Source organism: Ranitomeya imitator, chromosome 1 (assembly GCF_032444005.1).
Source record: "Ranitomeya imitator isolate aRanImi1 chromosome 1, aRanImi1.pri, whole genome shotgun sequence".
Lineage (NCBI taxonomy): Eukaryota > Metazoa > Chordata > Amphibia > Anura > Dendrobatidae > Ranitomeya > Ranitomeya imitator.
The window spans coordinates 602,235,965-602,308,053 of NC_091282.1; the positions used below are offsets into that span (position 1 = coordinate 602,235,965).

At 49.1% G+C, this 72,089-nt stretch overlaps 1 protein-coding gene across 1 annotated transcript; it reads left to right on the forward strand.

Moving 5' to 3' along the window:
* Nucleotides 1–17,604: 17,604 nt before the first annotated feature.
* PMVK (phosphomevalonate kinase) lies at nucleotides 17,605–43,437 on the forward strand. The gene is made up of 5 exons (XM_069768654.1): nucleotides 17,605–17,767; nucleotides 42,293–42,356; nucleotides 42,572–42,724; nucleotides 42,856–42,985; nucleotides 43,072–43,437. The coding sequence occupies exons 1-5, from the start codon at nucleotides 17,634–17,636 to the stop codon at nucleotides 43,215–43,217; spliced, it is 627 nt and encodes a 208-aa protein (XP_069624755.1). The 5' UTR covers nucleotides 17,605–17,633; the 3' UTR covers nucleotides 43,218–43,437.
* Nucleotides 43,438–72,089: the final 28,652 nt, after the last annotated feature.

Here is a 72,089-nt window from a genome sequence, read left to right on the forward strand (position 1 = left end):
GCCGGACAACGATCAGGTTTATTAGCCTGAAATTTCTGCAACACTCTCCGCAAATCAGGGGAGATGGCAGACACAATGACTCCTTCCTTGAGGATACTCGCCGGCTCAGATAACCCCGGAGAGTCGGGCACAAAACTCCTAGACAGAGCATCCGCCTTCACATTTTTAGAGCCCGGAAGGTATGAAATCACAAAATCAAAACGAGCAAAAAATAACGACCAACGGGCCTGTCTAGGATTCAAGCGCTTGGCAGACTCAAGATAAGTAAGGTTCTTATGATCAGTCAAAACCACCACGCGATGCTTAGCACCCTCAAGCCAATGACGCCACTCCTCGAATGCCCACTTCATGGCCAGCAACTCTCGGTTGCCCACATCATAATTACGCTCAGCAGCAGAAAATTTCCTGGAAAAGAAAGCACATGGTTTGAACACTGAGCAACCAGAACCTCTCTGTGACAAAACCGCCCCTGCACCAATCTCAGAAGCATCAACCTCGACCTGGAACGGAAGAGAAACATCAGGTTGACACAACACAGGGGCACAGCAAAAACGACGCTTCAACTCCTGAAAAGCTTCCACGGCAGCAGAAGACCAATTAACCAAATCAGCACCCTTCTTGGTCAAATCGGTCAATGGTCTGGCAATGCTAGAAAAATTACAGATGAAGCGACGATAAAAATTAGCAAAGCCCAGGAATTTCTGCAGACCCTTCAGAGATGTCGGCTGAGTCCAATCCTGGATGGCCTGAACCTTAACCGGATCCATCTCGATAGTAGAAGGGGAAAAGATGAACCCCAAAAATGAAACTTTCTGCACACCGAAGAGACACTTTGATCCCTTCACGAACAAGGAATTAGCACGCAGTACCTGGAAAACCATTCTGACTTGCTTCACATGAGACTCCCAATCATCTGAGAAGATCAAAATGTCATCCAAGTAAACAATCAAGAATTTATCCAGATACTCACGGAAAATGTCATGCATAAAAGACTGAAAAACAGATGGAGCATTGGCAAGTCCGAACGGCATCACCAGATACTCAAAATGACCCTCGGGCGTATTAAATGCCGTTTTCCATTCATCTCCCTGCCTGATTCTCACCAGATTATACGCACCACGAAGATCAATCTTAGTAAACCAACTAGCCCCCTTAATCCGAGCAAACAAGTCAGAAATCAATGGCAAGGGATACTGAAACTTAACAGTGATCTTATTAAGAAGGCGGTAATCAATACACGGTCTTAGCGAACCATCCTTCTTGGCTACAAAAAAGAACCCTGCTCCCAATGGTGACGACGATGGGCGAATATGTCCCTTCTCCAGGGACTTCTTCACATAACTGCGCATAGCGGTGTGTTCAGGTACGGACAAATTAAATAAACGACCCTTAGGGAATTTACTACCAGGAATCAAATCGATAGCACAATCACAATTCCTATGCGGAGGTAGGGCATCAGACTTGGACTCTTCAAATACATCCTGAAAGTCCGACAAGAACTCTGGGATGTCAGAAGGAATGGATGACGAAATAGACAAAAATGGAACATCACCATGTACTCCCTGACAACCCCAGCTGGTTACCGACATAGAGTTCCAATCCAATACTGGATTATGGGTTTGTAGCCATGGCAACCCCAACACGACCACATCATGCAAATTATGCAGTACCAGAAAGCAAATAACTTCCTGATGTGCAGGAGCAATGCACATGGTCAGCTGGGCCCAGTACTGAGGCTTATTCTTGGCCAAAGGTGTAGCATCAATTCCTCTCAACGGAATAGGACACCGCAAAGGCTCCAAGAAAAATCCACAACGTTTAGCATAATCCAAATCCATCAGATTCAGGGCAGCGCCTGAATCCACAAACGCCATGACAGAATACGATGACAAAGAGCACATTAAGGTAATGGACAAAAGGAATTTGGACTGTACAGTACCAATAACGGCAGAGCTATCGAACCGCCTAGTGCGTTTAGGACAATTAGAAATAGCATGAGTAGAATCACCACAATAGAAACACAGTCTGTTCAGACGTCTGTGTTCTTGCCGTTCTACTTTAGTCATTGTCCTGTCGCACTGCATAGGCTCAGGTTTACTCTCAGACAATACCGCCAGATGGTGCACAGATTTACGCTCGCGCAAGCGACGACCGATCTGAATGGCCAAGGACATAGACTCATTCAAACCTGCAGGCATAGGAAATCCCACCATTACATCCTTAAGAGCTTCAGAGAGACCCTTTCTGAACAAAGCCGCTAGTGCAGATTCATTCCACAGAGTGAGTACTGACCACTTCCTAAATTTCTGACAATATACTTCTACATCATCCTGACCCTGGCATAAAGCCAGCAGATTTTTCTCAGCCCGATCCACTGAATTAGGCTCATCGTAAAGCAGTCCCAGCGCCTGGAAAAATGCATCAACATTACTCAATGCAGAATCTCCTGGTGCAAGAGAAAACGCCCAGTCCTGTGGGTCGCCGCGCAAAAAAGAAATAATAATCAAAACCTGTTGAATAGGATTACCAGAAGAATGAGGTTTCAAGGCCAAAAATAGCTTACAATTATTTCTGAAGCTCAGGAACTTAGTTCTGTCACCAAAAAAAAAATCAGGAATCGGAATTCTTGGTTCTAGCATCGATTTCTGATCAATAGTATCTTGAATCTTTTGTACATTTACAACGAGATTATCCATTGAGGAGCACAGAGCCTGAATATCCATGTCCACAGCTGTGTCCTGAAGCACTCTAATGTCTAGGGGAAAAAAAAGACTGAAGACAGAGCTAAGAAAAAAAAATGATGTCAGGATTTCTTTTTTCCCTCTATTGGGAATCATTGGTGGGCTCCTTGTACTGTTATGGCTGGCAATCAGGCAACACAGCGTGCAGTAATCAGTGCACATACAGAGATCTGGCAATAACCAAAAACAATAGGACGAGCTCTGAGACGTGGAATCTCTGTAGACTGCAGTACCTGATCTATCCTCACACAACTATAAGCAGCAGTGGATTGCGCCTATCACTACCTATGCAACTCGGCACTGCCTGAGGAGCTGACTAGCCTGAAGATAGAAATACAAGCCTGACTTACCTCAGAGAAATACCCCAAAGGAATAGGCAGCCCCCCACATATAATGACTGTTAGCAAGATGAAAAGACAAACGTAGGAATGAAATAGATTCAGCAAAGTGAGGCCCGATATTCTAGACAGAGCGAGGATAGCAAAGAGAACTATGCAGTCTACAAAAAACCCTAAAACGAAAACCACGCAAAGGGGCAAAAAGACCCACCGTGCCGAACTAACAGCACGGCGGTGCACCCCTTTGCTTCTCAGAGCTTCCAGCAAAAGTTAATAGCAAGCTGGACAGAAAAAACAGAAAACAAACTAGAAGCACTTATCTAGCAGAGCAGCAGGCCCAAGGAAAGATGCAGTAGCTCAGATCCAACACTGGAACATTGACAAGGAGCAAGGAAGACAGACTCAGGTGGAGCTAAATAGCAAGGCAGCCAACGAGCTCACCAAAACACCTGAGGGAGGAAGCCCAGAGACTGCAATACCACTTGTGACCACAGAAGTGAACTCAGCCACAGAATTCACAACAGAAGACCTTGTTGGCCCTGTCCCAGGGTCAAGAGGCGGCAGAATTGTATTGTCAGAAATTCAGAAAATGGTCTGTGTTGACTAAATGGAATAATGATGCTTTGGCGACAATTTTCAGAAGGGGTCTTTCTGAATCCGTTAAAGATGTTATGGTGGGGTTTCCCACGCCTTCCGGTCTGAGTGATTCTATGTCTCTGGCCATTCAGATTGACCGACGCCTGCGGGAGCGCAGAACTGTTCGCGCTGTGGCGTTATCCTCAGAGCAAATTTCTGAGCCTATGCAATGTGATAGAATTCTGTCTAGAACGGAACGACAAGGTTTCAGACGTCAAAATAGGTTGTGTTATTATTGTGGCGACGCTTCTCATGTCATTTCTGTCTGCCCTAAGCGGACAAAGAGGATCGCCAGTTCAATTACCATCAGTACTGTACAACCTAAATTTCTGTTATCTGTGTCCTTGATCTGCTCATTGTCATCATTTTCTGTCATGGCGTTTGTGGATTCAGGCGCCGCCTTGAATTTAATGGATTTTGAGTTTGCCAAGCGTTGTGGTTTTCCCTTGCAGCCTTTGCAGAACCCTATTACTTTAAGGGGCATTGATGCTATACCCTTGGCTAAAAATAAGCCCCAGTTTTGGACACAGGTGATCATGCGCATGGCGCCAGCCCATCAGGAAGATTGTCGATTTCTGGTGTTGCATAACTTGCATGATGTTATCGTGCTGGGTTTTCCATGGTTGCAGGTACATAATCCTGTGTTGGACTGGAAGTCCATGTCTGTGACTAGTTGGGGTTGTCAGGGGGTTCATAATGATGTTCCTTTGATGTCAATCTCCTCTTCTTCACCTTCTGAAATTCCAGAGTTTTTGTCTGATTTTCAGGATGTATTCGATGAGCCCAAGTCCAGTTTCCTTCCACCGCACAGGGACTGCGATTGTGCTATTGACTTGATTCCAGGCTGTAAGTTTCCTAAGGGTCGACTTTTTAATCTATCTGTGCCTGAACATACCGCCATGCGGAGCTATATTAAGAAGTCTTTGGAGAAAGGGCATATTCGGCCATCTTCTTCACCGTTGGGAGCGGGGTTCTTTTTTGTTGCTAAAAAAGATTCTTCCTTGAGATCCTGTATAGACAGGGCTGCCACTAGAAATTTCGGGGCCCCATACTGGCAAAATTTTCGGGGCCCCCTTGAGACTCCGCCCAGGCTTCACCCCAGCCCCGCCTCCACGCTCCACCCCTCGAACTGTCCACAGACCCACCGCTCTCTCTTGGAAAAACTCCACTTCTCACCTATCACACATTAACAGTTCCCATCACCAGATCATAAATATAGCCAGCAGCTTTTGTTTTGGCCAAAAGATTTTTTAAGCCGCCACCATAACACGGTAGACACTTTTGGCCGGGCCCTACTGTACTGTAACCTACTAAATATTTGTTAAAATATGCAATACAATTTAGGTATATTTTTATTTATTTTTAAATTTTTAAAATGACCTATAATACTACATACAAGGAACAAATACCACAGCACTATGACCAGATGACATATTACCACCACAGTGACCGAATAATATAAAATACAAGGAACAAATACCACAACACCATGACCAGATGACATATTACCACCACAGTGATCGGATAATATCACATACAAGGAACAAATACCGCAACACCGTGACCAGATGACATATTACCACCACAGTGATCGAATAATATCACATACAAGGAACAAATACCGCAACACCATGTCCAGACCACATATTACCACCACATAGTGACTGAATACTACAATTCTGATCAGTAATTAAAAAAAAGCACCATACTATCACCATAAGTGCCATTATACACAGGAGATCTGTACTTAGTATGCAGTGTCTGTGTACAGATAATACAGTGATCACTAGTGAAATTATACACAGGAGCTCTGTATACAGTATACAGTGTATAGTGTCAGTGTATAGGTAACACACTGACTCACCAGTGACGTCTCTAGGTGAAGTCCTTCATCTTTCATCCAGCACAGACCGCCATCATTTAATCCAGCCAGGACTTCTCTCTGCAGGAAATAACACAGTTATCTCGAGCTCCGCTTGTAGAATACATTACTTAATTTTTCCCACCTTCTACATTACACCACATGAAGAAAAAGAGGCGACATAGTATCACTCTACACAGTAACAGGACCGCCCCCCCATTTAAAACCGTGTCCTCAAAAAATAAAATAAATACATCACTGCAGTAATAATATCCCTAAATTAGCCCCTATGGTAATAATATTCCCCATCCTGGCCCCGTGTGTCTCATTCCTGGCGTCAGCCACATGTTCTCCCATCCTGCCCTCATGAGTATCCATTCTGCCCCATATGATCTCCCCATCCTGCCCCATATGATCGCCCCATGTGATCTCTCCATCCTGCCCCATCTTTCTGCATCATATCCATCCTGCCCCATGATCCTGCACGATCTGTCTCCAATCATGCCCCATGTCTCCATTCTGCCCCCTATGTCTCCAACCATGCCCCCATGTCTGAAATCCAGCCACTTGTCTCCAATCATGCCCCCTGTGTCTCTATTCTGCCCCATCTGTCTCCAATCCTCCCCCATCTGTCTCCAGTCATGCCCCCATGTCTTTCATCCTGCCCTGTATCTCCATTCTGCCCCGTGTCTCCCATTCTGCCCCAATTTCCAGCATTCTGCCCCAATGTCCAGCATTCTGCCCCCGGGTCTCACAGTCTGCCCCTGTGTCCAGCATTCTGCCCCTGTCACTGTGTCCAGCATTCTGCCCCAGTGTGTCCAGCATTCTGCCCCTGTCACTGTGTCCAGCATTCTGCCCCTGTCACTGTGTCCAGCATTCTGCCCCTGTCACTGTGTCCAGCATTCTGCCCCTGTCACTGTGTCCAGCATTTCTGCCCCACTGTGTCCAGCATTTCTGCCCCACTGTGTCCAGCATTTCTGCCCCACTGTGTCCAGCATTTCCGGCCCACTGAGTCCAGCATTTCTGCTCCACTGTGTCCAGCATTTCTGCCCCACTGTGTCCAGCATTTCCGCCCCACTGAGTCCAGCATTTCTGCCCCACTGTGTCCAGCATTTCTGCCCCACTGAGTCCAGCATTTCTTCCCCACTGTGTTCAGCATTTCTGCCCCACTGAGTCCAGCATTTCTGCCCCACTGTGTCCAGCATTTCTGCCCCACTGAGTCCAGCATTTCTGCCCCACTGTGTCCAGCATTTCTGCCCCACTGTGTCCAGCATTTCTGCCCCACTGTGTCCAGCATTTCTGCCCCACTGTGTCCAGCATTTCTGCCCCACTGTGTCCAGCATTTCTGCCCCACTGAGTCCAGCATTTCTGCCCCACTGTTTCCAGCATTTCTGCCCCACTGTGTCCAGCATTTCTGCCCCACTGTGTCCAGCATTTCTGCCCCACTGTCCACTGAGTCCAGCATTTCTGCCCCACTTTGTCCAGCATTTCTGCCCCACTGTGTCCAGCATTTCTGCCCCACTGTGTCCAGCATTTCTGCCCCACTGAGTCCAGCATTTCTGCCCCACTGTGTCCAGCATTTCTGCCCCACTGAGTCCAGCATTTCTGCCCCACTGTGTCCAGCATTTCTGCCCCACTGTGTCCAGCATTTCTGCCCCACTGTGTCCAGCATTTCTGCCCCACTGTGTCCAGCATTTCTGCCCCACTGTGTCCAGCATTTCTGCCCCACTGAGTCCAGCATTTCTGCCCCACTGTTTCCAGCATTTCTGCCCCACTGTGTCCAGCATTTCTGCCCCACTGTGTCCAGCATTTCTGCCCCACTGTCCACTGAGTCCAGCATTTCTGCCCCACTGTGTCCAGCATTTCTGCCCCACTGTGTCCAGCATTTCTGCCACTCTGTGTCCAGCATTTCTGCCCCACTGAGTCCAGCATTTCTGCCCCACTGTGTCCAGCATTTCTGCCCCACTGTGTCCAGCATTTCTGCCCCACTGTGTCCAGCATTTCTGCCCCACTGTGTCCAGCATTTCTGCCCCACTGTGTCCAGCATTTCTGCCCCACTGTGTCCAGCATTCTGCCCCACTGTGTCCAGCATTTCTGCCCCACTGAGTCCAGCATTTCTGCCCCACTGTGTCCAGCATTTCTGCCCCACTGTGTCCAGCATTTCTGCCCCACTGAGTCCAGCATTTCTGCCCCACTGTGTCCAGCATTTCTGCCCCACTGTGTCCAGCATTTCTGCCCCACTGTGTCCAGCATTTCTGCCCCACTGTGTCCAGCATTTCTGCCCCACTGTGTCCAGCATTTCTGCCCCACTGTGTCCAGCATTCTGCCCCACTGTGTCCAGCATTTCTGCCCCACTGAGTCCAGCATTTCTGCCCCACTGTGTCCAGCATTTCTGCCCCACTGACAGGTCCCCCGGGCCCCGCTGCCGCCGGCGCTTGCCTCTTCTCCTCTGCTCTGCCGGTCCCCCGGGCCCCGCTGCTGCCGGCGCTTGCCTCTGCCCTCTTCTCCTCTGCCGGTGACCGGTCCCCCGCTGCCGCCTGCCTCTTCTCCTCCGCCGGGTCCCTCGTCGTCCGGTGGTCCCCTGCTGCCTCTTCTCTGCTCCCTCCGCCGTCCACGTGGTGTGCCGACGCACGCTGCTCTGCTCTGGTCCCGGAATGAAAAAGTGGAGCAGGGCAGCGTGTGACGTCACTAACTTGCGGCGGGCGGGCCCATGAATCACCGCGGGCCCGGCCGCCTTAAAGGTACAAGGCTCATTTAGAGACAGCAGGCACAGCACAGTGGCACTGCAGCCGCAGCCTGAATAAAAATGTCAGGGGGGGCCCGAGCAGAGTGCGGACCGGACCGGCTGCCAGCGTGCTCGCTCGGGCCCTCCTTTTTGCTCCTCATCACCGGGCCCCATACGGCAGTGATGCCTGTAATGCCCTGATGGCGGCCCTGTGTATAGATTATCGCCTCTTGAATAAAATCACGGTCAAGTTTCAATACCCTTTACCTTTGCTTTCCGATTTGTTTGCTAGGATTAAGGGAGCTAGTTGGTTTACCAAGATTGACCTTCGAGGGGCATATAATCTAGTTCATATTAAGCAGGGTGATGAATGGAAAACTGCGTTTAACACGCCCGAAGGCCATTTTGAATACCTTGTGATGCCATTCGGACTCTCTAATGCTCCATCTGTTTTTCAGTCCTTCATGCATGATATCTTCCGGACTTATCTTGATAAATTCTTGATTGTATATTTGGACGATATTTTGATTTTTTCCAATGATTGGGAGTCTCATGTGCAACAAATCAGGATGGTATTTCAGATCCTTTGTGACAATGCCCTGTTTGTGAAAGGGTCTAAGTGTCTCTTTGGGGTGCAGAAAGTCTCTTTTTTGGGCTTCATTTTTTCTCCTTCGTCTATAGAGATGGATCCGGTTAAGGTTCAGGCCATTCATGATTGGATTCAGCCCACATCCGTGAAGAGCCTTCAGAAATTTTGGGGTTTTGCAAATTTTTATCGCCGTTTCATTGCTAATTTTTCCAGCGTGGTTAAACCCTTGACCGATTTAACGAAGAAAGGCGCTGATGTGGCGAATTGGTCATCTGCGGCTGTCTCTGCCTTTCAAGAGCTTAAATGTCGATTTACTTCTGTGTTATGACCTGGTGGTTAGGAGCACCCGGAATGACCTGATAGTTAAAACTCACACAGGACAAGCTCTGGGATGTGGGAGCTCTGCTGACCGCAACCCCTAATCCTATCACACACACTAGAAATAGCCGTGGAGCGCTCCTGAATCTACCTAGGCGCCTCGTCACAGCCTAAGAGCTAGCTAGCCCTAGAGATAGAAAATAAAGCCTAACTTGCCTCAGAGAAATTCCCCAAAGGAAAAGGCAGACCCCCACATATATTGACTGTGAGTAAAGATGAAAGTCACAAACGCAGAAATGAAACAGGTTTCAGCAAAGGGAGGCCAGACTTACTAAATAGACAGAGGATAGGAAAGGTAGCTTTGCGATCAGCACAAAAAACTACAAAAGACCACGCAGAGTGTGCAAAAAGACCTCCGCACCGACTAACGGTGCGGAGATGCCACTCTGCATCCCAGAGCTTCCAGCTAGCAAGACAAAATCATGATATCCAGCTGGACAAGAAAACAATGAACAAATTAGATACTATCAGGAACTTAGCTTCTGCTGGAGTAGACAGGTCACCAGAAAGATCCAAGAGCAAACTGAACCAATGCAGAAACATTGAAAGCTGGCATGAAGTAACGATCTAAGTGGAGTTAAATAGAGCAGCCAGCCAAAGGATAAACCACGTCACCTGTGTAAGGAACCTCAGAAGCAGCAGCTCCACTCACAGCCACCAGAGGGAGTCCATGGACAGAACTCACCGAAGTACCATTCACGACCACAGGAGGGAGTTCGACAACAGAATTCACAACACTTCTGCTCCTGTGTTGCGCCAACCGGATGTTTCTCTTCCGTTTCAGGTTGAGGTTGACGCTTCTGAGATTGGGGCAGGGGCCGTTTTGTCTCAGAGGGATCCTGTTGGTTCCTTAATGAAACCGTGTGCCTTCTTTTCCCGTAAGTTTTCGCCTGCTGAACGCAATTATGATGTCGGCAATCGGGAGTTGTTGGCTATGAAGTGGGCGTTTGAGGAGTGGCGACATTGGCTTGAGGGAGCTAAGCACCGTATTGTGGTCTTGACCGATCATAAGAATTTGATTTACCTCGAGTCTGCTAAAAGGCTGAATCCTAGACAGGCTTGATGGTCCTTGTTTTTTTCCCGTTTTGATTTTGTGGTCTCGTACCTTCCGGGTTCTAAGAATATTAAGGCTGATGCCCTCTCTATGAGTTTTTTGCCTGATTCTCCTGAGGTCTTAGAGCCGGTCGGTATTCTGAAAGAGGGGGTGGTCCTTTCTGCCATTTCCCCTAATTTGCGACGGGTTCTTCAGGAATTTCAGGCTGACAAACCTGACCGCTGTCCTGTGGGGAAATTGTTTGTTCCTGACAGATGGACTAGTAGAGTGATTTCTAAGGTTCACTGTTCCGTGTTGGCCGGTCATCCTGGCATTTTTGGTACCAGAAATTTGGTTGGTAGGTCCTTTTGGTGGCCTTCATTGTCACGTGATGTGCGTTCTTTTGTGCAGTCCTGTGGGACTTGTGCGCGGGCCAAGCCTTGTTGTTCCCGTGCTAGTGGGTTGCTTTTGCCATTGCCAGTCCCTGAGAGGCCCTGGACGCATATTTCGATGGATTTTATTTCTGATCTTCCGGTCTCCCAGAAGATGTCTGTTATCTGGGTTGTTTGTGACCGGTTCTCTAAGATGGTTCATTTGGTGCCCTTACCTAAATTGCCTTCCTCTTCAGATTTGGTTCCGTTGTTCTTTCAGCATGTGGTTCGTTTGCATGGTATTCCGGATAATATTGTGTCCGACAGAGGTTCCCAGTTTGTTTCTAGGTTTTGGCGGGCCTTTTGTGCTAGGCTGGGCATTGTTTTGTCTGTTTCTTCTGCATTTCATCCTCAGACAAATGGCCAGACCGAGCGAACTAATCAGACCTTGGAGACTTATTTGAGATGCTTTGTGTCTGCTGATCAGGATGATTGGGTGGCCTTCTTGCCATTGGCCGAGTTTGCCCTTAATAATCGGGCTAGTTCTGCTACCTTGGTTTCGCCTTTCTTTTGTAATTTTGGTTTTCATCCTCGTTTTCCTTCTGGTCAGGTGGAGCCTTCTGACTGTCCTGGTGTGGATTCTGTGGTGGACAGGTTGCAGCAGATTTGGGCTCATGTGGTGGACAAGTTAGTGTTGTCTCAAGAGGAGGCTCAACGTTTTGCTAATCGTCGTCGGTGTGTTGGTTCCCGGGTTCGGGTTGGGGATCTGGTCTGGTTGTCTTCCCGTCATGTTCCTATGAAGGTTTCTTCTCCTAAATTTAAGCCTCGGTTTATTGGTCCTTAAAGGATTTCTGAGATTATTAATCCGGTGTCTTTTCGACTGGCGCTTCCGGCCTCTTTTGCTATCCATAATGTCTTAAATAGATCTTTGTTGCGGAAATATGTGGAGCCCGTTGTTTCCTGTGTTGATCCTCCGGCCCCTGTGTTGGTTGATGGGGAGTTGGAATATGTTGTTGAGAAGATTTTGGATTCCCGTTTTTCGAGGCGGAAGCTTCAGTACCTGGTCAAATGGAAGGGTTATGGCCAGGAGGATAATTCTTGGGTTTCTGCCTCTGATGTCCATGCTGCTGATTTGGTCCGTGCCTTTCATCGGGCTCGTCCTGATCGTCCTGTGGGCCCTGGTGAGGGTTCGGTGACCCCTCCTCAAGGGGGGCGGGGTACTGTTGTGAATTCTGCTCTTGGGTTCCCTCCAGTGGTTGTAGGTGGGAATGCAGTTGTCTTTGAGTCACAGTCCTGGCCAGTTGTATCTGCTAATTGCTGTTCTGACTGGGATATTTAAGTGTGCAGGATTCATTAGCCCTTGCCAGTTGTCAATGTTCCTTGTGAAGTGTTGGATCACTTTCTGGCTTCTCCTGCTTGCTGCCAAATTCAGCAAAGATAAGTGTTTGTTTTTTTGTGTCTGTTGCACACTGCTGTGGTATGCTTGTTTCAGTTTTATTCCTGCTCTGATTGTAGGATTCACTGGAGTTGCAGATTTACGCTCCTACATCTTTTAGTTAGATGTAGGAAGTTTTTTTTGTATATTCTGCTGTGGATATTTTTGGGTTTTAATACTGACCGCACAGAACTCTGTCCTATCCTGTCCTAGCTAGCTAGAGTGGCCTCCTGTGCTAAATCCTGTTTTTCTGCCTGTGTATGTTTTTTCCTCTCCGAATCACTGCCAATATTTGTGGGGGGCTGTCTATCCTTTGGGGATTTTCTCTGAGGCAAGATAGTATTCCTATTTCCATCTTTAGGGGTATTTAGTCCTCCGGCTGTGACGAGGTGTCTAGGTGTGTTAGGTACACTCCACGGCTACTTCTAGTTGCGGTGTTAAGTTCAGGATTGCGGTCAGTATAGTGGCCACCTTCTCCAGTGAAAGTTCTCATGCAGCTCCAAGGTCACCGGATCATAACAGAGGTGTACGGAGCACAGCCGCATGTGTACGAGGTGTACGGAGCGGAGTCGTGTGTACGGAGCGGAGCAGCTATGTGAAAGGTGTACGGAGCGGAGTCGTGTGTACGAGGTGTACGGAGCACAGCCGTGTGTGTACAAGGTGTACGGAGCACAGCCGCGTGTGTACGAGGTGTACGGAGCGGAGCAGCATGTGAAAGGTGTACGGAGCAGAGTCGTGTGTACGAAGTGTACGGAGCACAGCCGCGTGTGTACGAGGTGTACGGAGCGGAGCAGCATGTGAAAGGTGTACGGAGCGAAGTCGTGTGTGTAAGAGGTGTACAGAGCCATGTGTACAAGGTGTACGGAGCACAGCCGCGTGTGTATGAGGTGTACGGAGCGGAGCAGTATGTGAAAGGTGTACGGAGCGGAGTCGTGTGTAAGAGGTGTACGGAGCCCTGTATACGAGGTGTACGAAGCACAGCCGCGTGTGTACGAGGTGTATGGAGCACAGCCGCGTGTGTACGAGGTGTACGAAGCACAGCCGCGTGTGTACGAGGTGTACGGAGCACAGCCACGTGTGTACGAGGTGTACGGAGCGGAGCAGCATGTGAAAGGTGTACGGAGCAGAGTCGTGTGTAAGAGGTGTACGGAGCCATGTGTATGAGGTGTACGGAGCACAGCCGCGTGTGTACTAGGTGTACGGAGCGGAGCAGCATGTGAAAGGTGTACGGAGCAGAGTTGTGTGTACGAGGTGTACGGAGCAGAGTTGTGTGTATGAGGTGTACGGAGCACAGCCACGTGTGTACGAGGTGTACGGAGCGGAGTCGTGTGTACGGAGCAGAGCAGCATGTGAAAGGTGTACGGAGCGGAGTCGTGTGTACGAGGTGAACAGAGCCGTGTGTACGGAGCACAGCCGCGTGTGTACGAGGTGTACGGAGCACAGCCGCGTGTGTACGAGGTGTACGGAGCACAGCCGCGTGTGTATGAAGCGGAGCAGCATGTGAAAGGTGTATGGAGCGGAGTCGTGTGTAAGAGGTGTACGGAGCCATGTGTACGAGGTGTACGGAGCACAGCCGCGTGTCTACGAGGTGTACGGAGCGGAGCAGCATGTGAAAGGTGTACGGAGCAGAGTCGTGTGTACGAGGTGTACTGAGCAGAGTCATATGTACGGAGCGGAGCCACGTGTGTACGAGGTGTACAGAGCAGAGCCACGTGTGTACGAGGTGTGTGGAGCAGAGCCATGCGTGTACAAGGTATACGGAGCGGAGCAGCGTGTGCAATGTGTATAGAGCGGAGCCGTGTGTGTATGAGATGTATGGAGAGGAGTCGTATGTGTACGCAGCGGAGCCGTGTGTGTGGAAGGTATATGGAGCGGAGCAGCGTGTGCAATGTGTATGGAGCAGAGCGGTGTGTGTATGAGGTGTACGGAGTAGTGCCATGTGTACGAGATGTATGGAGCGGAGCCGTGTGTGTATGAGGTGTATGGAGCGGAGCCGTGTATGAGGTGTATGGAGCGGAGCTGAATGTGTACGAGGTGTACAGAGCGGAGCCGTGTGTGTATGAGATGTATGGAGTGGAGCCGTGTGTACGGAGCGGAGCCGTGTGTGCAAAGTGTACGGAGCGCAGCCGCGTGTGTAGGAGTAGCTATGCGTGGCCATTATATGGTACGAAGTATCATGTGTGGCCAATATACAGTATGGAGCATCATGTGTGGCCATCATACAGTATGGAGCATCATGTGCAGTCATTATACAGTATGGAGCATCATGTGGGGCCATTATACAGTATGGAGCATCATGTGCAGTCATTATACAGTATGGAGCATCATGTGCGGCCATTATACAGTATGGAGCATCATGTGCGGTCATTATATAGTATGGAGCATCATGTGCGGTCATTATACAGTATGGAGCATCATGTGCGGTCATTATGTAGTATGGAGCATCATGAGCGGTCATTATACAGTATGGAGCATCATGTGGGACCATTATACAGTATGGAGCATCATGTGTGGCCATTATACAGTATGGAGCATCATGTATGGCCATTATACAGTATGGAGCATCATGTGTGGCCATTATACAGTATTGAGCATCATGTGGGGTCGTTATACAGTATGGAGCACTGTGTGGCCATTTATACAGTATGGAGCATCATGTGCGGCCATTATACAGTATTGAGCATCATGTGGGGTCGTTATACAGTATGGAGCATCATGTGTGGCCGTTATACAGTATTGAGCATCATGTGTGGACATTATACAGTATGGAGCATCATGTGCGGCCGTTATACAGTATTGAGCATCATGTGTGGACATTGTACAGTATGGAGCATCATGTGCGGCCATTATACAGTATGGAGCATCATGTGTGGCCATTATACAGTGTTGAGCATCATGTGTGGCCATTAGACAGTATTGAGCATCATGTGCGGTCATTATACAGTGTTGAGCATCATGTGTGGCCATTATACAGTATTGAGCATCATGTGTGGCCATTATACAGTATGGAGCATCATGTGTGGCCATTATACAGTATGGAGCATCATGTGTGGCCATTATACAGTGTTGAGCATCATGTGTGGCCATTAGACAGTATTGAGCATCATGTGCGGTCATTATACAGTGTTGAGCATCATGTGTGGCCATTATACAGTATTGAGCATCATGTGCGGTCATTATACAGTATGGAGCATCATGTGGGCTCATTATACAGTATGGAGCATCATGTGTGGCCATTATACAATATGGAGCACTGTGTGGCCATTATACAGTATGGAGCATCATGTGTGGCCATTATACAGTGTTGAGCATCATGTGTGGCCATTATACAGTATGGAGCATCATGTGTGGTCTTATACAGTATGGAGCATCATGTGTGGCCATTATACAGTATTGAGCATCATGTGTGGCCATTATACAGCATGGAGCATCATGTGTGGCCATTATACAGTATTGAGCATCATGTGTGGCCATTATACAGTATGGAGCATCATGTGTGGCCATTATACAGTATGGAGCATCATGTGTGGCCATTATACAGTGTTGAGCATCATGTGTGGCCATTATACAGTATTGAGCCTCATGTGTGGCCACTATACAGTATGGAGCATCATGTGTGGCCATTATACAGTATTGAGCATCATGTGGGGTCATTATACAGTATTGAGCATCATGTGTGGCCATTATACAGTATGGAGCATCATGTGTGGCCATTATACAGTATGGAGCATCATGTGTGGCCATTATACAGTATGGAGCATTATGTGTGGCCGTTATACAGTATGGAGCATCATGTGCGGTCATTATACAGTGTTGAGCATCATGTGTGGCCACTATACAGTATGGAGCATCATGTGTGGCCATTATACAGTATTGAGCATCATGTGGGGTCATTATACAGTATTGAGCATCATGTGTGGCCATTATACAGTATGGAGCATCATGTGTGGCCATTATACAGTATGGAGCATCATGTGTGGCCATTATACAGTATGGAGCATCATGTGTAGCCACTATACAGTATGGAGCATCATGTGTGGCCATTATACAGTATGGAGCATCATGTGCGGTCATTATACAGTGTTGAGCATCATGTGTGGCCATTATACAGTATTGAGCATCATGTGCGGTCATTATACAGTATGGAGCATCATGTGTGGCCATTATACAGTATGGAGCATCATGTGTGGCCACTATACAGTATGGAGCATCATGTGTGGCCATTATACAGTATGGAGCATCATGTGCGGTCATTATACAGTGTTGAGCATCATGTGTGGCCATTATACAGTATTGAGCATCATGTGCGGTCATTATACAGTATGGAGCATCATGTGGGCTCATTATACAGTATGGAGCATCATGTGTGGCCATTATACAATATGGAGCACTGTGTGGCCATTATACAGTATGGAGCATCATGTGTGGCCATTATACAATATGGAGCACTGTGTGGCCATTATACAGTATGGAGCATCATGTGCAGTCATTATACAGTATGGAGCATCATGTGGGGCCATTATACAGTATGGAGCACTGTGTGGCCATATTTTTTTGTTTATAATTATTCTTTATGAACAGTGTGATCAGCAGTGCTAAATGCGTGTGGTTGGGTCGTGGATATGGGTGTGACTAGTGAATGGGTGTGGTCAGAGGCGTGGCCTAAAATTTGTTGCGGGGCGCAACACGAACTTTATCCCTCTTTCCCAACTTCAAAAGTTGGGAGGTATGTATATGTGTGATCTGGTGATGGGAACTGTAAGGGTATGTTTCCACGTGCAGGAAACGCTGCGTGTCTGACGCTGCATAGAGCCGCAGCGTCAGACATGCAGTGTCCAGATGTTACAGCATAGTGGAGGGGATTGAATGAAATCCTGTCTCCACTATGCGTGGTAACACGCACGCGGCGGCCCTCCGGACATGCTGCGCGTCTTTTCAGATCGCAGCATGTCCGTATATCTTGCGGCGACGCAGCGTCGCCGCAAGATATAGGTCAGGGCCCTATGCGATGGGTGCGATGATGCCGGATGTGTGCTATGAACACATCCATCATCATCGCGTCCCAGAAGGGGGCGGGGCTTACCGCAGAGCGGCAAAGCCGCTCTGACGATACCGCCGGCCATCCTGAAAGTGGACACATACCCTAAATGTGTGACTGGTGAGAAGTGGAGTTTTTCCAAGAGAGAGCGGCGGGACTGTGGACAGTTCGAGGGGTGGAGCCTGGGCGGAGTCTCAAGGAGGCCCCGAAAATGTTGCTAGTATGGGGCCCGGAAATTCCTAGTGGCAGCCCTGGGTAACGTATCCCCCGAGAAAAAAATGAGCCAATGCGGATGGAGCAGAAGGAGTCAGGAGAGGAGGTGGAGTCATAGCGCTGTCGGTTCTGCGCTGTGATTGGCTGCTCTGTCTTTCCGATATTCTTGATTGGCTAGTGTAACAGTGAGCTGTATAACTGGAGACTGGGCGGAGACGAGTCGTTAAAGGGATGTGCTACACTATGTGGGCGGAGCCAGGCGTCATGGAGACGATATGGAGGGCGTGTGCACGGTGGGAGTGGACGGAGCCCAGGTGTCGGCAGTGATGGCGGCTCCCAAGCTGCTGCTTCTAGTTAACGGGAAGAGGAAATCTGGGAAGGATTATATCACAGAGCGGCTCCGAGAGAGGTGACACCGGGCACAGGGAGAGAGACCAGGCAGTGTGCTGGGGACACCGATGGTGGCTTCTGGGTTCCAGCGGCGGCTACTGGTGCTGACAGTGGTGGTGAATGATCTGGTGGCGGTGTAGTGATGATGGCGGAGTATAGTGGCGGCGTTGTGCTGCTGGTGGTAGTGTGGTGCTATAGTGGTGATATCATACTGCTGGTGACAGTGGTGGTGGCGGTGTTGTGCTGCTGGTGGTAGTGTGGTGCTATAGTGGTGATATCATACTGCTGGTGACAGTGTGGTGGCGGTGTTGTGCTGCTGGTGGTAGTGTGGTGCTATAGTGGTGATATCGTACTGCTGGTGACAGTGGTGGTGGCGGTGTTGTGCTGCTGGTGGTAGTGTGGTGCTATAGTGGTGATATACTGCTGGTGACAGTGGTGGTGGCGGTGTTGTGCTGCTGGTGGTAGTGTGGTGCTATAGTGGTGATATCATACTGCTGGTGACAGTGGTGGTGGCGGTGTTGTGCTGCTGGTGGTAGTGTGGTGCTATAGTGGTGATATACTGCTGGTGACAGTGGTGGTGGCGGTGTTGTGCTGCTGGTGGTAGTGTGGTGCTATAGTGGTGATGTCATACTGCTGGTGACAGTGGTGGTGGCGGTGTTGTGCTGCTGGTGGTAGTGTGGTGCTATAGTGGTGATATCATACTGCTGGTGACAGTGGTGGTGGCGGTGTTGTGCTGCTGGTGGTAGTGTGGTGCTATAGTGGTGATGTCATACTGCTGGTGACAGTGGTGGTGGCGGCGTTGTGCTGGTGGTGGTAGTGTGGTGCTATAGTGGTGATATACTGCTGGTGACAGTGGTGGTGGCGGTGTTGTGCTGCTGGTGGTAGTGTGGTGCTATAGTGGTGATATCATACTGCTGGTGACAGTGGTGGTGGCGGCGTTGTGCTGCTGGTGGTAGTGTGGTGCTATAGTGGTGATATCATACTGCTGGTGACAGTGGTGGTGGCGGTGTTGTGCTGGTGGTGGTAGTGTGGTGCTATAGTGGTGATATACTGCTGGTGACAGTGGTGGTGGCGGTGTTGTGCTGCTGGTGGTAGTGTGGTGCTATAGTGGTGATATCATACTGCTGGTGACAGTGGTGGTGGCGGCGTTGTGCTGCTGGTGGTAGTGTGGTGCTATAGTGGTGATATCATACTGCTGGTGACAGTGGTGGTGGCGGTGTTGTGCTGCTGGTGGTAGTGTGGTGCTATAGTGGTGATATCATACTGCTGGTGACAGTGGTGGTGGCGGCGTTGTGCTGCTGGTGGTAGTGTGGTGCTATAGTGGTGATATCATACTGCTGGTGACAGTGGTGGTGGCGGTGTTGTGCTCCTGGTGGTAGTGTGGTGCTATAGTGGTGATATCATACTGCTGGTGACAGTGGTGGTGGCGGCGTTGTGCTGCTGGTGGTAGTGTGGTGCTATAGTGGTGATATCATACTGCTGGTGACAGTGGTGGTGGCGGTGTTGTGCTGCTGGTGGTAGTGTGGTGCTATAGTGGTGATATCATACTGCTGGTGACAGTGGTGGTGGCGGTGTTGTGCTGCTGGTGGTAGTGTGGTGCTATAGTGGTGATATCATACTGCTGGTGACAGTGATGGTGGCGGCGTTGTGCTCCTGGTGGTAGTGTGGTGCTATAGTGGTGATATCATACTGCTGGTGACAGTGGTGGTGGCGGTGTTGTGGTGCTATAGTGGTGATATCGTACTGCTGGTGACAGTGATGGTGGCGGTGTTGTGCTGCTGGTGGTAGTGTGGTGCTATAGTGGTGATATCATACTGCTGGTGACAGTGGTGGTGGCGGCGTTGTGCTGCTGGTGGTAGTGTGGTGCTATAGTGGTGATATCGTACTGCTGGTGACAGTGGTGGTGGCGGCGTTGTGCTGCTGGTGGTGGTAGTGTGGTACTATAGTGGTGATATCATACTGCTGGTGATGGTGGCGGTGTTGTGCTCCTGGTGGTAGTGTGGTGCTATAGTGGTGATATCATACTGCTGGTGACAGTGGTGGTGGCGGCGTTGTGCTGCTGGTGGTAGTGTGGTGCTATAGTGGTGATATCATACTGCTGGTGACAGTGGTGGTGGCGGTGTTGTGCTGCTGGTGGTAGTGTGGTGCTATAGTGGTGATATCATACTGCTGGTGACAGTGATGGTGGCGGTGTTGTGCTGCTGGTGGTAGTGTGGTGCTATAGTGGTGATATTGTACTGCTGGTGACAGTGATGGTGGCGGTGTTGTGCTGCTGGTGGTAGTGTGGTGCTATAGTGGTGATATCCTACTGCTGGTGACAGTGGTGGTGGCGGCGTTGTGCTGCTGGTGGTAGTGTGGTGCTATAGTGGTGATATCATACTGCTGGTGACAGTGGTGGTGGCGGCGTTGTGCTGCTGGTGGTAGTGTGGTGCTATAGTGGTGATATCATACTGCTGGTGACAATGGTGGTGGCGGCGTTGTGCTGCTGGTGGTAGTGTGATGCTATAGTGGTGATATCGTACTGCTGGTGACAGTGATGGTGGCGGTGTTGTGCTGCTGGTGGTAGTGTGGTGCTATAGTGGTGATATCCTACTGCTGGTGACAGTGATGGTGGCGGCGTTGTGCTGCTGGTGGTAGTGTGGTACTATAGTGGTGATATCCTACTGCTGGTGACAGTGGTGGTGGCGGCGTTGTGCTGCTGGTGGTAGTGTGGTGCTATAGTGGTGATATCATACTGCTGGTGACAATGGTGGTGGCGGCGTTGTGCTGCTGGTGGTAGTGTGGTGCTATAGTGGTGATATCGTACTGCTGGTGACAGTGATGGTGGCGGCGTTGTGCTGCTGGTGGTAGTGTGGTGCTATAGTGGTGATATCATACTGCTGGTGACAATGGTGGTGGCGGCGTTGTGCTGCTGGTGGTAGTGTGGTGCTATAGTGGTGATATCGTACTGCTGGTGACAGTGATGGTGGCGGTGTTGTGCTGCTGGTGGTAGTGTGGTACTATAGTGGTGATATCATACTGCTGGTGACAATGGTGGTGGCGGCGTTGTGCTGCTGGTGGTAGTGTGGTGCTATAGTGGTGATATTGTACTGCTGGTGACAGTGGTGGTGGCGGTGTTGTGCTGCTGGTGGCTGACGACACCCAACTATACACTTCTTCTCCTGATCTCACGCCTGCCTTATTAGAAAACACCAGTGATTGTCTTACCGCTGTCTCTAGCATCATGTCCTCCCTCTATCTGAAACTAAACCTGTCAAAAACTGAACTCCTCGTGTTCTCTCCCTCTACTAACCTACCTTTGCCTGACATTGCCATCTCCGTTTGCGGTTCCACCATTACTCCAAAGCAACATGCCCGCTGCCTTGGGGTCATCCTTGATTCTGACCTTTCATTCACCCCCCACATCCGATCACTGGCTCGCTCTTCTTACCTGCATCTCAAAAACATTTCTAGAATTCGCCCTTTTCTTACTTTCGACTCTGCAAAAACTCTTACTGTTTCACTTATTCATTCTCGTCTGGACTATTGTAACTCTCTACTAATCGGCCTCCCTCTTACCAAACTCTCCCCGCTCCAATCTGTCCTGAATGCTGCTGCCAGGATCATATTCCTCACCAACCGTTACACCGATGCCTCTACCTTGTGCCAGTCATTACACTGGTTACCCATCCACTCCAGAATCCAGTACAAAACTACTACCCTCATCCACAAAGCACTCCATGGCTCAGCACCACCCTACATCTCCTCCCTGGTATCAGTCTACCACCCTACCCGTGCCCTCCGCTCCGCTAATGACCTCAGGTTAGCATCCTCAATAATCAGAACCTCCCACTCCCGTCTCCAAGACTTTACACGTGCTGCGCCGATTCTTTGGAATGCACTACCTAGGATAATACGATTAATCCCCAATCCCCACAGTTTTAAGCGTGCCCTAAAAACTCATTTGTTCAGACTGGCCTACCGCCTCAATGCATTAACCTAACGATCCCTGTGTGGCCTATATTAAAAAAAAAAAAAAAAAAAAAAAAATTAACTGGTTCATGCAGCTTTACATGAACACCCAAGCCTTACACTATGGCTGGTCCGAATAACTATAGCAATTGTTACCATCCACCTCTCGTGTCTCCCCTTTTCCTCATAGTTTGTAAGCTTACGAGCAGGGCCCTCACTCCTCCTGGTATCTGTTTTGAACTGTATTTCTGTTATGCTGTAATGTCTATTGTATGTACAAGTCCCCTCTATAATTTGTAAAGCGCTGCGGAATATGTTGGCGCTATATAAATAAAAATTATTATTATTATTATTATAGTGTGGTGCTATAGTGGTGATATCATACTGCTGGTGACAGTGGTGGTGGCGGCGTTGTGCTGCTGGTGGTAGTGTGGTGATATCGTACTGCTGGTGACAGTGGTGGTGGCGGTGTTGTGCTGCTGGTGGTAGTGTGGTACTATAGTGGTGATATCGTACTGCTGGTGACAGTGGTGGTGGCGGCGTTGTGCTGCTGGTGGTAGTATGGTACTATAGTGGTGATATCGTACTGCTGGTGACAGTGATGGTGGCGGTGTTGTGCTGCTGGTGGTAGTGTGGTGCTATAGTGGTGATATCGTACTGCTGGTGACAGTGGTGGTGGCGGCGTTGTGCTGCTGGTGCTATAGTGGTGATATCGTACTGCTGGTGACAGTGGTGGTGGCGGCGTTGTGCTGCTGGTGGTAGTGTGGTGCTATAGTGGTGATATCGTACTGCTGGTGACAGTGGTGGTGGCGGCGTTGTGCTGCTGGTGGTAGTGTGGTGCTATAGTGGTGATATCGTACTGCTGGTGACAGTGGTGGTGGCGGCGTTGTGCTCCTGGTGGTAGTGTGGTACTATAGTGGTGATATCATACTGCTGGTGACAGTGGTGGCGGCGGCGTTGTGCTGCTGGTGGTAGTGTGGTGCTATAGTGGTGATATCATACTGCTGGTGACAGTGGTGGTGGCGGCGTTGTGCTGCTGGTGATAGTGTGGTACTATAGTGGTGATATCCTACTGCTGGTGACAGTGATGGTGGCGGCGTTGTGCTGCTGGTGGTAGTGTGGTGCTATAGTGGTGATATCATACTGCTGGTGACAGTGGTGGTGGCGGTGTTGTGCTGCTGGTGGTAGTGTGGTGCTATAGTGGTGATATCATACTGCTGGTGACAGTGGTGGTGGCGGTGTTGTGCTGCTGGTGGTAGTGTGGTGCTATAGTGGTGATATCATACTGCTGGTGACAGTGGTGGTGGCGGTGTTGTGCTGCTGGTGGTAGTGTGGTACTATAGTGGTGATATCATACTGCTGGTGACAGTGGTGGTGGCGGCGTTGTGCTGCTGGTGGTAGTGTGGTGCTATAGTGGTGATATCCTACTGCTGGTGACAGTGGTGGTGGCGGCGTTGTGCTGCTGGTGGTAGTGTGGTGCTATAGTGGTGATATCATACTGCTGGTGACAGTGGTGGTGGCGGCGTTGTGCTGCTGGTGGTAGTGTGGTGCTATAGTGGTGATATCATACTGCTGGTGACAATGGTGGTGGCGGCGTTGTGCTGCTGGTGGTAGTGTGATGCTATAGTGGTGATATCGTACTGCTGGTGACAGTGATGGTGGCGGTGTTGTGCTGCTGGTGGTAGTGTGGTGCTATAGTGGTGATATCCTACTGCTGGTGACAGTGGTGGTGGCGGCGTTGTGCTGCTGGTGGTAGTGTGGTGCTATAGTGGTGATATCATACTGCTGGTGACAGTGGTGGTGGCGGCGTTGTGCTGCTGGTGGTAGTGTGGTGCTATAGTGGTGATATCATACTGCTGGTGACAATGGTGGTGGCGGCGTTGTGCTGCTGGTGGTAGTGTGATGCTATAGTGGTGATATCGTACTGCTGGTGACAGTGGTGGTGGCGGTGTTGTGCTGCTGGTGGTAGTGTGGTGCTATAGTGGTGATATCATACTGCTGGTGACAGTGGTGGTGGCGGTGTTGTGCTGCTGGTGGTAGTGTGGTACTATAGTGGTGATATCATACTGCTGGTGACAGTGGTGGTGGCGGCGTTGTGCTGCTGGTGGTAGTGTGGTACTATAGTGGTGATATCATACTGCTGGTGACAGTGGTGGTGGCGGTGCTGTTCTGCTGGTGGTAGTGTGGTACTATAGTGGTGATATCATACTGCTGGTGACAGTGGTGGTGGCGGCGTTGTGCTGCTGGTGGTAGTGTGGTACTATAGTGGTGATATCATACTGCTGGTGACAGTGGTGGTGGCGGCGTTGTGCTGCTGGTGGTAGTGTGGTACTATAGTGGTGATATCATACTGCTGGTGACAGTGGTGGTGGCGGCGTTGTGCTGCTGGTGGTAGTGTGGTGCTATAGTGGTGATATCATACTGCTGGTGACAGTGGTGGTGGCGGTGTTGTGCTGCTGGTGGTAGTGTGGTACTATAGTGGTGATATCATACTGCTGGTGACAGTGGTGGTGGCGGTGTTGTGCTGCTGGTGGTAGTGTGGTGCTATAGTGGTGATATCATACTGCTGGTGACAATGGTGGTGGCGGTGTTGTGCTGCTGGTGGTAGTGTGGTGCTATAGTGGTGATATCATACTGCTGGTGACAATGGTGGTGGCGGTGTTGTGCTGCTGGTGGTAGTGTGGTGCTATAGTGGTGATATCATACTGCTGGTGACAGTGGTGGTGGCGGTGTTGTGCTGCTGGTGGTAGTGTGGTGATATCGTACTGCTGGTGACAGTGGTGGTGGCGGCGTTGTGCTGCTGGTGGTAGTGTGGTACTATAGTGGTGATATCGTACTGCTGGTGACAGTGGTGGTGGCGGCGTTGTGCTGCTGGTGGTAGTGTGGTACTATAGTGGTGATATCGTACTGCTGGTGACAGTGATGGTGGCGGTGTTGTGCTGCTGGTGGTAGTGTGGTGCTATAGTGGTGATATCGTACTGCTGGTGACAGTGGTGGTGGCGGCGTTGTGCTGCTGGTGGTAGTGTGGTGATATCGTACTGCTGGTGACAGTGGTGGTGGCGGCGTTGTGCTGCTGGTGGTAGTGTGGTGCTATAGTGGTGATATCGTACTGCTGGTGACAGTGGTGGTGGCGGCGTTGTGCTGCTGGTGGTAGTGTGGTGCTATAGTGGTGATATCGTACTGCTGGTGACAGTGGTGGTGGCGGCGTTGTGCTCCTGGTGGTAGTGTGGTACTATAGTGGTGATATCATACTGCTGGTGACAGTGGTGGTGGCGGCGTTGTGCTGCTGGTGGTAGTGTGGTGCTATAGTGGTGATATCATACTGCTGGTGACAGTGGTGGTGGCGGTGTTGTGCTGCTGGTGGTAGTGTGGTACTATAGTGGTGATATCATACTGCTGGTGACAGTGGTGGTGGCGGTGCTGTGCTGCTGGTGGTAGTGTGGTACTATAGTGGTGATATCATACTGCTGGTGACAGTGGTGGTGGCGGCGTTGTGCTGCTGGTGGTAGTGTGGTACTATAGTGGTGATATCATACTGCTGGTGACAGTGGTGGTGGCGGCGTTGTGCTGCTGGTGGTAGTGTGGTACTATAGTGGTGATATCATACTGCTGGTGACAGTGGTGGTGGCGGCGTTGTGCTCCTGGTGGTAGTGTGGTGCTATAGTGGTGATGTCATACTGCTGGTGACAGTGGTGGTGGCGGCGTTGTGCTGCTGGTGGTAGTGTGGTACTATAGTGGTGATATCATACTGCTGGTGACAGTGGTGGTGGCGGTGTTGTGCTGGTGGTAGTGTGGTACTATAGTGGTGATATACTGCTGGTGACAGTGGTGGTGGCGGTGTTGTGCTGCTGGTGGTAGTGTGGTACTATAGTGGTGATATCATACTGCTGGTGACAGTGGTGGTGGCGGTGTTGTGCTGCTGGTAGTAGTGTGGTGCTATAGTGGTGATATCCTACTGCTGGTGACAGTGGTGGTGGCGGCGTTGTGCTGCTGGTGGTAGTGTGGTACTATAGTGGTGATATCATACTGCTGGTGACAGTGATGGTGGCGGTGTTGTGCTCCTGGTGGTAGTGTGGTGCTATAGTGGTGATATCATACTGCTGGTGACAGTGGTGGTGGCGGCGTTGTGCTCCTGGTGGTAGTGTGGTGCTATAGTGGTGATATCATACTGCTGGTGACAGTGGTGGTGGTGGCGTTGTGCTGCTGGTGGTAGTGTGGTGCTATAGTGGTGATATCATACTGCTGGTGGTAGCGGTGTTGTGCTGCTGGTGGTAGTGTGGTGCTATAGTGGTGATATCATACTGCTGGTGACAGTGGTGGTGGCGGCGTTGTGCTCCTGGTGGTAGTGTGGTGCTATAGTGGTGATATCATACTGCTGGTGACGGTGGTGGCGGCGTTGTGCTCCTGGTGGTAGTGTGGTGCTATAGTGGTGATATCATACTGCTGGTGACAGTGGTGGTGGTGGTGGCGGCGTTGTGCTCCTGGTGGTAGTGTGGTACTATAGTGGTGATATCATACTGCTGCTGACAGTGGTGGTGGCGGCGTTGTGCTCCTGGTGGTAGTGTGGTGCTATAGTGGTGATATCATACTGCTGGTGACGGTGGTGGCGGCGTTGTGCTGCTGGTGGTAGTGTGGTGCTATAGTGGTGATATCATACTGCTGGTGACAGTGGTGGTGGCGGTGTTGTGCTGCTGGTGGTAGTGTGGTGCTATAGTGGTGATATTGTACTGCTGGTGACAGTGGTGGTGGCGGCGTTGTGCTCCTGGTGGTAGTGTGGTACTATAGTGGTGATATCATACTGCTGGTGACAGTGGTGGTGGCGGTGTTGTGCTGCTGGTGGTAGTGTGGTGCTATAGTGGTGATATTGTACTGCTGGTGACAGTGGTGGTGGCGGTGTTGTGCTGCTGGTGGTAGTGTGGTGCTATAGTGGTGATATCATACTGCTGGTGACAGTGGTGGTGGCGGCGTTGTGCTCCTGGTGGTAGTGTGGTACTATAGTGGTGATATCATACTGCTGGTGACAGTGGTGGTGGCGGCGTTGTGCTCCTGGTGGTAGTGTGGTACTATAGTGGTGATATCATACTGCTGGTGACAGTGGTGGTGGCGGTGTTGTGCTGCTGGTGGTAGTGTGGTGCTATAGTGGTGATATTGTACTGCTGGTGACAGTGGTGGTGGCGGTGTTGTGCTGCTGGTGGTAGTGTGGTGCTATAGTGGTGATATCGTACTGCTGGTGACAGTGGTGGTGGCGGCGTTGTGCTGGTGGTGGTAGTGTGGTACTATAGTGGTGATATCATACTGCTGGTGACAGTGGTGGTGGCGGCGTTGTGCTGCTGGTGGTAGTGTGGTACTATAGTGGTGATATCGTACTGCTGGTGACAGTGGTGGTGGCGGCGTTGTGCTGCTGGTGGTAGTGTGGTGCTATAGTGGTGATATCATACTGCTGGTGACAGTGGTGGTGGCGGTGTTGTGCTGCTGGTGGTAGTGTGGTACTATAGTGGTGATATCATACTGCTGGTGACAGTGGTGGTGGCGGTGTTGTGCTCCTGGTGGTAGTGTGGTGCTATAGTGGTGATATCATACTGCTGGTGACAGTGATGGTGGCGGTCTTGTGCTGCTGGTGATAGTGTGGTGCTATAGTGGTGATATCATACTGCTGGTGACAGTGGTGGTGGCGGTGTTGTGCTGCTGGTGGTAGTGTGGTGCTATAGTGGTGATATCGTACTGCTGGTGACAGTGGTGGTGGCGGCGTTGTGCTGCTGGTGGTAGTGTGGTGCTATAGTGGTGATATCGTACTGCTGGTGACAGTGGTGGTGGCGGCGTTGTGCTGCTGGTGGTAGTGTGGTGCTATAGTGGTGATATCCTACTGCTGGTGACAGTGGTGGTGGCGGCGTTGTGCTGCTGGTGGTAGTGTGGTGCTATAGTGGTGATATCATACTGCTGGTGACAGTGGTGGTGGCGGCGTTGTGCTGCTGGTGGTAGTGTGGTGCTATAGTGGTGATATCGTACTGCTGGTGACAGTGGTGGTGGTGGCGTTGTGCTGCTGGTGGTAGTGTGGTGCTATAGTGGTGATATCGTACTGCTGGTGACAGTGGTGGTGGCGGTGTTGTGCTGCTGGTGGTAGTGTGGTGCTATAGTGGTGATATCGTACTGCTGGTGACAGTGGTGGTGGCGGTGTTGTGCTGGTGGTGGTAGTGTGGTGCTATAGTGGTGATATCGTACTGCTGGTGACAGTGGTGGTGGCGGCGTTGTGCTGCTGGTGCTATAGTGGTGATATCGTACTGCTGGTGACAGTGGTGGTGGCGGTGTTGTGCTGCTGGTGGTAGTGTGGTGCTATAGTGGTGATATCGTACTGCTGGTGACAGTGGTGGTGGCGGCGTTGTGCTGCTGGTGCTATAGTGGTGATATCGTACTGCTGGTGACAGTGGTGGTGGCGGCGTTGTGCTGCTGGTGGTAGTGTGGTGCTATAGTGGTGATATCGTACTGCTGGTGACAGTGGTGGTGGCGGCGTTGTGCTGCTGGTGGTAGTGTGGTGCTATAGTGGTGATATCGTACTGCTGGTGACAGTGGTGGTGGCGGCGTTGTGCTCCTGGTGGTAGTGTGGTACTATAGTGGTGATATCATACTGCTGGTGACAGTGGTGGCGGCGGCGTTGTGCTGCTGGTGGTAGTGTGGTGCTATAGTGGTGATATCATACTGCTGGTGACAGTGGTGGTGGCGGCGTTGTGCTGCTGGTGATAGTGTGGTACTATAGTGGTGATATCCTACTGCTGGTGACAGTGATGGTGGCGGCGTTGTGCTGCTGGTGGTAGTGTGGTGCTATAGTGGTGATATCATACTGCTGGTGACAGTGGTGGTGGCGGTGTTGTGCTGCTGGTGGTAGTGTGGTGCTATAGTGGTGATATCATACTGCTGGTGACAGTGGTGGTGGCGGTGTTGTGCTGCTGGTGGTAGTGTGGTGCTATAGTGGTGATATCATACTGCTGGTGACAGTGGTGGTGGCGGTGTTGTGCTGCTGGTGGTAGTGTGGTACTATAGTGGTGATATCATACTGCTGGTGACAGTGGTGGTGGCGGCGTTGTGCTGCTGGTGGTAGTGTGGTACTATAGTGGTGATATCATACTGCTGGTGACAGTGGTGGTGGCGGTGCTGTTCTGCTGGTGGTAGTGTGGTACTATAGTGGTGATATACTGCTGGTGACAGTGGTGGTGGCGGCGTTGTGCTGCTGGTGGTAGTGTGGTACTATAGTGGTGATATCATACTGCTGGTGACAGTGGTGGTGGCGGTGTTGTGCTGCTGGTGGTAGTGTGGTACTATAGTGGTGATATCATACTGCTGGTGACAGTGGTGGTGGCGGTGTTGTGCTGCTGGTGGTAGTGTGGTGCTATAGTGGTGATATCATACTGCTGGTGACAATGGTGGTGGCGGTGTTGTGCTGCTGGTGGTAGTGTGGTGCTATAGTGGTGATATCATACTGCTGGTGACAATGGTGGTGGCGGTGTTGTGCTGCTGGTGGTAGTGTGGTGCTATAGTGGTGATATCATACTGCTGGTGACAGTGGTGGTGGCGGTGTTGTGCTGCTGGTGGTAGTGTGGTGCTATAGTGGTGATATCGTACTGCTGGTGACAGTGGTGGTGGCGGTGTTGTGCTGCTGGTGGTAGTGTGGTGCTATAGTGGTGATATCGTACTGCTGGTGACAGTGGTGGTGGCGGCGTTGTGCTGCTGGTGGTAGTGTGGTACTATAGTGGTGATATCGTACTGCTGGTGACAGTGGTGGTGGCGGCGTTGTGCTGCTGGTGGTAGTGTGGTACTATAGTGGTGATATCGTACTGCTGGTGACAGTGATGGTGGCGGTGTTGTGCTGCTGGTGGTAGTGTGGTGCTATAGTGGTGATATCGTACTGCTGGTGACAGTGGTGGTGGCGGCGTTGTGCTGCTGGTGGTAGTGTGGTGATATCGTACTGCTGGTGACAGTGGTGGTGGCGGCGTTGTGCTGCTGGTGGTAGTGTGGTGCTATAGTGGTGATATCGTACTGCTGGTGACAGTGGTGGTGGCGGCGTTGTGCTGCTGGTGGTAGTGTGGTGCTATAGTGGTGATATCGTACTGCTGGTGACAGTGGTGGTGGCGGCGTTGTGCTGCTGGTGGTAGTGTGGTGCTATAGTGGTGATATCGTACTGCTGGTGACAGTGGTGGTGGCGGCGTTGTGCTCCTGGTGGTAGTGTGGTACTATAGTGGTGATATCATACTGCTGGTGACAGTGGTGGTGGCGGCGTTGTGCTGCTGGTGGTAGTGTGGTGCTATAGTGGTGATATCATACTGCTGGTGACAGTGGTGGTGGCGGTGTTGTGCTGCTGGTGGTAGTGTGGTACTATAGTGGTGATATCATACTGCTGGTGACAGTGGTGGTGGCGGCGTTGTGCTGCTGGTGGTAGTGTGGTACTATAGTGGTGATATCATACTGCTGGTGACAGTGGTGGTGGCGGCGTTGTGCTGCTGGTGGTAGTGTGGTACTATAGTGGTGATATCATACTGCTGGTGACAGTGGTGGTGGCGGCGTTGTGCTCCTGGTGGTAGTGTGGTGCTATAGTGGTGATGTCATACTGCTGGTGACAGTGGTGGTGGCGGCGTTGTGCTGCTGGTGGTAGTGTGGTACTATAGTGGTGATATCATACTGCTGGTGACAGTGGTGGTGGCGGTGTTGTGCTGGTGGTAGTGTGGTACTATAGTGGTGATATACTGCTGGTGACAGTGGTGGTGGCGGTGTTGTGCTGCTGGTGGTAGTGTGGTACTATAGTGGTGATATCATACTGCTGGTGACAGTGGTGGTGGCGGTGTTGTGCTGCTGGTAGTAGTGTGGTGCTATAGTGGTGATATCCTACTGCTGGTGACAGTGGTGGTGGCGGCGTTGTGCTGCTGGTGGTAGTGTGGTACTATAGTGGTGATATCATACTGCTGGTGACAGTGATGGTGGCGGTGTTGTGCTCCTGGTGGTAGTGTGGTGCTATAGTGGTGATATCATACTGCTGGTGACAGTGGTGGTGGCGGCGTTGTGCTCCTGGTGGTAGTGTGGTGCTATAGTGGTGATATCATACTGCTGGTGACAGTGGTGGTGGTGGCGTTGTGCTGCTGGTGGTAGTGTGGTGCTATAGTGGTGATATCATACTGCTGGTGGTAGCGGTGTTGTGCTGCTGGTGGTAGTGTGGTGCTATAGTGGTGATATCATACTGCTGGTGACAGTGGTGGTGGCGGCGTTGTGCTCCTGGTGGTAGTGTGGTGCTATAGTGGTGATATCATACTGCTGGTGACGGTGGTGGCGGCGTTGTGCTCCTGGTGGTAGTGTGGTGCTATAGTGGTGATATCATACTGCTGGTGACAGTGGTGGTGGTGGTGGCGGCGTTGTGCTCCTGGTGGTAGTGTGGTGCTATAGTGGTGATATCATACTGCTGCTGACAGTGGTGGTGGCGGCGTTGTGCTCCTGGTGGTAGTGTGGTGCTATAGTGGTGATATCATACTGCTGGTGACGGTGGTGGCGGCGTTGTGCTGCTGGTGGTAGTGTGGTGCTATAGTGGTGATATCATACTGCTGGTGACAGTGGTGGTGGCGGTGTTGTGCTGCTGGTGGTAGTGTGGTGCTATAGTGGTGATATTGTACTGCTGGTGACAGTGGTGGTGGCGGCGTTGTGCTCCTGGTGGTAGTGTGGTACTATAGTGGTGATATCATACTGCTGGTGACAGTGGTGGTGGCGGTGTTGTGCTGCTGGTGGTAGTGTGGTGCTATAGTGGTGATATTGTACTGCTGGTGACAGTGGTGGTGGCGGTGTTGTGCTGCTGGTGGTAGTGTGGTGCTATAGTGGTGATATCATACTGCTGGTGACAGTGGTGGTGGCGGCGTTGTGCTCCTGGTGGTAGTGTGGTACTATAGTGGTGATATCATACTGCTGGTGACAGTGGTGGTGGCGGCGTTGTGCTCCTGGTGGTAGTGTGGTACTATAGTGGTGATATCATACTGCTGGTGACAGTGGTGGTGGCGGTGTTGTGCTGCTGGTGGTAGTGTGGTGCTATAGTGGTGATATTGTACTGCTGGTGACAGTGGTGGTGGCGGTGTTGTGCTGCTGGTGGTAGTGTGGTGCTATAGTGGTGATATCATACTGCTGGTGACAGTGGTGGTGGCGGCGTTGTGCTCCTGGTGGTAGTGTGGTGCTATAGTGGTGATATCATACTGCTGGTGACGGTGGTGGTGGCGGCGTTGTGCTCCTGGTGGTAGTGTGGTGCTATAGTGGTGATATCATACTGCTGGTGACGGTGGTGGTGGCGGCGTTGTGCTCCTGGTGGTAGTGTGGTACTATAGTGGTGATATCATACTGCTGCTGACAGTGGTGGTGGCGGCGTTGTGCTCCTGGTGGTAGTGTGGTGCTATAGTGGTGATATCATACTGCTGGTGACAGTGGTGGTGGCGGCGTTGTGCTGCTGGTGGTACTGTGGTGCTATAGTGGTGATGTCATACTGCTGGTGACAGTGATGGTGGCGGTGTTGTGCTGCTGGTGGTAGTGTGGTGCTATAGTGGTGATATCGTACTGCTGGTGACAGTGATGGTGGCGGTGTTGTGCTGGTGGTGGTAGTGTGGTGATATCATACTGCTGGTGACAGTGGTGGTGGCGGCGTTGTGCTGGTGGTGGTAGTGTGGTACTATAGTGGTGATATCCTACTGCTGGTGACAGTGGTGGTGGCGGCGTTGTGCTGCTGGTGGTAGTGTGGTACTATAGTGGTGATATCATACTGCTGGTGACAGTGGTGGTGGCGGTGTTGTGCTGCTGGTGGTAGTGTGGTACTATAGTGGTGATATCATACTGCTGGTGACAGTGATGGTGGCGGTGTTGTGCTGCTGGTGGTAGTGTGGTGCTATAGTGGTGATATCATACTGCTGGTGACAGTGATGGTGGCGGTGTTGTGCTGGTGGTGGTAGTGTGGTGATATCATACTGCTGGTGACAGTGGTGGTGGCAGCGTTGTGCTGCTGGTGGTAGTGTGGTGCTATAGTGGAGATATCATACTGCTGGTGACAGTGATGGTGGCGGTGTTGTGCTGCTGGTGGTAGTGTGGTACTATAGTGGTGATATCATACTGCTGGTGACAGTGGTGGTGGCGGTGTTGTGCTCCTGGTGGTAGTGTGGTGATATCGTACTGCTGGTGACAGTGGTGGTGGCGGCGTTGTGCTGGTGGTGGTAGTGTGGTACTATAGTGGTGATATCCTACTGCTGGTGACAGTGGTGGTGGCGGTGTTGTGCTGCTGGTGGTAGTGTGGTACTATAGTGGTGATATCATACTGCTGGTGACAGTGGTGGTGGCGGCGTTGTGCTCCTGGTGGTAGTGTGGTGCTATAGTGGTGATATCGTACTGCTGGTGACAGTGGTGGTGGCGGCGTTGTGCTGGTGGTGGTAGTGTGGTACTATAGTGGTGATATCCTACTGCTGGTGACAGTGGTGGTGGCGGTGTTGTGCTGCTGGTAGTAGTGTGGTGCTATAGTGGTGATATCGTACTGCTGGTGACAGTGGTGGTGGCGGTGTTGTGCTGCTGGTGGTAGTGTGGTGCTATAGTGGTGATATACTGCTGGTGACAGTGGTTGTGGCGGCGTTGTGCTGCTGGTGGTAGTGTGGTGCTATAGTGGTGATATCGTACTGCTGGTGACTGGTGGTGGCGGCGTTGTGCTGCTGGTGGTAGTGTGGTGCTATAGTGGTGATATCATACTGCTGGTGATGGTGGCGGCGTTGTGCTGCTGGTGGTAGTGTGGTGCTATAGTGGTGATATCATACTGCTGGTGACAGTGGTGGTGGCGGTGTTGTGCTGCTGGTGGTAGTGTTGTACTATAGTGTTGATATCGTACTGCTGGTGACAGTGGTGGCGGCGGCGTTGTGCTGCTGGTGGTAGTGTGGTGCTATAGTGGTGATATCATACTGCTGGTGACAGTGGTGGTGGCGGCGTTGTGCTGCTGGTGGTAGTGTGTTGCTATAGTGGTGATATCGTACTGGTGGTGGCGGCGTTGTGCTGCTGGTGGTAGTGTGGTGCTATAGTGGTGATATCGTACTGCTGGTGACAGTGGTGGTGGCGGTGTTGTGCTGCTGGTGGTAGTGTGGTGCTATAGTGGTGATATCATACTGCTGGTGACAGTGATGGTGGCGGTGTTGTGCTGCTGGTGGTAGTGTGGTGATATCATACTGCTGGTGACAGTGGTGGTGGCGGCGTTGTGCTGCTGGTGGTAGTGTGGTACTATAGTGGTGATATCGTACTGCTGGTGACTGGTAGTGGCGGTGTTGTGCTGCTGGTGGTAGTGTGGTACTATAGTGGTGATATCGTACTGCTGGTGACAGTGGTGGTGGCGGCGTTGTGCTGCTGGTGGTAGTGTGGTGCTATAGTGGTGATATCGTACTGCTGGTGACTGGTGGTGGCGGTGTTGTGCTGCTGGTGGTAGTGTGGTACTATAGTGGTGATATACTGCTGGTGACAGTGGTGGTGGCGGTGTTGTGCTCCTGGTGGTAGTGTGGTGCTATAGTGGTGATATCATACTGCTGGTGACAGTGGTGGTGGTGGCGTTGTGCTGCTGGTGGTAGTGTGGTGCTATAGTGGTGATATCCTACTGCTGGTGACAGTGGTGGTGGCGGTGTTGTGCTGCTGGTGGTAGTGTGGTGCTATAGTGGTGATATCATACTGCTGGTGACAGTGGTGGTGGCGGTGTTGTGCTGCTGGTGGTAGTGTGGTACTATAGTGGTGATATCATACTGCTGGTGACAGTGGTGGTGGCGGTGTTGTGCTGCTGGTGGTAGTGTGGTGCTATAGTGGTGATACCATACTGCTGGTGACAGTGGTGGTGGCGGTGTTGTGCTGGTGGTGGTAGTGTGGTACTATAGTGGTGATATCATACTGCTGGTGACAGTGGTGGTGGCGGTGTTGTGCTGCTGGTGGTAGTGTGGTGCTATAGTGGTGATATCATACTGCTGGTGAGTGGTGGTGGCGGCGTTGTGCTGGTGATAGTGTGGTGCTATAGTGGTGATATCATACTGCTGGTGACAGTGGTGGTGGCTGCGTTGTGCTGCTGGTGGTAGTGTGGTGCTATAGTGGTGATATCATACTGCTGGTGACAGTGATGGTGGCGGTGTTGTGCTGCTGGTGGTAGTGTGGTGATATCATACTGCTGGTGACAGTGGTGGTGGCGGTGTTGTGCTCCTGGTGGTAGTGTGGTGATATCATACTGCTGGTGACAGTGGTGGTGGCGGCGTTGTGCTGCTGGTGGTAGTGTGGTGCTATAGTGGTGATATCGTACTGCTGGTGACAGTGGTGGTGGCGGCGTTGTGCTGGTGGTGGTAGTGTGGTACTATAGTGGTGATATCCTACTGCTGGTGACAGTGGTGGTGGCGGTGTTGTGCTCCTGGTGGTAGTGTGGTGCTATAGTGGTGATATCATACTGCTGGTGACAGTGGTGGTGGCGGTGTTGTGCTGCTGGTGGTAGTGTGGTACTATAGTGGTGATATCATACTGCTGGTGACAGTGGTGGTGGCGGCGTTGTGCTCCTGGTGGTAGTGTGGTGCTATAGTGGTGATATCGTACTGCTGGTGGTGGCGGCGTTGTGCTGCTGGTGGTAGTGTGGTGCTATAGTGGTGATATCATACTGCTGGTGACAGTGGTGGTGGCGGCGTGCTGCTGGTGGTAGTGTGGTGCTATAGTGGTGATATCGTACTGCTGGTGACAGTGGTGGCGGTGTTGTGCTGCTGGTGGTAGTGTGGTGCTATAGTGGTGAAATCATACTGCTGGTGACAGTGATGGTGGCGGTGTTGTGCTGCTGGTGGTAGTGTGGTGATATCATACTGCTGGTGACAGTGGTGGTGGCGGCGTTGTGCTGCTGGTGGTAGTGTGGTACTATAGTGGTGATATCGTACTGCTGGTGACTGGTGGTGGCGGTGTTGTGCTGCTGGTGGTAGTGTGGTACTATAGTGGTGATATCGTACTGCTGGTGACAGTGGTGGTGGCGGCGTTGTGCTGCTGGTGGTAGTGTGGTGCTATAGTGGTGATATCGTACTGCTGGTGACTGGTGGTGGCGTTGTGCTGCTGGTGGTAGTGTGGTGCTATAGTGGTGATATCATACTGCTGGTGACAGTGATGGTGGCGGTCTTGTGCTGCTGGTGATAGTGTGGTGCTATAGTGGTGATATCATACTGCTGGTGACAGTGGTGGTGGCGGTGTTGTGCTGCTGGTGGTAGTGTGGTGCTATAGTGGTGATATCGTACTGCTGGTGACAGTGGTGGTGGCGGCGTTGTGCTGCTGGTGGTAGTGTGGTGCTATAGTGGTGATATCCTACTGCTGGTGACAGTGGTGGTGGCGGCGTTGTGCTGCTGGTGGTAGTGTGGTGCTATAGTGGTGATATCGTACTGCTGGTGACAGTGGTGGTGGCGGTGTTGTGCTGCTGGTGGTAGTGTGGTGCTATAGTGGTGATATCATACTGCTGGTGACAGTGGTGGTGGCGGCGTTGTGCTGCTGGTGGTAGTGTGGTACTATAGTGGTGATATCATACTGCTGGTGACAGTGGTGGTGGCGGTGTTGTGCTGGTGATAGTGTGGTGCTATAGTGGTGATATCCTACTGCTGGTGACAGTGGTGGTGGCGGTGTTGTGCTGCTGGTGGTAGTGTGGTACTATAGTGGTGATATACTGCTGGTGACAGTGGTGGTGGCGGTGTTGTGCTCCTGGTGGTAGTGTGGTGCTATAGTGGTGATATCATACTGCTGGTGACAGTGGTGGTGGTGGCGTTGTGCTGCTGGTGGTAGTGTGGTGCTATAGTGGTGATATCCTACTGCTGGTGACAGTGGTGGTGGCGGTGTTGTGCTGCTGGTGGTAGTGTGGTGCTATAGTGATGATATCCTACTGCTGGTGACAGTGGTGGTGGCGGTGTTGTGCTGCTGGTGGTAGTGTGGTACTACAGTGGTGATATCATACTGCTGGTGACAGTGGTGGTGGCGGTGTTGTGCTGCTGGTGGTAGTGTGGTACTATAGTGGTGATATCATACTGCTGGTGACAGTGGTGGTGGCGGTGTTGTGCTGGTGGTGGTAGTGTGGTGCTATAGTGGTGATATCATACTGCTGGTGACAGTGGTGGTGGCGGTGTTGTGGTGCTATAGTGGTGATATCATACTGCTGGTGGCGGTGTTGTGCTGGTGGTGGTAGTGTGGTGCTATAGTGGTGATATCATACTGCTGGTGACAGTGGTGGTGGTAGTGTGGTGCTATAGTGGTGATATCATACTGCTGGTGACAGTGGTGGTGGCGGTGTTGTGCTGCTGGTGGTAGTGTGGTGCTATAGTGGTGATATCATACTGCTGGTGACAGTGGTGGTGGCGGCGTTGTGCTGCTGGTGGTAGTGTGGTGCTATAGTGGTGATATCATACTGCTGGCGACAGTGGTGGTGGCGGCGTTGTGCTGCTGGTGGTAGTGTGGTGCTATAGTGGTGATATCATACTGCTGGTGACAGTGGGGGTGGCGGCGTTGTGCTGCTGGTGGTAGTGTGGTACTATAGTGGTGATATCATACTGCTGGTGACAGTGGTGGTAGCGGCGTTGTGCTGCTGGTGGTAGTGTGGTGCTATAGTGGTGATATCATACTGCTGGTGACAGTGGTGGTGGCGGCGTTGTGCTGCTGGTGGTAGTGTGGTACTATAGTGATGATATCATACTGCTGGTGACGGTAGTGGTGGTGGCGTTGTGCTGCTGGTGGTAGTGTGGTACTATAGTGGTGATATACTGCTGGTGACAGTGGTGGTGGCGGTGTTGTGCTCCTGGTGGTAGTGTGGTACTATAGTGGTGATATCATACTGCTGGTGACAGTGGTGGTGGCGGCGTTGTGCTGCTGGTGGTAGTGTGGTGCTATAGTGGTGATATCATACTGCTGGTGACAGTGGTGGTGGCGGCGGCGTTGTGCTCCTGGTGGTAGTGTGGTGCTATAGTGGTGATATCATACTGCTGGTGACAGTGGTGGTGGCGGTGTTGTGCTCCTGGTGGTAGTGTGGTGCTATAGTGGTGATATCATACTGCTGCTGACAGTGGTGGTGGCGGCGTTCTGCTGCTCGTGGTAGTGTGGTACTATAGTGGTGATATCATACTGCTGGTGACAGTGGTGGTGGCGGCGTTGTGCTGCTGGTGGTAGTGTGGTGCTATAGTGGTGATATCATACTGCTGCTGACAGTGGTGGTGGCGGCGTTGTGCTCCTGGTGGTAGTGTGGTGCTATAGTGGTGATATCATACTGCTGGTGACAGTGATGGTGGCGGCGTTGTGCTGCTGGTGGTAGTGTGGTGCTATAGTGGTGATATCATACTGCTGGTGACAGTGGTGGTGGCGGCGTTGTGCTGCTGGTGGTAGTGTGGTACTATAGTGGTGATATCATACTGCTGGTGACAGTGGTGGTAGCGGCGTTGTGCTGCTGGTGGTAGTGTGGTGATATCATACTGCTGGTGACAGTGGTGGTGGTGGCGTTGTGCTGCTGATGGTAGTGTGGTGCTATAGTGGTGATATCATACTGCTGGTGACAGTGGTGGTGGTGGCGGCGTTGTGCTGCTGATGGTAGTGTGGTGCTATAGTGGTGATATCATACTGCTGGTGACGGTAGTGGTGGCGTTGTGCTGCTGGTGGTAGTGTGGTGCTATAGTGGTGATATCATACTGCTGGTGACAGTGGTGGTGGCGGTGTTGTGCTGCTGATGGTAGTGTGGTGCTATAGTGGTGATATCATACTGCTGGTGACAGTGGTGGTTATGGTGTTGTGCTGCTGATGGTAGTGTGGTGCTATAGTGGTGATATCGTACTGCTGGTGACAGTGGTGGTGGCGGTGTTGTGCTGCTGGTGGTAGTGTGGTGCTATAGTGGTGATATCGTACTGCTGGTGACAGTGTGGTGGCGGTGTTGTGCTGCTGGTGGTAGTGTGGTGCTATAGTGGTGATATCGTACTGCTGGTGACGGTGGTAGTGTGGTGCTATAGTGGTGATATACTGCTGGTGACAGTGTGGTGGCGGCGTTGTGCTGGTGATAGTGTGGTACTATAGTGGTGATATCATACTAGTGGTGGCGGCGTTGTGCTGCTGGTGGTAGTGTGGTACTATAGTGGTGATATACTGCTGGTGACAGTGGTGGTGGCGGTGTTGTGCTCCTGGTGGTAGTGTGGTACTATAGTGGTGATATCATACTGCTGGTGACAGTGGTGGTGGCGGCGTTGTGCTGCTGGTGGTAGTGTGGTACTATAGTGGTGATATCATACTGCTGGTGACAGTGGTGGTGGCGGCGTTGTGCTGCTGGTGGTAGTGTGGTGCTATTATAGTGGTGGTATCGTACTGCTGGTGACAGTGTGGTGGCGGCGTTGTGCTGCTGGTGGTAGTGTGGTGATATTGTACTGCTGGTGACAGTGGTGGTGGCGGTGTTGTGCTGCTGATGGTAGTGTGGTGCTATACTGGTGATATCATACTGCTGGTGACAGTGGTGGTGGCGGTGTTGTGCTTCTGGTGGTAGTGTGGTGATATTGTACTGCTGGTGACAGTGGTGGTGGCGGTGTTGTGCTGCTGGTGGTAGTGTGGTGCTATAGTGGTGATATCGTACTGCTGGTGAGTGTGGTGGCGGTGTTGTGCTGCTGGTGGTAGTGTGGTACTATAGTGGTGATATCATACTGCTGGTGACAGTGCTGGTGGCGGCGTTGTGCTGCTGGTGGTAGTGTGGTACTATAGTGGTGATATCGTACTGCTGGTGACAGTGTGGTGGCGGCGTTGTGCTGCTGGTGGTAGTGTGGTACTATAGTGGTGATATACTGCTGGTGACAGTGGTGGTGGCGGTGTTGTGCTCCTGGTGGTAGTGTGGTACTATAGTGGTGATATCATACTGCTGGTGACAGTGGTGGTGGCGGCGTTGTGCTGCTGATGGTAGTGTGGTACTATAGTGGTGATATCATACTGCTGGTGACAGTGGTGGTGGTGGCGCTGTGCTGCTGATGGTAGTGTGGTGCTATAGTGGTGATATCGTACTGCTGGTGACAGTGGTGGTGGCGGCGTTGTGCTGCTGGTGGTAGTGTGGTACTATAGTGGTGATATCATACTGCTGGTGACTGTGGTGGCGGTGTTGTGCTGCTGGTGGTAGTGTGGTGATATAGTGGTGATATCGTACTGCTGGTGACAGTGGTGGTGGCGGTGTTGTGCTGCTGGTGGTAGTGTGGTGCTATAGTGGTGATATCGTACTGCTGGTGACAGTGGTGGTAGTGTGGTGCTATAGTGGTGATATACTGCTGGTGGTGGCGGCGTTGTGCTGCTGGTGGTAGTGTTACTATAGTGGTGATATCATACTGCTGGTGACAGTGGTGGTGGCGGCGTTGTGCTGCTGGTGGTAGTGTGGTACTATAGTGGTGATATCGTACTGCTGGTGACAGTGGTGGTGGCGGCGTTGTGCTGCTGGTGGTAGTGTGGTACTATAGTGGTGATATCATACTGCTGGTGACAGTGTGGTGGCGGCGTTGTGCTGGTGATAGTGTGGTACTATAGTGGTGATATCATACTGGTGGTGGCGGCGTTGTGCTGGTGATAGTGTGGTACTATAGTGGTGATATCATACTGCTGGTGACAGTGGTGGTGGCGGCGTTGTGCTGGTGATAGTGTGGTACTATAGTGGTGATATCATACTGCTGGTGACAGTGGTGGTGGCGGCGTTGTGCTGCTGGTGGTAGTGTGGTACTATAGTGGCGATATCGTACTGCTGGTGACAGTGTGGTGGCGGCGTTGTGCTCCTGGTGGTAGTGTGGTACTATAGTGGTGATATCATACTGCTGGTGACAGTGGTGGTGGCGGCGTTGTGCTGCTGGTGGTAGTGTGGTACTATAGTGGTGATATCGTACTGCTGGTTACAGTGTGGTGGCTGTGTTGTGCTGCTGGTGGTAGTGTGGTGCTATAGTGGTGATATACTGCTGGTGACAGTGGTGGTGGCGGCGTTGTGCTGCTGGTGGTAGTGTTACTATAGTGGTGACATCATACTGCTGGTGACAGTGGTGGTGGTGGCGGCGTTGTGCTGCTGATGGTAGTGTGGTGCTATAGTGGTGATATCGTACTGCTGGTGACAGTGTGGTGGCGGTGTTGTGCTGCTGATGGTAGTGTGGTGATATCGTACTGCTGGTGACGGTGGTGGCGGTGTTGTGCTGCTGGTGGTAGTGTGGTACTATAGTGGTGATATACTGCTGGTGACAGTGGTGGTGGCGGCGTTGTGCTGCTGGTGGTAGTGTGGTACTATAGTGGTGATATCATACTGCTGGTGACAGTGGTGGTGGCGGCGTTGTGCTCCTGGTGGTAGTGTGGTGATATTGTACTGCTGGTGACAGTGGTGGTGGCGGTGTTGTGCTGGTGGTGGTAGTGTGGTGCTATAGTGGTGATATCATACTGCTGGTGACAGTGGTGGTGGCGGCGTTGTGCTGCTGGTGGTAGTGTGGTGCTATAGTGGTGATATCGTACTGCTGGTGACAGTGGTGGTGGCGGCGTTGTGCTGCTGGTGGTAGTGTGGTACTATAGTGGTGATATCATACTGCTGGTGACAGTGGTGGTGGCGGCGTTGTGCTGGTGGTAGTGTGGTGCTATAGTGGTGATACCGTACTGCTGGTGACGGTGGTGGCGGCATTGTGCTGCTGGTAGTGTGGTACTATAGTGGTGATATTGTACTGGTGGTGGTAGTGTGGCGGCGTTGTGCTGCTGCTGGTGGTAGTGTGGTACTATAGTGATGATATCGTACTGCTGGTGACAGTGGTGGCGGCGTTGTGCTGCTGCTGGTGTTAGTGTGGTACTATAGTGGTGATGGCATACTGCTGGTGACAGTGGTGGCAGCGTTGTGCTGCTGCTGGTGGTAGTGTGGTACTATAGTGGTGATGGCATACTTCTGGTGACAATGTGGTGGTGGCGTTGTGCTGCTGGTAGTGTGGTACTATAGTGGTGATGGCGTACTGCTGGTGACGGTGGTGGCGGCTTTGTACTGCTGGTAGTAGTGTGACGGCGTTGTACTTTTGGTGATGTCTGCAGTGTGGTGGTGACGGCAGTGTGGTGATGTACTGCGGGTAGTGGTGGCTTTATACTGCTTGTGACATTTGTGGTGCGGTCGATGGTGTAGTGCTGGTGACAGTGGGGCTGATGGCTGCAAAATGGTGGTGGCGTTGTACTGCTTGTGGTGGTAGTGTGGTATTATAGTGATGGCAGCGTTGTACTTCTGGTGACGATGTGACTGGGGCGGTATACTGTTGGTGATGTAGTAATGGTGGTTAAGGCAGTGGTGTGATGCTGGTGACAGTGTAGTGGTGGTGACTAACGTGTGGTGGTGAAGGTGGCAGTGTAGTGGTGGTGAAGGCGTAGTAGCAGCAGTGATGGCGGAGTGGTGGTGAAGGTGGTGCAGTGGTTGTGAAGGCAGTGTAGTAGTAGTAGCGATGGTGGTGGTGAAGGCAGCGGTGTAGTGGTGGCGGCGTTGTACTGGTGGCACTTTGCAGTGTGTCTGATCCCTCTATTAATCATACTTGTGGGGTGACTTGTGACTCTTTTTTTTTTTTTTTTTTTCTGGTTTAAGTTTGGGTAGGGACGTCTGTGCCATCCTGCGCCTATCTGGACCCCTAAAGCAACAGTTTGCCTTGGTAAGTCTTGTCCTGTCCTGATGAGCCTCCAGCATCATGTGCCCCCTGCACTTACCCTATCAGTATGCTTAGGGGTCCCGACACATTGGGTCCGTTTCACTGCAGTTACTGCCTGAGGGTCTGGCTGAAGGCCACTCACATGAATGGGGGGTACATCAGTAATCACTCTGCACCATCCAGCCACCGCTGTGACCACTGTCTCCCCCATTTCACAGGAGCGGGCACTGGACTTCGAGCGTCTGCTGGACGCCAGCGAGTATAAGGAGAGGTACCGGGCGGACATGATCCGCTGGGGGGAGAAGAAGAGAAACGCAGACCCTGGATTCTTCTGCCGGCTCATAGTGGAGGGGGTGACACAACCGGTGTGGGTAAGAGATGATGGTCAGTGAGTACTCCATCACTGTGTCACCTACAGCTGCTGCTTCATGGTGATGTGGCACCATTGTTACAGAAGTGGTCTGAATAGCACAAAATATTCAGGTGTGTGATTTCCCCCCAGATTGTCAGTGACACACGGCGACGGACAGACGTAGACTGGTTCATGACTACGTACGGTGGTGCAGTGCAGACGGTCCGTGTGGTGGCCTCTCCAGAGGCACGGAGATCTCGCGGATGGGTGTACACCGCAGGTGAGCCCCCCCCATGAGCAATGTATTCCCCTGTAAGCCTTCATACCCCTGTACCACGGGCACTAACCTGAGCTCTTTATTTTCAGGAGTGGATGATGCTGAGTCTGAGTGTGGGTTGGACACTGGGGTGACGTATGATTGGACCATCACTAATGACGGGGGTCAGGCGTCACTGGATGAGCAGCTTCATGGACTGCAGGCCTTTATCCTCAGCAGGCTGACCCCGGTGTGAGAGGTATAGGACATTCGGGAAACGTGGACCCGCCAGCTGCAGGATCAGTGACAAGAGCCAGCAAGTGCACAGGACTGAGAGTCTGCATGGCCTCCTGAGAGGAGGTGATGGTGGTCCGAGACCAGTAATACAGGCGGGGTGGAGACGGTTGGCGTCTGCTCCGAGGGCACAGAATTATCAAGCCTCATCTGTACCACTCAGGATTAAACACTAGAACCAATATGGCGTCCTGTGCTTTATAAGCTACCATCGAACATGAACCATTAGCCGGGGGAAAGGGGGTACTTGGACACCATTGGCATGGGGATGGAAAAGGGGGTACGTTAACACCAATAGCTGGGGGGGGGGCAGGTGTGGGGGACGGTGAGTTCCCTTATAACAAGTGCCAACTTAACATTTTAATAATGTCCTGAGTCTCCCACTGTAAAGTTCCCCTCTACACAGTATAATGGTCTTCTACAGTGGGTACCGAAAGTATTCAGATCCCTTTACGTTTTTCACTCTTAGTTGTCTTGCAGCCAATTGGTAAATTCAAAAAAGATCATTTTATTCAGTCGCCATGACAGCACAACGAGCGAGGGGATCCGCCCTTCAGGGACAGGAAACCTCAGACATAAAAAGGGCGGCACCTCACTCCCCCGCCAGTTGGTTTCCTGTCCCTGACAGTGGAACCTCTTCAGACAGGCCCCGAGAAGAGGGTCGAAGAAAAGAATTTATCCCACGCCTGACAGACCGATGCAGGTAGCGGGGTCCCCCTACCTCGGCCTGGTCAGGTAGATGGAAGCACCACACGGCAGGGGCACTGATGGTGTAGGTGTCGGCAGGAGGAAGCGGCCCGAGGCAATAAGAGCCTTGCTTCTACGACAGCTGCTTTTTACCTGGGGGTCTCCAGGGTGCCGCTTCTGCTGGGGCCTCCGGGGTCGGTCCGCCGCTTGCGCCGGGGTCTGCGGTGGGTAGAGAGAGCTGCCCTCCTTGTCCGGCGCGTCCGCTCTCAGCGCCGCAGCGGCGTCCGGAAGAGGCGTGTCCGGATGACGTCGCGAGCGGCGCGGGGCGATGACGCGGCCGCGCATGCGCGGTAGCAACCTCTTCTGGCTAATGGCGGCGCCCGGCGTTTGGGGAGGGATTTTTTGGCCACGGGGGGTCCAGCGCTTTAAGCGGACGCCTAGCGGTCACGGCCCTACCAGTGCAGTACCGGTCGTCGGCAAGTGATTTCCCTGCTGGCCCCCATCCGGGGGTGGTACCCAGGGAGAGGAATTTAAACGGCGTACTGAAGCCTCAGCTTGTTCCTGTCCACCATTTCCAATATGGAGTCTCTGGAAGGAACACCGCAGCTGGGCGGTGAGCAGCAGCAGCAACCTGAACAGCCTTTGAGCAGCTCCCAGCGGCGTTCTAGTGGCAGTAGTCGCGCTGGTAGAGCTAAAGAGGCTCAGAAATCAACTAAGTCCTCAGGCCGTAAGATCTCCGGCTAAGAAGGACCCCCCGATCACTGTACCATTCGCTGCAGGGATGGGTAAGTGAGCTTCGTGAAAGTACGTTTCTGATAGCTGTCCCTCCTTGTATTCCCTCTCTCCTTATTAGGGGAGGAAATCTGTGTCAAAATCCAAACATAGGGAGTGTGCCATCTGTACGGAGCCACTTCCAGATGGACATGAAAAGAAATTGTGTAGCATCTGCATTCAACGGTTAATTGAGGACGAGGCCCCTGACCTTACGTCTACTCTTAGGGATCTGGTCAGACAGGAGGTCAGAGATTCCATGAGGTCTCAGAAATCAGTTTCAAAAAAGAGGAAGGAGATATTATCCCCAGCCTCAGATGTGGATTCAGACACGGGTGGTATAAGCTCGGATTCTCATCCGTCATCATCATCATCATCAGAGGACATGGAATCTAGTCGAGCCTGTCTATCACTTGATAGGATTAACCGCTTAGTCAAAGCTGTCAACAACACCATGGGTATTGAGGAGACCCAGGCGGAATGTTCTATCCAGGACATAATGTTTAAAGGCATAGATCGCAAATCCAAAAGAGTATTTCCGGTAGTTGATAAAGTTAAATCACTGATTACGAGAGAATGGAAGAAACCCGAAAGGAAGGGGTCACTACCACCAGCATTCAAAAGAAGATATCCCTTTGAGGAAGAGGCTTCTTCCTCCTGGGACAAGGTCCCGAAACTGGATGCGGCGGTGGCCAAAGCATGTAAAAAAACGTCTCTCCCATTTGAGGATCTGGGAAACCTAAAGGACCCGCTTGATAGGAAAGCTGAGGTATTCCTTAAAGGAGCTTGGGAAACCTCAGCAGGTTCCCTGAGACCGGCGATTGCGGCCACCTGCACTGCCCGGTCGTTGATGGTATGGCTGGGTAATCTAGAAGACCAGCTCAAGGATAAGGTTCCTAGGAGCGAGATCCTATCATCTATGTCTATGATTCAGGATGCAGCAGCCGATTCCGTTAGGCTAGCTGCAAGGTCATCAGCCTTGTCTAATGCAGCCCGTAGAGCTCTTTGGATAAAATGCTGGCCAGGAGACTTACAGGCCAGATCGAAACTGTGGCATCCCCTGTGAGGGGGTTCATTTGTTTGGCCCAGTCCTGGATGAGCTTCTAGAAAAAGCAGGTGACAATAAAAAGCGATTCCCTCTTCTAACAAGACCCTTCTATAGACGAGACTACAACAGAGGAGGGCCGTATCGCCGAAGATCGGACAGAGATTCAAATAGAGATTCGACCAGATATAACTCTTATAGAAGAAGAGGTAGAGGTTATATGTTTAACTCTTCTAGAGACTCTAAAAAGCCTCAATGACTGGCGGACCAGGTGGGCGGTAGGCTGTTGGCCTTCTACCCAGCCTGGTTGAAAATCACCAATAGTCCATGGATACTCAGTATCATTAAAGAGGGGTTAAAGTTCCAGTTCCACCATACCCCCCAGGACAAATTTAAATTAACCCCTATCCGTTCTTCTCCCGCAGAACAATTGGCGTTGGAGTCAGAAGTTCGAGATCTCCAAAAAAAGGGGGTTCTCGTTAAAGTACCTACGGAGGAACAAGGTACGGGGTTTTACTCCCCTTTATTCCTGGTAAAGAAGCCAGATGGATCATATCGTACCATCATCAATCTAAAGGGCCTGAATGTATTCCTGCTGGTCCCATCCTTTAAAATGGAATCTGTGAAGTCTGCAATAAAGCTTCTTTTTCACAATTGCTTCATGGTTGTCTTAGATCTGAAAGACGCCTATTACCATGTCCCGATACATGCAACTCATCAGCGCTTTCTCAGGGTGGCGGTTTCTCTTGCCGGCACAGTAGAGCACTTTCAATATCGGGCACTCCCCTTTGGTGTTGCAGTCGCACCTCGGGTTTTCACTAAGATTATGGTAGAGGTTATGGCACACCTTCATGAGCAAAACATACTAATAATTCCCTACCTGGATGATTTATTGATTGTTGGGCGTTCAGAGTCACACTGTAAAGAGCAGTTGGAGAAACTGATAGCAGCATTACACAACTTAGGATGGATTATCAATCTCAAAAAGTCGCGTCTTCAGCCCTCAACGTCACAGCAGTTTTTGGGTCTTACTGTGGATTCGGGTCAGCAGGAATGTCGCCTGCCAGACTCAAAAGTCGATTCTATTTGTCGGCTGGCCTCCAGAGCAATTAGTAATCCCGTAGTCTCCTTAAGAAATGCTATGTCACTCTTAGGTTCACTTACTTCTTGTTTTCCGGCGGTGATGTGGGCACAGTTTCACTCCAGGTCTCTGCAATGGGATGTTCTGCATAATTTTCGGCGGCTGGGCGCTAACCTTGATAAAAAATTTTCCCTATCTGTAGAGGCCACGGGTTCCCTAAGTTGGTGGACGCACATCCCTAATCTACGTAGAGGTGTACCTTGGACAAATCAGATAACACGAGTGATAACAACTGATGCTAGCCCCACGGGTTTGGGGGGCACACTGGGAAGACAATTACATTCAGGGTCTGTGGTCCCAATCTGAGCGAGACACGTCCTCCAATCTGAAGGAATTGATGGCGGTAGAACGCGCCTTAGATAGGTTCCTTGTACCTCTGCAGGGTAGACATGTTAGACTACTCTCTGACAACCAGTTGACCGTTGCTTATGTGAACCACCAAGGAGGTACACGGTCTAGGTCATTAATGAACGTTACAAATCATATTTTTCAGATGGCCGAAAATCACCTGCTCTCCCTTACGGCCCTTCATATAATGGGAAATCTAAATACCATGGCCGATTATTTAAGCCGCAACGAGCTCAAACAAGGGGACTGGTCTCTAAAACCGGCTGTCTTCAATCAGATCGTACGGTTGTGGGGATGTCCAGAGATAGATCTGTTTGCCAGTCGGGGAAACAAGAAACTTCATCAATTCTGTTCCCTAGATCCAAGGGACAACCCGTATGCAATCGACGCTCTCCTGATCTCCTGGAACTTCAGTCTCGCCTATGCTTTTCCCCCTCTGAATCTGATTCCTATAGTTCTGAGGAAAATTCGGGAAGACAGGGCCCGAGTGATATTAATAGCTCCATTTTGGCCCAGAAGGTCATGGTTCCCATGGTTGAGAAGCATGTCCATTTCCCAACCATGGATCCTCCCAGAAGTTCCAGACCTCCTCTCCCAGGGTCCAGTCCTACATCCACGAGTATCCAACTTGCACCTGACAGCGTGGAATTTGAGAGGTCACTTCTGAAAGGGAAGGGATTCTCTCAAAATCTTGTGAATACTCTGCTTAAAAGTAGGAAAGCCTCCACGACTAGCATTTATGTTAGGGTATGGAGGAAGTTCCTATCAAGTTCAGGAGCACAAATCGAGAAAAAACCTGATATTGCTCAAATCTTAGAATTTTTACAGAAGGGCCTAGAGTTAGGCTTAGCCACCAGCACCCTTAGAGTTCAGGTTTCAGCTCTAGGGGCACTATATAATTCCAACCTAGCCAGTAATCACTGGATAACAAGGTTTTTCAAAGCGGTCACCAGATCCAGGCCGGTTGTTAAACAAAAGATAGTTCCATGGGATCTAAATCTTGTGCTCTCGGCTCTAACACAAGCTCCGTTCGAGCCTATTGACTCTGTTCCAATCAAGATCCTGTCGGTCAAAACAGCCCTCTTAGTTGCTCTTACATCGGCAAGAAGGGTTAGTGATCTTCAGGCATTGTCCAGACAACGTCCATATATGCAAATTATGGAAGATAGAGTGGTGATGAGGCCTGACCCTCTTTATCTTCCAAAGGTTGCGTCAAAATTTCATAGGTCCCAGGAAGTGATCCTACCTTCATTTTGTTCTAATCCCTCTAACGATAAGGAGCAGAAATTTCATTGTTTGGACGTACGTAGGTGCCTTCTCAAATACATTTCAGTAACAGACACCTGGAAAAAAGACCACTCTTTATTTTTATCCTACCAGGGAGTTAGGAATGGACTTAGAGTATCAAAAAATACACTAGCCAGATGGATTAGGGAGGCGATATCTCTTGCTTATACCGCAGGTGGCGTGGAAATTCCAGAAGGTATAAAGGCTCACTCCACTCGTGCGGTAGCCACATCCTGGGCTGAGAGAGCAGAAGTATCGATTGAGGACATCTGTAAGGCGGCCACATGGTCTTCTCCATCCACCTTTCTTAGACACTATAGATTAGATCTAGGTGGCTCCTCCGACCTCACGTTAAGGAGAAGGGTGCTGGAGGCTACTGTCCCTCCCTAGTCACTTTTCACTTCTCTGAAAGTCTCTCGTTGTGCTGTCATGGCGACTGAATAAATACGTACGCTACTCACCTGGTAGCAGTGTTTTTTCAGGAGCCATGACAGCACCCTTATATTCCCTACCCTCTTTGCTTATGGGTTCAACACTTCCTTTAGAAAATTCCTAAGTTTATTCACTGGGTGAATTGTACCATATATTAATATTGTTTATGTGCTACTAACCTAGAAGGTCCTTTCATACTCTGTAAACCAACTGGCGGGGGAGTGAGGTGCCGCCCTTTTTATGTCTGAGGTTTCCTGTCCCTGAAGGGTGGATCCCCTCTCTCGTTGTGCTGTCATGGCTCCTGAAAAACACTGCTACCAGGTGAGTAGCGTACGTATTTTCTCATTACTGTACACTCTGTACCCCATCTTCACTGAAAAAAACAGAAATGCAGGGCTGTGAAGTTGGAGTTAGTTTTGGTTGGAGTCGGTAGAAATGTACCGACTCCTACTCCAGCTTTTAAAAAAAAAAAAAAAAAAAAATGTATTAATATTTCATAATTGAACTTTCATATGAATTTTATAAATGTTACTCAAATAGAACATATATATCAAACTATGAACAACAGTGATAAGCAGTTCTGCTGGAGAGAGACATTTTTGGAAGTGCATTTGGACAGCAAGGTGGATTGCTGTTGAGGGGAACTAGAGGAAAAAAAAATCTATAAATCTTCAGCATAGCGAGTGTGAGCGAGCTGAGTGTGAGCTGAGCATAAGTGTGAACGGCGGTAAGTGTGACTTGTGATTCAGTGACTTTGGAGTCAGGGAGTTTCCAAGGGAGGAATTACTGAATTGCTGTCTGTTTTGTATTAATACTTTGTATTTATTTATTTTTTTATTATTTAACTTTTCTGTCTGGTGCAATCCCCATTAGGAAATGTGCTCCACGATTGTTAATGCCATCCAGTGCACATCTTGCCACATGTATGCAGTCCTTGAGCAGCCGGTCGAGGGTGCATACTGCTGTGCGAGATGTGAGCACATTGTGCATTTGGAAACCCAGATTCTGACTCTAAATGTGCAGCTGGCAACACTGAGATCCATTGACAATATGGAGAGGAGTCTTCTGCTCACTGAGCAGACGCTCAATGGGACAGATATGGTGGGATGGAGCTACAGGACGATGAAGCAGCAAGCTGGGTGACAGTTAGGAAGCGGGGTAGAGGGAAGAGTGCCAGGGAGGCTAGTCCTGATCTGGAACACCCCAATAAGTTTGCTAAGTTGGCAGATGAGGGGGGTGCCAGTACAGGGGTAGCACTGCTGCAGCCAGGCATGTCCTCTGAAAGCCGGGGGAGTGACTGCTCCAGTAAGGAGGGAAATAGGAGAGCAGGGCAGGCCAGACTGGTGCTGGTAGTGGGGGACTCAATTATTAGGGGAACAGATAGGGCAATCTGTCACAAAGACGCCTACCTGGCGCTCGAGTCCGACACATCGCTGATCGGGTGGACAGATTACTGGGAGGGGCTGGTGAGGACCCAGCGGTCATGGTGCACATAGGCACAAATGACAAAGTTAGAGGTAGGTGGAAGGTCCTTAAAGATGATTTCAGGGAATTAGGCTGCAAGCTGAAAGCAAGGACCTCCAACGTGGTATTCTCCGAAATACTGCCTGTGCCACGCCAGAGAGGCAACGGGAGATTAGGGAGGTTAATAAGTGGCTCAAGAATTGGTGTAGGAAGGAGGGGATTGGGTTCCTGCAGAACTGGGCCGACTTCTCAGTTAGCTACAGGCTCTACGCTAGGGATGGACTGCACCTCAATGGGGAAGGTGCAGCTGTGCTGGGGGAGAAAATGGCTAGAAGGTTGGAGGATTGTTTAAACTAGGGATTGGGGGGAGGGTATTCAATTTATAGGAGGGGAAGATAGTGCAGACAGAGACCTGGGCACAAATAAGGAAGTTGGGGGTAGCGGTGGCATGGGGGGTGGGGTTAGAACAGTTAATAATTTAACCCCTTAATGACCGCCAATACGTCTTTTAACTGACCTGAGATATAAGAGAATGGCCTCCCCATACAGATGACAATCCAGCATCTGTTGGTTGTACACTATAGCTGACAACTTGCTGTATCAGCCACGATCAGTATTTGCGCCTTCTAAATCTGTTTAACCCCTTAGATGCTGCTGTCAATAGTGACTACATCATTATAAATGGTTAACAGAGTGTGGGGGCTTCTTCTTTATCCCAATTGGTGCCCTCAGATCATGATTTTGTTTTACTGATGTTTGCGATAGCAATTCATGACCAAATAGCGGCCTTAGAGTCTGCCGGCTATAGTAACCTGTTTAGAAGTTAGCAACATTTAGGTGGTAAAAATACACATTTTCATTTCTGTCATGCCATTTTGCAATAATTCCTGTAAAGCACCTGAAGGGTTAATAAACTACCTGACAGCAGTTTTCAATATGTTTAGGGGTGCTGTTTTTAAAATGGTATCACGTTTGGGGGTTTCCCAATATATGGGACCCCTAAAGTCACTTTAAACATGGATAAGTCCCTAAAAAAATAAATGTGGTAAATTTCTTTGAAAAAATGAAAAATTGCTGCTACATTTTTAAACCTCCTAAAATGCTAACAAAATAAAATAACATTTTACAAATGGTGCTGATGTAAAGCAGACATATGGGAAATGTTATTTATTAATGGTTTGCTGTTGTATGACTATCTGGATTAAAGGGATAATCATTCAAATTTAGAAAATTGCTAATTTTTTAAAATTTTTCTCAAATTTTTTATATTTTTTATAAATAAACACAAAAAATGTTGAACTAAATTTACCATTATCATAAAGTATAATGTGTCACGAAAAAACAATCTCAAAATCACTGGGATTTGTTGAAGCGTTGCAGAGTTATTACCACATAAAGTGACACTGGTCAGATTTCAAAAATTTGGCTCGGTCACTAAGGGGTTAAGAAAGAGTAGAGGTACAGAGAGGAACATAAAGTGCATGTATACTAATGCCAGAAGCCTCGCCAACAAAATGGACGAATTAGAACTAATGTTGTTGGAGCATAATTATGACATGGTGGGGATATCTGAAACGTGGCTGGATGAGAGCCATGACTGGGCTGTTAACTTGCAGGGCTATAGCCTGTTCAGAAATGACCGTACAGATAAGCGAGGGGGAGGGGTGTGTCTATATGTAAAATCGTCCCTAAAACCCATCCGGCGTGATAATATAGGTGAATTTAATGAAAATGTAGAATCCCTGTGGGTGGAGATAAGGGGAGGGGGAAAAAATAATAAATTACTGATAGGGGTTTGTTATAAATCTCCAAAAATAATGGAAGCAATGGAGAATATCCTCGTAAAGCAAATAGATGAAGCTGCGACTCAAGGAGAAGTCATTATTATGGGGACTTCAACTACCCTGAAATAGATTGGGGAACAGAAACCTGCAGTTCCAGCAAAGGTAATCGGTTTTTGACAACTATGAGAGACAATTACCTTTCACAACTGGTTCAGGACCCAACAAGAAGGGGGGCACTGCTAGACCTAATATTAACCAACAGGCCAGACCGCATAGCAAATATAAGGGTTGGGGGTTACTTGGGAAATAGCGATCACAAAATAATAAGTTTTCATGCATCCTTTAAAAAGATGTGTAATAGAGGGGTTACAAGGACACTAAACTTCAGGAGGGCAAATTTCCAACGGATGAGAGAGGATCTTGGTGCAATTAAATGGGACGATATCCTGAGACACAAAAATACACAAAATGGGAGACGTTTATTAACATCCTGGATAGGACCTGTGCACAGTATATACCGTATGGGAATAAAGATACTAGGAATAGGAGGAAACCAATATGGCTAAATAGAGCTGTAAGGGGCGCAATAAGTGACAAAAAGAAAGCATTTAGAGAATTAAAGGAAGTAGGTAGTGAGGAGGCATTAAATAAATACAAAAAATTAAATAAATTCTGTAAAAAGCAAATCAAGGCAGCAAAGATTGAGACAGAGAGACTCATTGCCAGAGAGAGTAAAAATAATCCCAAAATATTCTTTAACTACATAAATAGTAAGAAACTAAAAAATGATAGTGTTGGCCCCCTTAAAAATAGTCTGGGTGAAATGGTGGATGAGGATGAGGAAAAAGCCAATATGCTAAATGACTTTTTTTCATCAGTATTTACACAAGAAAATCCCATGGCAGACAAAATGACTAGTGATAAAAATTCCCCATTAAATGTCACCTGCTTAACCCAGCAGGAAGTGCAGCGGCGTCTAAAAATCACTAAAATTGACAAATCTCCGGGCCCGGATGGGATACACCCTCGAGTACTGCAGGAATTAAGTACAGTCATTGATAGACCATTATTTTTAATCTTTAAAGACTCCATAATAACAGGGACTGTACCACAGGACTGGCGTATAGCAAATGTGGTGCCAATATTCAAAAAGGGGACAAAAACTGAACTCGGAAATTATCGGCCAGTAAGCTTAACCTCTACTGTGGGTAAAATCCTGGAGGGCATTCTAAGGGATGCTATACTGGAGTATCTGAAGAGGAATAACCTCATGACCCAGTATCAGCATGGGTTTACTAGGGACCGTTCATGTCAGACTAATTTGATCAGTTTCTATGAAGAGATGTAGTGTATATGGACTTTTCAAAAGCTTTTGATACGGTGCCACACAAAAGGTTGATACATAAAATGAGAATGGGGATAGGGGAAAATATGTGCAAGTGGGTTGAGAGCTGGCTCAGGGATAGGAAACAAAGGGTGGTTATTAATGGAACACACTCGGACTGGGTAGCGGTTAGCAGTAGGGTACCACAGGGGTCAGTATTGGGCCCTCTTCTTTTTAACATATTTATTAATGACCTTGTAGGGGGCATTCAGAGTAGAATTTCAATATTTGCAGATGACACTAAACTCTGCAGGGTAATCAATACAGAGGAGGACAATTTTATATTACAGGATGATTTATGTAAACTAAAAGCTTGGGCTGATAAATGGCAAATGAGCTTTAATGGGGATAAATGTAAGGTCATGCACTTGGGTAGAAGTAATAAGATGTATAATTATGTGCTTAATTCTAAAACTCTGGGCAAAACCGTCAATGAAAAAGACCTGGGTGTATGGGTGGATGACAAACTCATATTCAGTGGCCAGTGTCAGGCAGCTGCTACAAAGGCAAATAAAATAATGGGATGCATTAAAAGAGGCATAGATGCTCATGAGGAGAACATAATTTTACCTCTATAAAAGTCATTAGTTCGACCACACTTAGAATACTGTGCACAGTTCTGGTCTCCGGTGTATAAGAAAGAAAATAGCTGAACTGGAGCGGGTGCAGATAAGAGCGACCAAGGTTATTAGAGGACTGGGGGGTCTGCAATACCAAGATAGGTTATTACACTTGGGGCTATTTAGTTTGGAAAAACGAAGACTAAGGGGTGATCTTATGTTAATGTATAAATATATGAGTGGACAGTACAAAGACCTTTCTGATGATCTTTTTAATCATAGACCTGAAACAGGTACAAGGGGGCATCCTCTACGTTTGGAGGAAAAAAGGTTTAAGCATAATAACAGATGCGGATTCTTTACTGTAAGAGCAGTGAGACTATGTAACACTCTGCCGTATGATGTTGTAATGAGTGATTCATTACTTAAATTTAAGAGGGGACTGGATACCTTTCTGGAAAAATATAATGTTACAGGGTATATACACTAGATTCCTTGATAGGGTGTTGATCCAGGGAACTAGTCTGATTGTCGTATGTGGAGTCGGGAAGGAATTTTTTCCCCCAATGTGGAGCTTACTCTTTGCCACATGGGTTTTTTTTTGCCTTCCTCTGGATCAACATGTTAGGGCAAGTTAGGTTAGGCTATGGGTTGAACTAGATGGACTTAAAGTCTTCCTTCAACCTTAATAACTATGTATTTCTTAAGGTACCGTCACACTAAGCGACGCTGCAGCGATACCGACAACTATGTCGATCGCTGCAGCGTTGCTGTTTGGTCGCTGGAGAGCTGTCACACAGACAGCTCTCCAGCGACCAACGATCCTGAAGTCCCCGGGTAACCAGGGTAAACATCGGGTTACTAAGCGCAGGGCCACGCTTAGTAACCCGATGTTTACCCTGGTTACCGTTGTAAATGTAAAAAAACAAACACTACATACTTACATTCCCGATGTCTGGTCAGGTCCCTCGCCTTCAGCTTCCAGCACTGACTGAGCGCCGGCCGTAAAGTACAGCGGTGACGTCACCGCTGTGCTTTGCTTTACGGCTGGCCGGCGCTCCCCAGTCAGTGCGGGAAGCTGAAGGCGAGGGACATGACCAGACACAGGGAATGTAAGTATGTAGTGTTTGTTTTTTTACATTTACAACGGTAACCAGGGTAAACATCGGGTTACTAAGCGCAGCCCTGCGCTTAGTAACCCGATGTTTACCCGTGACGACATCGCTGAATCGGCGTCACACACGCCGATTCAGCGATGTCAGCGGGAGATCCAGCGACAAAATAAAGTGCTGGACTTTCCCCAGCGACCAACGATCTCCCAGCAGGGGCCTGGTCGCTGTCACACATAACGATTTCGTTAACGATATCGTTGCTACGTCACAAAAAGCAACGATATCGTTAACGATATCGTTCAGTGTGACGGTACCTTTACTTCTTGTGTGTCACTGTTCCCCATTGCCCTTATCTAATCTTATACTTGGTTAACCTCATGCTGCCCCAACCCCCCTACTTACAATGTATGAAACAAAGTGAAAATGAAAATCAAAGAACACAGCCAGTACATTTCAGCAGAATTTTTCATGTGCACTAAAAGAAATTGAGAAATTTGACCATTCATCAAAAATAACAGTGCAACAAGCCATTCCTCTGTATCCTGACATTGCCGAGTGGTTACTGCTTTGCCACCAACCCAAGTTAGTGTAGAGAGGTTGTTCTCTGCTCTCAAAATAATTAGATCAGATTTGAGGGCATCCATGAAGGAGGATCTGACAGAGGCAATACTTTTTCTGAGGACAAATTTATAGATTTCTTCTTATTAACTGCATAACAGTATTTATTGCATATTTACTTACAAGAGTTTAGAAAAGTTTAGAAAAGTTATTTGCTATATTCTAATTGTATTCTAATAAATATAGTTTTTGCTCTAAGTGGTCTGATTACTTATATGATGGTGAGAAACTGAATAAGCACGATGTTAATATTTGACAACAGTAAATTTATTGTTACGAATTGGCAATTTATGAAGGAGTCGGAGCCTGATAAAATCCATGAGTCGGAGTCGCAGCTGTGGCTTACCGGCTCCACAGCCCTGCAGAAATGTAGTAATTTTTCTAAATTTATTAAAAATGAAAAACTGAAATATCACATGGTCATAAATATTCAGACCCTTTGCTCATTATTGAGTAGAAGCACCTTTTGAGCTAGTACAGCCATGAGTCTTGGAAATGATGCAACAAGTTTTTTACACCTTGGTTTGGGGATCCTCTGCCATTCTTCCTTGCAGATCCTCTCCAGTTCCGTCAGGTTCGATGGTGGACAGCCATTTTCAGGTCTCTCCAGAGATGCTCAATTGGGTTTAGGTCAGGGCTCTGGCTGGGCCAGTCAAGAATGCTTACAGAGTTGTTCTGAAGCTACTCCTTTGTTATTTTAGCTGTGTGTTTGGGGTCATTGTCTTGTTGGAAGGTGAACCTTCAGTCAAGTCTGAGGTCCAGAGCACTCTGGAAGAGGTTTTCATCTAGGATATGTACTTTCCCGCATGGATGTTTTCTTCAATGACAATCAGTAGTCCTGTCCCTGCAGTTGAAAAAAAAAAAACCCTAGCATGATGCTACCATCACCATGTTTCACTGTTGGGATTGTATTGGGCAGGTAACATAGTAACATAGTTAGTAAGGCCGAAAAAAGACATTTGTCCATCCAGTTCAGCCTATATTCCGTCATAATAAATCCCCAGATCTACGTCCTTTTACAGAACCTAATAATTGTATGATACAATATTGTTCTGCTCCAGGAAGACATCCAGGCCTCTCTTGAACCCCTCGACTGAGTTCGCCATCACCACCTCCTCAGGCAAGCAATTCCAGATTCTCACTGCCCTAACAGTAAAGAATCCTCTTCTATGTTGGTGGAAAAACCTTCTCTCCTCCAGACGCAAAGAATGCCCCCTTGTGCCCGTCACCTTCCTTGGTATAAACAGATCCTCAGCGAGATATTTGTATTGTCCCCTTATATACTTATACATGGTTATTAGATCGCCCCTCAGTCGTCTTTTTTCTAGACTAAATAATCCTAATTTCGCTAATCTATCTGGGTATTGTAGTTCTCCCATCCCCTTTATTAATTTTGTTGCCCTCCTTTGTACTCTCTCTAGTTCCATTATATCCTTCCTGAGCACCGGTGCCCAAAACTGGACACAGTACTCCATGTGCGGTCTAACTAGGGATTTGTACAGAGGCAGTATAATGCTCTCATCATGTGTATCCAGACCTCTTTTAATGCACCCCATGATCCTGTTTGCCTTGGCAGCTGCTGCCTGGCACTGGCTGCTCCAGGTAAGTTTATCATTAACTAGGATCCCCAAGTCCTTCTCCCTGTCAGATTTACCCAGTGGTTTCCCGTTCAGTGTGTAATGGTGATATTGATTCCTTCTTCCCATGTGTATAACCTTACATTTATCATTGTTAAACCTCATCTGCCACCTTTCAGCCCAAGTTTCCAACTTATCCAGATCCATCTGTAGCAGAATACTATCTTCTCTTGTATTAACTGCTTTACATAGTTTTGTATCATCTGCAAATATCGATATTTTACTGTGTAAACCTTCTACCAGATCATTAATGAATATGTTGAAGAGAACAGGTCCCAATACTGACCCCTGCGGTACCCCACTGGTCACAGCGACCCAGTTAGAGACTATACCATTTATAACCACCCTCTGCTTTCTATCACTAAGCCAGTTACTAACCCATTTACACACATTTTCCCCCAGACCAAGCATTCTCATTTTGTGTACCAACCTCTTGTGCGGCACGGTATCAAACGCTTTGGAAAAATCGAGATATACCACGTCCAATGACTCACCGTGGTCCAGCCTATAGCTTACCTCTTCATAAAAATTGATTAGATTGGTTTGACAGGAGCGATTTCTCATAAACCCATGCTGATATGGAGTTAAACAGTTATTCTCATTGAGATAATCCAGAATAACATCCCTCAGAAACCCTTCAAATATTTTACCAACAATAGAGGTTAGACTTACTGGCCTATAATTTCCAGGTTCACTTTTAGAGCCCTTTTTGAATATTGGCACCACATTTGCTATGCGCCAGTCCTGCGGAACAGACCCTGTCGCTATAGAGTCCCCAAAAATAAGAAATAATGGTTTATCTATTACATTACTTAGTTCCCTTAGTACTCGTGGGTGTATGCCATCCGGACCCGGAGATTTATCTATCAGGTGATGAGCAGTGCCTGGTTTTCTCCACACATACCACTTAGAATTATCACCAAAAAGGTCTATCTTCATCTCATCAGAATAGAGAATCTTATTTTTCATAGTCTGGGAGTCCGTCATATGTTTTTTAGCAAAGTCTGTGGGCTTTCATATGTCTTGCACTGAGGACAGGCTTCCATCAGGCCACTCTGCCATAAAGGCTCAACTGGTGGACGGCTGCAGTGATAGTTGACTTTGTGGAACTTTCTCCCATCTTCCTACTGCATCTCTGGAGCTCAGCCAAAGTGTCACGATTCACACCATGACTGTCACCCCTACGTCATGGATCGGGGTGACTTTAGGCCAACAGACGGCTATCGCATGTGCAGGGGGGCTTATCTTAGTTATCCCTCCACTGCTACACTGTGATGAAAAAACACACAAGGCTATTGACCTCTTAGTTTACAGCAGGGGCTTATTTTAGTTAACCCACTGCTCTAAAATATACCACGAACTGCAGGGATTTATGTATATCCTGCTTTATAGTTCAGCTTGAACTTGCAGCTCTCTGGCTCCCCCTTACCCTAAGGTCAGATTAGGTACTGCAACTAGGGTAATTAGTCGCAAGACAGGCTGCTGCTATGTACTGGCTATTGGGCACGCTGCAGCGAGGCGATATAACTACTCCCACTCAGCAGGAACAATAATTATCAACGCTGCAGTCGCTACGACTCCCAAAAGCACAGAACACGGTATGCTGCCACCAGCTTTGATTAAGCGGGTCCGAAGGTAGCCCAAAACAGTAGCGTAATTCCCTTCAGAAGACTTGGGGTACGTTTTAGAGCAGGAAGAACGAAAACTAGTAATTTAAATATTTTACTCCGAAAGATTAAGGCAATGTTTCTAAAAATTATTACAAGGATGTTACAATAAGAGACAATTGAAAATATGTACAAGGGTAATTATAAAAATAACAGTGGTTAAATGAGAAGTTAACACTTACATGTGTTCAGGTCATTTCAGGCAAAACCATGCTGGTAGGCGGAACCCCAAATGTCCCAGTGCATCAGGAGGTTTGGATAGGAACAGCTCCTCGGGTAAGACTCAGTGCTGGGTGCCTTGCATAAAACTTATAAACTGCAGCCCTGTGACATCACTAACAGGGCTGGTTTCCTCAGACCCTCCTCTCTCCTCAAACTTACCAAATTTAACACAAATTTGTATAATGCTCGTATCTCCGCTCCAGAACATGTCAGAATCCCAGCACACCCCTCATTCATCTTCTTTTACCATTGGCTTTCTATTGGTACTAAATTCGGGCTAGTTGGGAGACACAGTTCAAGAGAAATCCGTACTTTTACCTGTTGGAATTAGAGGCTCGCGCTTACAGTGGCTGATAGATCCACCGATGAAGATTCGCAAAATGGACTTATTTTCCTAGCCAAAATCGTTGGCCCAATATCTCACTATAACAGGACAAAGAACCGCATGTCTTGAGGGACATCAGACCAGTTCTAGCTGGCACAACTGTCCACTGAAGCTATAGCGGTCATAAAAATTCCTCTTCTACACAAACATTCCAGCAAGCAAAACACGGAGTGAAGGGGGGTCAACACCCACCCTATATGTGCTGGCAAGAGAAACTAAAACTTATATTATACATTATCCTCACACACAGTGATCTTGGGGTGGTTCTTCCTCTCTCACCAAGGCTCTTCTACGATTGCTCAGTTTGGCTGGACGGCCAGGTCTAGGAAGACTTCTGGTGGTCCCAAAATTCTTCCATTTAAGGATTATGGATGCCACTGTGCTCTTAGGAATCTTGAGTACTGAGGAAATTCTGTTGTAACCATGGCCATATCTGAGCCTTGCCACAAAGGTGGCCGCGCACACCGATAAACGGCTGAATAGCGCAGATCGCGCTATTTTCCTTGAAGCTGCGCAGTGGATTCGCCACTTGGACATGCGCACACCACTACGCCACCAACTGAGATCTGGGGGAGAAACAGCGCTGTCACCATGCCCATATGACTTGACCAGCGTGAGTGACAGCCCAAAACGGCGACTTTACAAAGGTATTTTTAGCTCTTCTTGAAAAAACGGGGTGACAGGTTCCCTTTAAGTTGAGTATATAAAACTGGTGCACAGCCTAAGGATAAGTGGTGCTCAGGTAGGTTCCAACACCATGACCATATACAACAAAACCTGGCACTCAACTTTTTATGCCTGAAGAAATATTTTATTTAACAGCAACGAAACGTTTCGGTCCCAAACAAACTGGACCTTCATCAGTCACTGAAAGTGTAAACAATGTACAAAAGAACGTAAAAAATAGGAATACAAAACAAAGTATATACAAGGAAAAGACATCTAATGAATGGCAATATGGTAATGAGAGGTTCAACAACAGTATAGAACCGCCCACTATTGGCACAATACTACTCTGGTTGTTAAGTTGGTAACTGGGTGAAAAAGGTGGTAACATACCGTGCTTTTTAGCGTATAATTATAATAGATGTGCTCCTATAGGAAGTCGATAGGAAGAATCTGAAATGGAAGGTGGAGCATGAGCGTTGAAAATAGAAAGGGTAGTGGTGTAAATGGAATGAAACACACCGATATAGCTGTCGGGGAAAAAATCCGAAATAGCTGCAAGGGCAGCAACCTATCAGAATCAATTACGTAGGAAGTGAGAGGATGAACGCTAATGGGACCCCATGAGATAATATGCGTGTGCATCTTACCGTGCAGGAAAGGCTGTAATGACGCGGTGTCCTCCGCTAGTCCAAACGCTAATGGGGGAGAACGCCATAGTAAGTGTATCGTCTCAGCGTTATAAACGCCGCATCCCGGAAGTGGGCGTGGCCGGCGCGCAATGCCACGAGGCAAAGAAAGACTACATAAACATGGCGGTGCGATCCGGGAGGTCGCTCTAGCGTGTCATAATAGGGGGTGTGTCCCGAGAACGTAGGTGTGTCTACAACGCTATTGCGTCACTAAAAAATGGCAGTGCGTTCTAAAGGAGTTTCCCTGGAAACATTCTTCGAGTTCTTGAATGAGGCATGGCCGGGTATAAGGTTTACCATCACTCATGATACCAGGTCTGTAAGTTTTCTGGACACCACGGTCCTTAAGGACCAAGAGGGTCATTTGACCACTGACTTACATATAAAACCCACTGACCGGAATAGCATCTTGCACTATGATAGTTTCCATCCCCCAGCAGTCAAACGCTGCATTCCGAAATCACAATTCCAACGTGTACGCCGCATTGTCTCAGATCAAGACAAATGTGAGCAACGTTTACAGGACATGACTACCAAATTTCACCAACGAGGGTACCCTAAGCGCGTCCTAGAGGAACAAAAAAAACCCCCTCCCCGGACACAGGATAGAGATCAGGGTAAAAGGGTCCCTTTCGTACATGTTTACCACCCGGTTACTTCCATCCTTCACAAACATATTAGAAAGCACTGACCATTACTCTCAACGGCATATCCTACAGTACCAGAATTCAAACTTCCCTTTTTGCCGTGTTACAAAAGACCACATAATCTTAGGGATACACTGGTTAAAGTAGATTTTGGTACCGCACAGACGATAAAATCCAGATTCCTGTCACAGCCCAGGATGGGGACATTCCCGTGTCTGCACTGTGCACAATGCAGGAATGTGCAAAAAGGCCATACCTTTCAACACCCGCACACAGGTAAAAGCTTCGAGATTAAAAACTATAAAGGTACCTTCACACATAACGATATCGTTAACGATATCGTTGCTTTTTGTGACGTAGCAACGATATCGTTAAGGAAATCGTTGTGTGACAGCGACCAACGATCAGGCCCCTGCTGGGAGATCGTTGGTCGCTGAACAAAGTCCAGAACTTTATTTCGTCGCTGGATCGGCGTGTGTGACACCGATCCAGCGATGTCTTCACTGGTAACCAGGGTAAACATCGGGTAACTAAGCGCAGGGCCGCGCTTAGTAACCCGATGTTTACCCTGGTTACCAGCGTAAAAGTAAAAAAAAACAAACACTACATACTTACCTACCGCTGTCTGTCCCCGGCGCTGTGCTCTGCACTCCTGTACTGGCTGTGAGCATCGGTCAGCCGGAAAGCAGAGCAGTGACGTCACCGCTCTGCTTTCCGGCCGCTGTGCTCACAGCCAGTACAGGAGGAGTGCAGAGAAGCACAGCGCTGGAGGACAGACAGCGGTAGGTAAGTATGTACTGTTTTTTTTTTTTTTTTACTTTTACGCTGGTAACCAGGGTAAACATCGGGTTACTAAGCGCGGCCCTGCGCTTAGTAACCCGATGTTTACCCTGGTTACCCGGGGACTTCGGGATCGTTGGTCGCTGGAGAGCTGTCTGTGTGACAGCTCTCCAGCGACCAAACAGCGACCCTGCAGCGATCCGGATTGTTGTCGGTATCGCTGCAGTGTCGCTTAATGTGAAGGGGCCGTTACACATGCTTATCGTCGTTCGTAATTTATCTAATTAAATGCCCATGTGGCCTATTATATATCGGGGAAACGACCCAACCAGTGCGAGACAGGATTTCAAAGCACAAATCTACCATCCGCTGTAATAATCTTCTTCTACCGGTTCCCCATCACTTCTCGACTCATAGCCAGTAGAATGTAAGCCCGCAAGGGCAGGGTCCTCGCCCCTCTGTATCAGTCCGTCATTGTTAGTTTGTTTACTGTATGTGATATTTGTAACTTGTATGTAACCCCTTCTCATGTACAGCACCATGGAATCAATGGTGCTATATAAATTAATAATAATAATACCATTTCACCACAACGGCGGGGGGGGGGAGGGGGGTTGACCGTGTTGCGCTTCTGAAGAAGCGAGAGGCGTTCTGGATACATACTTTAGACACCCTTACACCGAAAGGGTTAAACAGAGACTATGATTTATTGGCATTTATTTAAATTACTGTACCAGTTATTATCATGTAATTTTACCTATGTTGTGTTCATGCTAACTGTTTCCTTTGTTTGCTTATTCTAGAATCGACTGTATTGATTCTTGGACTGAGAACCCTCCCATTTGGCACTCACTTTAGCATGACGGTTCACCCTCTATTCACCGGCACTATTTCAACATAAGTGAATGCATTATCGCCTCCAGGCATGTCCTTCCACGCACGGAGTCCCATTATATTTGGAATATAAATGTTCTCTATTTAGGTATTACTCTATCCATGTGATACTATTTTGTCCTTTTCCTATTATCTTTTTATCCAGTACACCTTATATTATCCTGCTTCTGTCAGTGTCTCTTTATACGTACTACTATTCTTCATATAGATCCTTGACCACTGCTCGAGCCAGTATTTGTGTTAATTACTATTAAAGTTATACCTTCGTTCCTGGGACCAACTCCCTAAATGATACGCACAAGCGGCTCCTTTAGAACGCACTGCCATTTTTTAGTGACGCAATAGCGTTGTAGACACACCTACGTTCTCGGGACACATCCCCTATTATGACACGCTAGAGCGACCTCCCGGATCGCACCGCCATGTTTATGTAGTCTTTCTTTGCCTCGTGGCATTGCGCGCCGGCCACGCCCACTTCCAGGATGCGGCGTTTATAACGCTGAGACGATACTCACTATGGCGTTCTCCCCCATTAGCGTTTGGACTAGTGGTGGACACCGCGTCATTACAGCCTTTCCTGCACGGTAAGATGCACATGCATATTATCTCATGGGGTCCCATTAGCGTTCATCCTCTCACTTCCTACGTAATTGATTCTGATAGGTTGCTGCCCTTGCAGCTATTTCGGATTTTTTCCCGACAGCTATATCGGTATGTGTCATTCCATTTACACCACTACCCTTTCTATTTTCAACTCTCATGCTCCACCTTCCATTTCAGATTCTTCCTATCGACTTCCTATAGGAGCACATCTATTATAATTATACGCTAAAAAGCACGGTATGTTACCACCTTTTTCACCCAGTTACCCACTTAACAACCAGAGTAGTATTGTGCCAATAGTGGGCGGTTCTATACTGTTGTTGAACCTCTCATTACCATATTGCCATTCATTAGATGTCTTTTCCTTGTATATACTTTGTTTTGTATTCCTATTTTTTACATTTTTTTTGTACATTGTTTACACTTTCAGTGACTGATGAAGGTCCAGTTTGTTTGGGACCGAAACGTTTCATTGCTGTTAAATAAAATATTTCTTCAGGCATAAAAAGTTGAGTGCCAGGTTTTGTTGTATATAGGTTCCCTTTAAGTGTCTTTGGGGTCTAGCTGCTATACTGATGTGTTATGCGTCTAGATGTGTACCCTCCTCCACAGCACACTGTCGGCCATGAGATAAGATGACATAACAAAATGTAAGTGTTTATGTTCAACCTTAATCCCATATTATTTGTAATTGTATTGTACATATGATATTTGTCGTCTTTATAATATCTTTTTATACCTCTGTAAACACTGCCTACCTTTTTTGGAGTAAAATATAAAAATTACTAGCTTGTCTCTCCTTGCTCTGTAACGAACTGTCCTCTGAAGTGAATTACGCTACTAATCTGGGTTGGCTCCGGACCCGGTAATAATTAAGTAATCGGAGCTGGTGTCAGCATAATTTGTCCTGTGCAATTGGGAGTCTTTGCACCGACCGGCGGCATTGATAATTCTTGTTCCCTCGCTACAGCGTGCCCAATAGCTAGTATATAGCAGGCAGCCTTTCTGGTACCTAATTACCCTAGGTGCAGTACCCTGACTGACCCAAGGGTAAGGGGGGCGCCGGAGAGCTGCAAGATCCAAACCGGAACTGGGAAGTGGGATATAGATATATCCCCTTCAGAAAGAACCAGGGGCAACCAAACAACCCAGGTTCATGACAAATTGGTGTGAGTGGTGGGGATGATAAAGGTATCCTCCCCATGAACCGTGACATATTGGTGGCAGCGCGGTGGGATTCCTGACATTGGTGGCAGCGGTGGGATAATAGAGCATTAGTGATTGTATTTGACCAAGCATTTCTCTCACTAAAAACTTGCACAGTTCTTGCGACGACTTGGAGCAAAAAAGTTTTGGAGAACAAGCTCAGTGTTTACTAGTCCTGAGACAATGCAATTACTCCTTCCCTTTCTCTTTGTTTTTCTATCCTATCTTTTATTTGGCAATGATGGCTGCAAAAGGAGAAGCCTGGTACACCCAGCATGAGAGGGACATTCTTGTTGGAGTATGCACGTACCATGGCCTGGACCCCCAGGGCAAAACAAAGGCTCAATTGGTCACGGAGCTGGTGCAATTTGAAGTAGACCAATCCCGGTCTCAGAGCCCAGCAGAGGTGTGGGGCTGCAGCAGAGGTCCAACCACTGAATGCTGGCCCTACTTGCAACCAGGGCAGATTAGACCCCAAACTGCTGGCACCCTTAGAACAACTCCCCATCGACGACCGTGATGGACGTCTGCAGCTGATCCAGCAGTACCATGAGAGAGCAGAGCGGGAGGCGGAGAGAGCCGAGCGGCCAGCGGAGCGGGAGTACCAGCTGCAGTTAGCCCGACTCCAGGGGCAGAGGTCGTCCCAGTCCAGTGGCGAGCCCAACAGCACTCAGACCCCTAAACCTCGGCCAGAGCACTTTCCTTTGATGTAAAAGGACGGGGACTTGGACAATTTTTTGGGGGGCATTTGAGAAAGCCTGCAGACAGTACCTCCTGCCTGGGAACGAATGGGCCAATACCTGACCCCAGGACTAAGAGGCAAAGCTCTGGAGGCGTTTGCTGATACAAAAGCAAAGCCCTATGGCAGACACACGCTGTGGGCCCTCTGACCCCCCTCTTCACTCTGCCTGTCAGCTGTGTGTAATTCTCAACCATTCCCCCTTCCCCCTGCATGCAGCCGTGAAACCGAAAGTACAGAGCAGCAACAAATGGAAATCCTTCATTTAGCTACAGTGGTCCTTTAAGACCAAATATATCAACACAGGATATTCACAGAAATAGGCAGTTCATATTTCCGGAAACCGCAGGGACAGGGCTCCCAACTGGTGGGTTTTGGGAGCTCAGCGCTTAGCAGAAATTGAGAAACTGATTACTACTTAACCGGGTCACCCAGCTACCCCATGTGTAGACTTACATGTAGATGGAAGCTAACCTCATGAGAACACATGCCATACGTTCGTCGTCACACTACGAAGTTGCCAGCATACGTTAAGACGAAATCTGAGGTTTAATAATGTTCTGAGTCTCTTTGCAAAGGGGAGTGGAGTCCACTCAGTGATGTCACGATCAGGGGGTATAAAAGAGAGAGAGAATTTTTCATCAGTCTTGGCCCAGGAAAAGAGCTAACTGCAGCTCTGCAAGCTTCTCTGATGCACTGGGACATATGCTCCTCCCCCCAACCGCATAGTCCGCAATGATATGAAAGAATTGTAAGTCTATTTTCTTCCTTTAATCCCTTTTTATTTGTAATCATTCTGTACATATATAATTGTCTCATTTTATAATATCTTGTTCCACTTTTGTAAACACTGCCTACCTTTTGGAGTAAAATACACTGCTCATTAAAATAAAGGGGACACTAAAATACCACATCCTAGATATCACTGAATGAAATATTTCAGTTGCAAATCTTTATTCATTGCATAGTGGAATGTGTTGAGAATAATAAAACATAAAAATGATCAATGTAAATCAAAATGAATATCCCGTGGAGGTCTGGATTTGAAATGATACTCAAAATCAAAGTGGAAAATCAAATTACAGGCTGATCCAACTTCAGTGGAAATGCCTCAAGACAAAGAAATGATGTTCATTTGTGTGTGTGTTGTCTCCATGTGCCTGTATGACCTCCCTACAACACCTGGGCATTCTGATGAGGCAGCGGATGGCCTCCTGAGGGATCTCCTCCCAGACCTGGACTAAGGCATCTGTCAACTCCTGGACAGTCTGATGCAACGTGACGGTGGATGGTGCGAGACATGATGTCCCACATGTGTTCAATTGGATTCACAGTCTGGGGAATAGGCGGGCCAGCTCATAGCTTCAATGCCTTCATCTTGCAGGTACTGCTGACACACTCTAGCCACATGAGGTCTGGCATTGTCCTGCATTAGGAGGAACCAGTGACGCTGCTACCATTAGGCAATTTGAGCTCTTTGGCTCAGGCGGCAGAAGAGAGGGGGCGGCAGATTCTGTAGTACCCGTATACACTCGAGTATAAGCCGAGATTTTCAGCCCATTTTTTGGGGCTGAAAGTCCCCCTCTCGGCTTATACTCGAGTCATACCCGGGGTCGGCAGAGGAAAAGGGGCGGGGGGGTGTAATTATACTCACCTACTCCCGGCACGGTCCCTGCACGTCCCTGCTTCGTCCAGCGCTGCAGATTCTTCCTGCACTGAGCGGTCACATGGTACAGCTCATTACAGAAATGAATATGCGGCTCCACCTCCCATAGAGGTGGAGCCGCATATTCATTTCTGTAATGAGCGGTAACTGTGACCGCTCAATACAGGAAGATGCAGCGGTGGAAGAAGCAGGGACGCAGCGCCAGGAGCAGGTGAGTATACGGGGAGGGGGAGCGCAGCGCTGCGCGATATTTACCTGCTCCTCGTTCCAGTGCGGCTCCGTCTTCAGCGTCCTCTGGCAGTGACGCTCAGGTCAGAGGGTGCGGTGACGTAGTCAGTGCGCGCCCTCTGCTGAATGTCAGTGCCGAAGACGGAGCCGCACGAGGAGCAGGTAAATATTGCCAGTGCCGGGGTCCTGAGCGAAGAGAGGTGAGTATGTGATTTTTTTTTTTTTTTATCGCAGCATAAGCATATGGGGCAAGTGACTATACGGAGCATCTTACGGGGCCATAACACTTGTGCAGCACTATAAGGGGCAAGTGGCTGTGCGGAGCATCTTATGGGGCCATAACACTTGTGGAGCACTATAAGGGGCAAGTGGCTGTGCGGAGCATCTTATGGGGCCATAACACTTGTGCAGCACTATAAGGGGCAAGTGGCTGTGTGGAGCATCTTAAGGGGCCATAACACTTGTGCAGCACTATAAGGGGCAAGTGGCTGTGTGGAGCATCTTAAGGGGCCATAACACTTGTGCAGCACTATAAGGGGCAAGTGGCTGTGCGGAGCATCTTATGGGGCCATAACACTTGTGGAGCACTATAAGGGGCAAGTGGCTGTGCGGAGCATCTTATGGGGCCATAACACTTGTGCAGCACTATAAGGGGCAAGTGGCTGTGCGGAGCATCTTATGGGGCCATAACACTTGTGCAGCACTATAAGGGGCAAGTGGCTGTGCGGAGAATCTTATGGGGCCATAATACTTGTGCAGCACTATAAGGGGCAAGTGGCTGTACGGAGCATCTTATGGGGCCATAACATTTGTGCAGCACTATAAGGGGCAAGTGGCGGTACAGAGCATCTTATGGGGCCATAACGTTTGTGCAGCACTATATGGGGCAGTTGCTGTACGGATCATCTTATGGGGCCATAACACTTGTGCAGCACTATATGGGGCAGTGACTATATGGATCATCTTATGGGGCCATAACACTTGTGCAGCACTATATGGGGCAGTGACTGTATGGATCATCTTATGGGGCCATAACACTTGTGCAGCACTATATAGGGCAAATATCTCTATGGAGCATCTTATGGGGCCCTTATTACCCTTTATGCAGGATTATATTATACTAGATGGCAGCCCGATTCTAAAGAATCGGGAGTCTAGAATCCATATATACTTTATTTATTCAAATGTAAGAATAATACAATTAATAAATAATAGTAAGAAAGAACAAAAATAATAGGCAGTATATGGAGAAAACACCAAACAAAAGTTCAAAATTGGTGTGAAAATGTCACTGAACCACTTCACAACTAAATATATATAGTTTTGGTAAATGGTATTATCATTTTTTTGACGAAATTCGGCAGGAGCTTGAAGAGCAACGTCACTGGGCCCGCCTCCACGCAGTAGAAACTTGCTGTGAGGTAAAAATTCAAAAATCACACCAAAATGGCGGGCGGAGTGTGTCACAGTACGGCACGTTTCTGATTGGTCGCTCGCAGCAGGCGGCAACCAATCAGTCACTGGACACTGTTGACGTCACTTATCTCCGGACATTAGCTCCGGACATTAGCTCCGGACAGGAAGTTGGCACAAATTGCAGGAAGTAGTATTCTAGGCAATTATATATTAGATGGGGCATATTTTAATATGGAACATCTAATGGGGCCCATCAAACTTTATGGAGCATTATATGGGGCTCCTGATTCAATATGGATATTCAAAAACACTTAACCTACTGATGTCTCAATTAATTTTACTTTTATTGGTATCTATTTTTACTTTTCAAATTTACTGGTAGCTGCTGCATTTTCCACCCTAGGCTTATACTCGAGTCATTAAGTTTTCTCAGTTTTTTGTGGCAAAATTAGGGGGGGTCGGCTTATACTCGAGTCGGCTTATACTCGAGTATATACGGTAACCGGATTTGCGCTGCTAGGTTTTTTTTTTTTTTATAAAACTCCGGGGTCAAGTGCCCGCCGCCCCCCTCACTCCTTCCCGCCCCCCCCCCTCCAGCAGGGACTGTGGGGTGGGGGCGCCATTTTTCCGTTCGCCTCAGGCAGCAGAGAGGCTAGGTTCACCCCTGGGAGGAACCCAGGGCCAACCGCACCAACATATGGTCTCACAAGGGGTCTGAGGAGCTCATCTCGGTACCTAATGGCAGTCAGGCTATGTCTGGTGTGCACATGGAGGGCTGTGTGGCCCTCCCAAAGAAATGCCACCCCACACCATTACTGACCAACTGCCAAACCGGTCATGCTGAAGGATGTTGCAGGCAGCTGATCGCTCTCCACGGCGTCCCTAGACTCTGTCACGTGTGTCACATGTGCTCAGTGTGAACCTGCTTTCATCTGTGAAGAGCACAGGGCACCAGTGGCGAATTTGCCAATCCTGGTGTTCTGTGGCAAATGCCAACCGTCCGGCATGGTGTTGGGCTGTGAGCACAACCCCCATCTGTGGACGTCGGGCACTCAGACCATGCTCATGGAGTCGGTTTTTTAACTGTGCAGACACATGCACATTTGTGGACTGCTGGAGGTCATTTTGCAAGGCTCTGGCAGTGCTCCTCCTTTTCCTCCTTGCACAAAGGCTGAGGTAACGGTCCTGCTGCTGGGTTGTTGCCCTTCTACAGCCCCCTTCACGTTTCCTGGTGTACTGGCCTGTCCCCTGGTAGCACCTCCAGCTTCTGGACACTACGCTGACAGACACAGCAAACCTTGCCACAGTTCGCATTGATGTGCCATCTTGGATGAGCTGAACTACCTGAGCCACTTGTGTGCGTTGTAGAGTTCATCACATGCTACCATGAGTGTTGTGAAAGCACAACCAACATTCAAAAGTGACCAAAACATCAGCCAGAAAGCATTGGTACTGAGATGTGGTCTGTGGTCCCCACCTGCAGAACCACTCCTATTATTGAGTGTGTCTTGATAATTACCAATAATTTCCATCTGTTGTCTATTCCATTTGCATAGCAGCATGTGAAATTGACTGTCAAACAGTGTTGCTTCCTAAGCAGACAGTTTGATTTCACAGAAGTTTGATTTACTTGGAGTTATATTCTGTTGTTTAAGTGTTCCCTTTATTTTTTTTGAGCAGTGTATATAAAATTACTAGCTTCGTTTCTCCTTGCTCTATAACATACTGTCACGTCCTCTGAAATAAATTACGCTACTAATTGGGTTGGCTCCTGACCCATTATTGATTTAGGAATAGGAGCTGGTGGCAGCAGACCGTACTGAGCTTGTTGGGTAAAGCTGGCAGCGACAGAACGGGGTTTATAAGTGTATTGCTCGGCTGCGGCTGGGAATAATATCACCCTCGCTGCTGGGTTTGCACAATAGCCAGTACATAGCAGACAGCCTTTCTCGCGACTAATTATCCTAGGTGCAGTTCCCTCAGTGACCTGAGGGTGAGGGGGTGCCAGAGAGCTGCAAGTTCCAAACCGGAACTGGGAAGTGGAATATAGATAAATCCCCTTCAGAAAAGAACTGGGGGCAACCAAACAACCCCGGTTCATGACATATTGGTGTCAGCGGTGGGGATGATAAAAATATTCCCCCTGTGATTCGTGAGAGGCACTATTAGTGGGGACAATATATGGACACAATTAGTGGGGGCAGAATATGAGCACTATTAGTGGGATTGGTATATGGACATTATTAATGGGGACAACATACGGACACAATTAGTGTGGGGTGGTATACTGACACTATTAGTAGGGGCAGTATAAGAACAATATAGTGGGGCGTTATATGGACGCAATTAGTGTGGGGCGTATAAGGACATTATTAGTGGGGTGCGGTATACAGACACAATTAGTGGGGGGCAGTATACGGGCACTATTAGTGCGGGGGAGGTATATGGGCACTATTAGTGGGGGTGATATATGGACACTATTGGTGGAGGGGCGGTATACGGATGCTATTAGTGGGGGGAAGTATACAGACACTATTAGTGGGGGGCGGTATACAGACTCTTAGTGGGGTGATATACAAACACAGTAAGTGGGGTGCGGTATGTGGGCACTATTAGTGGGGGGCGGTAAAGGACACTTAGTGGGGGCGATATAGGTCTGTGTACAGATAGACGCTGTGGGCTTTCTGACCCCCCCCTCTCTTTCCCCCAGCTGCCTGTGGGTGAATAGACTTCCCTGCCTGCCAGCTCTGTGT

Bases quoted from the DNA above. Each gene is read 5' to 3' on its own strand.
- PMVK (XM_069768654.1), top strand. From the start codon at position 17,634: ATGGAGGGCGTGTGCACGGTGGGAGTGGACGGAGCCCAGGTGTCGGCA. The intron at 42,357-42,571 runs GTAAGTCTTGTC...CCCATTTCACAG, and splicing joins TAAAGCAACAGTTTGCCTTG to GAGCGGGCACTGGACTTCGA. The intron at 42,725-42,855 runs GTAAGAGATGAT...ATTTCCCCCCAG, and splicing joins GGGTGACACAACCGGTGTGG to ATTGTCAGTGACACACGGCG.